We start from the raw sequence: 72089 nt of genomic DNA, 5'->3' as shown, positions 1-72089 counted from the left end.
AGAGAAAAATAAAAAAAATTTAGAGAATTTATTAATTTGTACAAAATAATAAAAATGACCCGATATGCATTATGAATGACATTTTGGTCATTTCACCCCTAGATGTGAATTTTAATCTAAATGTCAAATTAAAATTTAGAGAATAAAATAATTTACATAAATTAAAATTTATGAAATAAATTAGGAAAATGAGAAGAGAAAAGAAAAGAAAAGAAAAGAAAGGAAAATGGCTTAGGAAAATTAAAAAAAAAAAAAAAAAAGAGTACACATATAAATATAAAGCATAAGAGACAAAACTCACCAACTAAAGTCATCTTCTCCATCTTTTCCCTCTCTCTTTGCCATCCACCATTGTCTCCCATTTCCTCCATTGTTGTCAAACTTCCAAGCTTTCACACACCAAAACCCATAGCCCACTTCACAAAAAATACTCCCCACACCCTAAGGAAGCTATAGACACCCATTGGAAGCAAGAAATTTGAAGTTAGGGAAGCTCAAGTAAAGTTAGTGCACTAATCCCTCTTCTTCTCTTTATTAAACATGAAAAGCATGTTTAGCCAAGTATAAATATCATTAAAACAAAAAGAAAATCTTGAGAAAAGAACCCTTGAATGTAACGTCCTCACCAAAGGTAGTCCGTACATTTTACTGTTCTGACGACTAATGTCTGTTCGGACAGTCAAAATGTTTGGAACTACACCTAAACTATAGTAAGGAGGCATAAATTGAAGAAATAAATTTTAAGAAAATATAGAAAAAAATTAGAGAAAAATAAATTAAAGTTTAGAGAATTTATTTATTTGGTACAAAAATAATAAAAGTAACCCGATATGCACCATGAAGGGCATTTTGGTCATTTCACCCCCAGAGGTAAATTTTGACCAAAATGTCAAATTTAAAATTTAGAGAATGGAATAATTAACATAAATTAAAATTAGAAGTTTATGAATTTGAATTTGGAAAAAGAAGAAGAGAAAAGAAAAGAAAAAGAAAAGAAAAGAAAAGAAGCTAAGCTTATGACATAAAAAAAAAAAAGTATAATAAAAATACATATATGTATGACACAAGAGACAAAATCTACCTCCCACAAGTCATCTTCCTCACCTCTCTTCTCTCTCTCCTTCTCTTTGAACCGTCCACCATGGGAGCTCTCTCCCTCCATTTTTGTTTTCCTTAAAGCTTGATTTTCTAAGCTTTCTCCTCACCAAAACCCATAGTCCCCTTCATTAACAAGTTAGCCCACTCCATAAGGAAGCCATTGATAGTGAAAAGAAGAAGAAAAGTTGAAGTTTAACAAGTTACCCAAGAGGTTAGTGCCTAATCTTCCTTTCTTCCTTTATTAATCTTTGAGTTAAGGTTAAAATAAAGTGAAATTTGTAAGAAACTAAAAGAAATAGGTGAGTTATGAGGGGAGTGAATTTTTGGTACCCATGGTGAGTGATGGTTTTTTATGACTATGATGTATATAAAGTGATTTAATGATGTTGGTTGATCCATTTATAAGTACTATAAGTTCATTTACATTTAAATTTTAAGAGGTTGAAATTGTGAGTTAGGGTTTGGCCTAACTTTGGTATTTTTGTATTATACCATGCAATTGGGATTGTTGAGATGTGTTGATGATATTTAGAAGTGCCTTGAATGTCAAATTGAAGCAAGGAAGTTGGAGGAGAAATGAATTATGGGAAGTGCTATTTTCTGCAGGTTGTGTTTGTTAAGGGCAGTATAAATTTTAGGCCATAAATGAAATTGTGTGACCCCAATTGGTATGAGGCCAATTGGAGGTGAAACTAGACCAAAAATAGCCCATATTCTGTGAAGAAACCATACCCAAATTCTGTCCAAAGCTTGACCTAAATACTGCCTAAATCCAGATTATACTGAAACCCAACCCAGAAAATGACCAAATGAACAGTACGTATTCATTTGGTCATAACTCTCTCTATACTGGTCCAAATGACCTAAAATTTCACCCATGAAAATTTTAGACATAGGGCTACACTTTTTATGAGGACCGCTTAACCCAGTTTTGCCTTTAACCAATTCAAATTGTTAGCACAAATTGGGTCACTGAAACTGTCAACCCAGAAAATGACCAAATGAATAGTACGTGTTCATTTGGTCATAACTCTCTCTATAATAGTCCAAATTACCTAAAATTTCACCCATGGAAAGTTTAGACATAGGGCTACACTTTTCATGAAGACCACTTAACCCAATTTTGCCTTTAACCAATTCAAATTGTTAGCACAATTTGGGTCACTGAAACTGCCAACCCAGAAAATGACCAAATGAACAATACATGTTCATTTGGTCATAACTCTCTCTATACTAGTCCAAATGACCTAAAATTTCACCCATGGAAACTTTAGACATAGGGCTACATGTTTCATGAGGACCACTTAACCCAGTTTTACCTTTAACCAATTCAAATTGTTAGCACAAGTTGGGTCACTGAAACTGCCAACCCAGAAAATGACTAAATGAACAGTATGTGTTCATTTGGTCATAACTCTCACTATACTAGTCCAAATGACCTAAAATTTCACCCATGGAAAGCTTAGACATAGGGATACACTTTTCATGAAGATCACTTAACTCAGTTTTGCCTTTAACTAATTCAAATTGTTAGCACAAGTTGGGTCACTGAAACTGCCAACCCAGAAAATGTCCCAAAATACTATTCCTTTGGTATTTTGACCATAACTTGAGTTCTATAACCCCAAACTCAGTGATTCAAAAACTGAAATTCAAGTTTAAACATAGAGAAGCAATTGTTATGAAGGAATTGTGACTAAATAGACATCCCAACCTAGTCAAATTCCTAGATAAAGATAACACATCAACATGAACCTAAAGAAAGGTTCATGGGAAAAATGCTATATATGATAATTAAAATACTCATAAGGAGAATTAAATATTAAAAATGATATGAATATGTAAATTGGGACTAATGTCCTATTAATATGAAATTAATGGTACCAATGAACAGTACTAGAAAATAGTAATAGTGAACAGTGCTAAATTAATTAAAAATGTTTAATTGCCCATAGTATACCTAGACTTATTTATTTAGTTTGGATAAATTGATATACCAATTAGGGACTACAGATAGCGATCGCCTCCGAGAAAATCATGAACTGACAATATATGTCGGTATAATTGTTCTACAGGCTATATGCCTACTTACGGCCATTGTGCCTATTTTATTTACGGCTTTACAAGCTCGGTAATGTCTCGTGCGACGGTGGCCTCGTGCACAGACGATATCTTTGGATAGACATATGGCTATCTAACTAGTATACACCCGTGCATCCAGCTTTTATAATTTGTTATAGGTTTTTTGGGCACTGATAAAAATTAATTAAGATTTAATATACAATAAGCAATCATAAAAGATCCCGATAATGTTAATTGTTTCCAAAGAGCAATAAAAATGTAAAAGACCAAGAAATTATGAGTTGCATATATTATTTCAAATTATTAAATTATTGTTATTATAAATTATGCACCACTAAGCGTTATGCTTAGCGCGTTGGTTTTCCATCGCGTAGGTACTGGAGATCAGTCCCAGCAGCCGCATGACACGGCTGATGAGTGCAGCGTGAGCTCTGATCAGATCTGCCATTGTCCAAAGTCACCTCACCAGTCTTTTGTATTTTGGTAGGGCCCATGTATAGACTAGTATTTTGGTTCATTATGTTTAGTCATGATGTAATTACTAGTTTATGATGTATTTCATTTTGGACTTGAAATGAAAACTTATAATTTATTATCTATGAATTTCCATATGAATGCAATAGATGACACTTCATTTTGAGATCTCATAAATAGTTGTGAATGATATGATAAAAGAGAATATGATATGGAAATATGTGAGATGCTATGAATATGTTAACAGGTGATAGTGGAACCCGCCAGATGCTAATAAAACACAGGAGGATCTGTTCAGGTCTCCACAAAAATAAGATATAAAAAAAAAATTTTACACTTAAATTACCTGATTTAAATGACATTAAAATTTACAATAGACATGACAAGACAAGATAGGGTGCTCCGGCACCGAATGTGGCACTTCTTGCTCGGCTATACAATAGACGGGTAAGGGGCGTCACATTTAGTGGTATCAGAGCAGAGGTTTAGGCGGTCCTAGACCTAGATAGATAGAAAGAAATAGTTGTATCACCTGCATGGGCCTTTAGATAGAGTCGAGGTGACACTAATGCATATCTGTTCTTTGTCTGTTTTATAGGATCGATGGCATCTGATCCTTCAGAGCACGGACCTCCAGGACCGATAGAGGAGGAAGTAGAGAGTCACGCACCTACTCCTAGTCGAGGGAGAAGTGTGAAGGAATGGAAGCGTGAAAAACACAAGATTATACCATTGAATTCAAAAATTTTCACCTAGGGTCACAAGCACCATGCAAGATTTATTTTTATCTATTTGATTTCAATGATAAACAACATATTAAAACTCTTTTAATATGTTTTTGGATCTGTATTTGCCATTTAAGATTTTAAAATTAATCAGATTAATTTTAGAACCCTAGATTAAATCAAGAACGATTACACTAACTTCTTGATGTGCTGCAGCGTGTCTGCGCCTTTGAGATTCGTCTTCAGGAAACCAGATGTTGTCCCTCTAGCTTGTCCACACCAAGAACACCTATGGCAGCCCTTGAACAGCTTCTAAAGCCTTTTCTATTAATTAGAAATTCAAGTTCTGCCTTTTAAGAGATTAGAGATGCAAACAGGACACTAGAAACAATTTCTAGTGTTCTTAATTCAAGAGATTGATGGCTAATCTCTTTGAATTGATGAGAGATGAAGAGAAATAGCTGGAGAGGCTCAAAGTGGCGTGACATATGAGAGGAGAGGCTGCTAGTTATGTTTTCTTTTCATAACCACACTTAAATAGCTAGGTTAACACATTAAACCCTAGCCACATGTCACCTTTTGATTAGCTCTAGGTTTAAGTGACCCAATCACATTGTGCCAAGTGTCAAACCTATATTTAATCTTGATTTTAATCATCTTACATGATTAAAAATATTTGGCAAGCTTATGTGTTATGCCATGTGTCACCAACTCATGGTGCCACGTGTCACACCGCAAAATGACCAAAATGCCCTGTGTCTTAATTTTGAGTTCTTAACCCAAAATAATTATTTTCTTCTTCTAATTAATTTATATCAAATATAAATTAATTAATTAATCTCTATTAATTAATTTCTCATCAATTAAATTCATATTTAAACACTTTAAATATAAATTTAATTTATACTACACATCCAATAATCTAGATTTGGTTTCAAGTCATCTAGGGACTTTGCAATTTAATTGCAAACCAAATCTATTTAATTAATCAATTAAACTCTTTAATTAATTAATTAAATCATATTTAAATAGGTGATAACTTGTGTATGTGTGTGACTTACTAGGCTCATCACTAATTGGCAATGAGACATGATATCAACTCTTAATATCATAGAACTCTTTCTTACCATAAATGATTTCTCTAAATCATTTTATGAACCTCATAGACCATGGTTAACACCTAGCATAGCATGCCATGGCCACCCAATTAGTAATAAGATTTACCTTAAATGAACCTATAATCATATGTTACCATGCACTAGAATCTCTCTGTTACAAAATCCCAACTCAAGTTGGAGTCATGGTTTATGTCAAACTCCATTTGCTATGAATATTATGTTCTCTTTTAATTCCAGTTCTTGATTAAAAGATTTTTCTCATCAGAAACTCTTTTCTGAATAAATCTATCTGTCCTGGCCAGGAACTTGAAACATCAAGAACAATTAAATGAACATAGGATTTTATCTCTATTTACTTAGAGGCAGATTCCTTCTTGATCAACACCTACCTCCATATATAACTAGCAGGAGCCAACACATGCCCATATACCCATACATAGTACAAGTATGAAAGCGATATCAAACTCAAACTACCTATATACAAGATAAGCTGTGTTATCTCAGTCTAAAGATTATATGCCTGATATGATTTATGACAAAACATTGACAAGAGTAAACTCCATGTGCTTGTCATAAGTGTCACTGTTCGCCTACTTATCATTTATAAGTGCCTATCAAGTTTGTTATATGGCATGAGACTCACCATTCCATCTTATTTATATCTCATATAAATAACTTGGGAACAAACATGAATACAATCTTTCTGGATAAGTCATGTCCTTATTATGAAGTATCCTCGATTGTGAACCTATTTATGATACTTTGTGCTAGAAATATTGTCACTCATATTCTTAACAACTTAAGAATAATATTTCTAACAAAATATCAATGGACCTTTTCTATTACACATAAATATATTATGTAAACGGAAAAGTGGAAATGCCTTTTATTAATAAAATTATGTACAAGATACATACTAAATGATATGCTCTAGGGCATACTACTAACAATCTCCCACTAGCACTAGAGCCATTCATTACAATAATTTAGACCCATCTTCTCAAGATGTCAGTCTAACTGAGCTTGTGACAAAGGCTTAGTGAATGGATCATTTGGTTTTTAATGATGTTATTTTGCATGGCTACATCGCCTCGCCCAACTATTTCTCCGATAATGTGGTAGTGCCTTTCTATGTGTTTGGATTTTGGGTGAGACCTTAGTTCCTTAGCTTTGTATCGCTCCATTATTGTCACGGTGTAGTGGGCTAGCGACTCAATGGAAGGAACTCTGTAAGTTACATCACGAACTTCTTTATCCAAGCGACTTCTTTTGCAAGATTCGATGCGACAATATACTCGACCTCGATGAGTGGAATCTGCGATCGTGCTCTGTTTGGAACTCTTCCAACCGATCGCACCTCCATTACAAACGAACACATATCCAGAGGTAGACTTTCTATCATCGATATCTGATTGGAAATCAGAATCAGTATAACCATCCAATTGCAAGACTCCACCTCCATAAAACAAGAATAAATCCTAAGTACTACTCAAGTACTTAATAATATTCTTGTGACTATCCATGTTCCAAACTGGATTGGATTGATACTGCTAGTCAAACTAATAAAGATATGCGATATCAGGCCTAGTACACAACATTGCATACATTAAACTTCTAATAGCCAAGCATATGGAATCTGGCCATCTTATCTCTTTCTTGGTGTCTTTGGAGACATCTCTTTAGAAAGGTGGATACCATGTCTCACTGGTAACAACCCTCTCTTGGAATCAAGCATGTTAAACCTCTTTAACACCTTTTCCAAGTATAGACTTTGGGATAAACCAATTATTCTTTTCGCTCTATCTCTATAGATGCGAATCCCAAGAATATAGGTTGCCTCCCCTAAGTCTTTCATGGAGAATGTATTTGACAACCATACCTTTATAGTTGTCAACATACCTGTGTCATTACCTATCAACAGTATGTCATCCACATATAAGACAAGAAAAGTGATAGCACTGTCACTAACCTTCTTATATACACATGGCTCATCCTCATTTTTGATAAAACCAAAAGATTTAATGGCTTCATCAAAACGGATGTTCCAACTCCTCGAAGCTTGTTTCAACCCATAAATGGATCGCTTTAGCTTGCATACCTTGGAACCATCTTGGGATTCAAATCCCTTAGGTTGTTCCATGAAAATGTTTTCTTCAATGTATCCATTGAGAAAAGCTGTTTTGACATCCATCTGCCAAAACTCATAATCATAGTATGCAGCTATTGCTAATAAAATCCTAATTGATGGCAACAGGCGAGAAAGTCTCCTCATAGTCTATTCCTTGCCTTTGGCGAAACCCTTTCGCTACTATCCTTGCCTTATAGGTCTCTACCTTTCCATCAGAACCAATTTTCTTCTTGAAAACCCATTTGTTCCCTATAGGTACAATACCTTCAGGTGGGTCAACAAGATCCCAAACTTGATTCTTATACATGGAATCAATCTCGGATTTCATAGCATCAATCCATTTTGAAGAGTCTATATCTGATATAGCTTCTTCATAGGTAAGTGGATCATCTCCATGATCTACTTCTTCATGAGTAGACAACTCTTGTTCTTCTTCATGAAGAAAACCATATCTCACTGGTGGGTGAGATACCCTGGTTGTTCTACGAGGAGCATTGTAGATGTTTCATCAACGGGTATAGGTTGACTAGATGGATCTATATCCATCGATGCATTGGTTGGTCAGAATTCTCTAATTCTAACTCTATTTGCCTTCCTTTGCCTCCTTCTTGAACAAACTGTTGTTCAAGAAATGTGGCATCTCTACTTATCACAACCTTTTGTGAAGTAGGCAAATAAAAATAATATCCAAAACTATCTTTTGGATATCCAACAAATCGACCTTTTTCTGATCTGGTCTCCAATTTATCAGTGTTCAGCTTTTTGATATAAGCTGGACAACCCCAAATCTTAACATGCTTAAGACTTGGTTTTCTTCCATGCCATATCTCATAAGGTGTGGAAGAAAGCGATTTTGATGGAATCCTATTCGAATATATAAAGTGATTCTAATGCAAATCCCCAAAGGAGATTGGCATATCGGTATAGCTCATCATACTACGTACCATATCCAATAGGTACGATTTCTCCTTCAGATACACCATTCAGTATGGCGTTCTGGAGGAGTCGGTGAGAAACAATACCATGCTCTCTCAAGTATTCATCAAATTCAAGACTCAAATATTCACCTCCACGATCGATCGAAGAGCTTTAATATTCTTTCTGTTTGATTTTCTACTTGATTTAAATTCTTTGAACTTTTCAAAAGATTCATGTTTGTATTTCATCAAATACAAATACCCAAACCTTGATTTATCATCAAGAAAGGTAATAAAATAATGAAAACCCCTCTATCCATTTCTTTAAATGGACCACATACATCACTATGTATTAGCTCCAAAATATTTTCACTCTTAGCCTGTCCAACAAAGGGTGATCTAGTCATTTTGCCAAGGCAAGATTCACAAGTTGGAGTAGGCTCAGAGTCCACAAAGGATAGAATCCCCATTTTCTCCAATTTTGTAATCCTATCTTCTGCAACATGACATAACCTTAAGTGCCAAATATATTTTGAACTTGAGTTGTTTTTCACCACGGCATTGCTTTCATTTAGATTGCTATACTCTGGCCAGTGGAAACACTTTCTTACTGGCAATGGAAACACTTTCCTGTTGGTAATGGAAACACTTTCCTGTTGGCAGTGGAAACACTTTCCTTTGCCTTTATCAGCTTTAGTCTTCCTTTTCTGTTTAGCTATTTTCTTGGAAGGACCAGGAATCTGAGGTTTCTTTTTCTTATTGCCTTTCTTCTTGTTGGACTTTCCAGCAGAAGAAGATGCAACCAAAGCTACCTCTTTTCCTTTATTGCCTGGCATATTCTTTTGGGCAATAACCAGCATGTTGAGTAATTCAGCTAAGGTGCATTCCTGTTTAGTCATATGAAAATTTGTCACAAAATTCCCAAAAGACTCAGGAAGGGACTGAAGGATCAAATCTGTCTGTAGTTGGAAATCCATGTTGAAGTCAAAATGTTCCAACTGCTCAATTAGCTGAATCATCTTGTGGACATGATCCCCAACATTCTGTCCCTCAGACATCCTCATACGGAATAGCTGTCTAGATATCTCATACCTAGCATTCCTGCTGTGCTCACCATACAACTCTTGTAGGTGAAGGAGGATCTCACTCGCACTCTGCATGTTCTCATGTTGCTTCTGTAACTCATTACTCATAGAAGCAAGCATGTAACACTTAGCTCTCATATCATGCTCCTTCCACTTGTCCAAAGTTTCATGTTCCTCTTGTGTGGCCTCTGGAGGTAAGGGACCAGGAACATTTGAATCTAGAACATATCCTATATGTTCAAGGTTCAAGACAAGTTTCAAATTTCTTAGCCAATCAGACAGTTAGGTCACATCACTGTTGTGATCAAGTATGCTTGCAAGGATATTGGATTGTGTTGGTTGTTTTGTGCTAATTTTTATCGAGAAAATTAACTGAGAAAATAACCAGATTAATTAGTAAATGTATCATGTAATTAACCAAAATGATTATGGTCTTTTAATCAAATTGGTCCTCCCACTAACTTAGCGAATCCTACACTTCCAAAGTAGAAAACGGAAATCCTAGTTGGATGGATTTCTAGTGGGTGATTGGATTCTTATAATTCTATTGATCATCCTCAGGTACATCCATTATTGGAATTACAATAAACTATAAGTGAGCAACTCCTTGCCCATCACATCTCATGTGAGGTTCAATCCTTTTACTAGCCCCTAATGCTCAAAATCTCAGGTACATCCAATATTGACTTATCTTGCATTAGTTAAGTTGATCCCATTGAGCCAGTAATTATGCAAATAATTTTAATGTCCTCGGGTACATCCAATATTGGCCACCAAACCATTTACATATTTACAACATCTCATGCTTAACAATTATTCTTAAGAAAATCTCTTAAATTAATTGCATCTCATGCAACTATTTAAAATTTCTTAAAATAATTGCCCCAATGGAGGGCTTATGTTATAATTACTTTAATTATAGCATTTCCAACTTAATCATTTGTTTGGAAGATTTTATAGCCATCCTAATTACTATTAAGGTCTCACTTTGCACATTATCCATTTAGCATGCATATATCATATAATTGCATACATTCCCATACATCTCATGCATTCATGGATAAGCAGTAAATATGGTATGATCATGGACTTTCTAAGGATTCAATTCTGAGCCACCAAGAATTGAATCAGGGCATTACTAGGTGCATTTCATTCATTCATTTTACAAGAGTTGCTGAAGGAGTACATAATCAACACTTGATATTGAATTCCTCCCACTGGTCCCACCAATGCTCTTGACCTCCTTGAACTTCTTGCAATCCAATATTACATAGTAATCCTTGGCATACCAAGGCGAATTTACAAGAACTTAAATAAATGAAATTACAACCCAAAAATATTACAAACTTAATAATACATGCCCAAAATAAATTAAAATAAATTAATTAATTTACAATCCCAAAGAAACATAAAAGAAATAAATCCAATCACATTGGTCTTTTATAGTCCATGATCATCCATCATGCATATCACTATTTAACAATTAAATAAAACATACATACTTAAATTAAATTGAATATCTCATATTCAACTTAAAAATCAGATTTGAATATGATTCAAATAAATTTAAAAATTCAGATTTGAATCTCATTCAAACAAATTTAAAAATTCAGATTTGAATCACATTCAAACAACTTCAAAAATTCAGATTTGAATCACATTCAAACATTTTTAAAAATCAGATTTGAATCACATTCAAATATTTTTAAAAATCAGATCTGAATTTTATTGAATCAATTTTAAAAATCAGATTTAAATATGATTCAAACAACTTTAAAAATTCAGATTTGAATCTCATTCAAACAACTTTTAAAATTCAGATTTGAATCACATTCAAACATTTTTAAAATTCTGATTTGAATCATAATTTAATTGTGTGATTAAAACAACTAATTAAACACTTTAATTAGTCAAAGAATAGGCCTTAGATCATACAACAATTGCAGAATTAAAAGCCAAACCTTGAATCACCCATGGAACCATTGTTGCCGCCACCAATGGTGGCTTCTCCATGTGTGACGCCACATCTCATGATCCAACCAGCAATGAATCTCTTGATCTCATGATCATACACACACTTAAATTATATAATCAACAATCTTAAATGGCTAATATAGTGGCTCGATACCAATTGAAGGAAGGCGTGAAAAACACAAGTTTATAACATTGAATTCAAAAATTTTCACCTACGGTCACAAGAATCATTCAAGATTTATTTTTATCTAATTGATTAAAATGATAAACAACATATTAAAACTCTTTTAATATGTTATTGGATCTGTATTTGCCAATTAATATTTTAAAATTAATCAAATTAATTATAGAACCAAAGATTAAAAAAAGAAAGATTACACTAACATATTGATGTGCTGCAGTGTATGCGCCTTTGAGATTCGTCTTGAGGACACGGATGTTGTCCCTCTAGCTTGTCCACACCAAGAACACCTATGGCAGCCCTTGAACAGCGTCTAAAGCCTTTTCTATTAATTAGAAATTCAAGTTCTGCCTTTTAAGAGATTAGAGATGCAAACAGGACACTAGAAACAATTTCTAGTGTTCTTAATTCAAGAGATTGATGGCTAATCTCTTTGAATTGATGAGAGATGAAGAGAAATAGCTGGAGAGGCTCAAAGTGGCGTGACATATGAGAGGAGAGGCTGCTGGTTATGTTTTCTTTTCATAACCACACTTAAATATCTAGGTTAACACATTTAACCCTAGCCACATGTCACCTTTGATTAGCTCTAGGTTTAAGTGACCCAATCACATTGTGCCAAGTGTCAAACCTATCTTTAATCTTGATTTTAATCATCTTACATGATTAAAAACATTTGGTAAGCTTATGTGTTATGCCATGTGTCACCATCTCATGGTGCCACGTGTCACACCGCAAAATGACCAAAATGCCCTGTGTCTTAATTTTGAGTTCTTAACCCAAAATAATTATTTTCTTCTTCTAATTAATTTATATCAAATATAAATTAATTAATTAATCTCTATTAATTAATTTCTCATCAATTAAATTCATATTTAAACACTTTAAATATAAATTTAATTTATACTACACATCCAATAATCTAGATTTGGTTTCAAGTCATGCTAGGGACTTTGCAATTTAATTGCAAACCAAATCTATTTAATTAATCAATTAAACTCTTTAATTAATTAATTAAATCATATTTAAATAGGTGATAACTTGTGTATGTGTGTGACTTACTAGGCTCATCACTAATTGGCAATGAGACATGATATCAACTCTTAATATCATCGAACTCTTTCTTACCATAAATGATTTCTCTAAATCATTTTATGAACCTCATAGACCATGGTTAACACCTAGCATAGCATGCCATGGCCACCCAATTAGTAATAAGATTTACCTTAAATGAACCTATAATCATATGTTACCATGCACTAGAATCTCTCTGTTACAAAATCCCAACTCAAGTGGAGTCATGGTTTATGTCAAACTCCATTTGCTATGAATATTATGTTCTCTTTTAATTCCAGTTCTTGATTAAAAGATTTTTCTCATCGAAACTCTTTTACGAATAAATCTATCTGTCTGGCCAGAACTTGAAACATCAAGAACAATTAAATGAACATAGGATTTTATCTCTATTTACTTAGAGGAACAGATTCCTTCTTGATCAACACCTACCTCCATATATAACTAGCAGAGCCAACACATGCCCATATACCCATACATAGTACAAGTATGAAAGCGAGATCAAACTCAAACTACCTATATACAAGATAAGCTGCTATCTCGGTCTAAAGATTATATGCCGATATGATTTATGACAAAACATTGACAAGAGTAAACTCCATGTGCTTGTCATAAGTGTCACTGGTTCGGCCTACTTATCATTTATAAGTGCCTATCAAGTTTGTTATATGGCATGAGACTCACCATTCCATCTTATTTATATCTCATATAAATAACTTGGGAACAAACATGAATACAATCTTTCTGGATAAGTCATGTCCTTATTATGAAGTATCCTCGATTGTGAACCTATTTATGATACTTTGTGCTAGAAATATTGTCACTCATATTCTTAACAACTTAAGAATAATATTTCTAACAAAATATCAATGGACCTTTTCTATTACACATAAATATATTATGTAAACGGAAAAGTGGAAATGCCTTTTATTAATAAAATTATGTACAAGATACATACTAAATGATATGCTCTAGGGCATACTACTAACAAAGTGGTAGTAGAGCAGAGTCATCTCAAGGTACTGTGAGTAGGGCACAGCAGGCCTTCTATGAACAGATGACACAAATTGTTCACAGTCACGGAGCCATTCCTCAGCCACAGCCACCTCCACAGCCACAACCACAGCCACCACCACCACCACCACCTGTACAGCCACCTCCACCCCCACAGCCACAACCTATACACGGATCTCTACTAGAGAGACTGCGAAAGTATGGGGCAGTTGACTTTAGAGGTAAGAGGGATGATGACCCAGCCGCAGTAGAGTATTGGCTGGAGAGGACAGAGAGGGTATTGCAGCAGTTGCACTGCACCCCAGAGCAGCAGTTGGAGTGTGCTCTGTCACTGCTACAGGAGGATGCATACAGATGGTGGGTGACAGTATCTAGAGTAGTACAGCCTGCACAGATCACCTGGGAGTTCTTTCTGGCTGAATTTAGAAAGAAATACATCAGTCATGTGTACTTGGAGGCCAGAAGGAGAGAATTCCTGATACTAAGATAGAGGCAGCTGACAGTCTCTGAATATGAGCAGGAATTCGTGAGACTTAGTGGATATGCATTAGAGCTAATGCCTACAGAGGGTAATAAGTGCAGAAGGTTTGAGGATGGACTGAATGACAACATCAAGTTGATAGTGACATCTCACCTCTTCACAAATTTCTCTCTATTGGTAGCATCAGCCCTTGATGTGGAGAGAGTCAGAAATGAAGAGCAGTCCAGAAAGGATAGGCAACGCAAGAGAGGTCCTAGACAGGGCCAGTTTAGTGCACCAGCTACTAGTAGTAAAAAGCATAAGGGTTCACAGAGCCAGACACAAGGCCAGAGGGGCCAGTCTAGAGTATATATAGCTAGTTCCCCGGGTACAGTAATAAGAGAATCAATTTCAGTGCCAAAATGTACCCACTGTGGCAGGATACACAGAGGGGAGTGTCGACTGTTGACTGGTGGATGTTTCAGATGTGGGTCGACGGATCATTTTATACAAAGTTGTCCACAGGGGAGTGCTCCCACTGCACTACCACCGATCGAGAGGTCCGCCAGCGGTGCAAAGGGGTAGAAGACCTGTGAGGCTTGAGATAGCTAGTACATCACAGAGGGCTTCTTAGGCTATAGAACGGCCCGAGGCTGGAGTAGCACCCCGTGTGTACGCTGTGGCTCGAGATGAGCTAAATCTGGTAGACGTTATCAGAGGTACATTTCCTAATTATAATACCTTTAAGTATGTATTGATAGACCCTAATTATATTCACCCCTATATATACATTGTATCTCCTGTTAAAAAGAGGATACCAAGAGATGGGTTAGAAGATGACATGCTTGTCACCAACCCTTTGAACCATAAGGTTATGGTAGATTATCAACCAAAAAGGATCGTATCAAAGATAATAGATGGAAATGAGAAGGAGGCTGTATATGAGATGAAAGAAGATGAGTACAGAACTGGTTGAGGAAAAAAAGAAAAAAAAGAGTTAGCCTATTGGGATTATACCGTGGTGACTATGCAATGCTCTTGATGTTTGTGCTGTAAGCTGCAGATTACAGTACCGACTTGGGACTATTGTGTAGAGCTACGTATTTCCAATAGTAAATCGAGATAAGGATAAGATTGTAGAACTAGGATTAATAAGACAGACTAAAGAAAAAGTAAAGTATTATAACACAAAAAGGCGAAAAGACAAGGAGATAGCGGTCCCTCGATTATTTACACTGTGTAAATTTCAAGGACGAAATTTTATTTAGAGGGGAAGAATTGTAACGTCCTCACCAAAGGTAGTCCGTACATTTTAATGTTCTGACGACTAATGTCTGTTCGGATAGTCAAAATGTCTGGAACTACACCTAAACTATAGTAAGGAGGCATAAATTGAAGAAATAAATGTTAAGAAAATATAGAAAAAAATTTAGAGAAAAATAAATTAAAGTTTAGAGAATTTATTTATTTGGTACAAAAATAATAAAAATAACCCGATATGCACCATGAAGGGCATTTTGGTCATTTCACCTCCCAGAGGTGAATTTTGACCTAAATGTCAAATTTAAAATTTAGAGAATGGAATAATTAACATAAATTAAAATTACAAGTTTATGAATTTGAATTTGGAAAAAGAAGAAGAGAAAAGAAAAGAAAAAAAAAGAAAAGAAAAAAAAAGAAGCTAAGCTTATGACATAAAAAAAAATATGACATAAAAAAAATAAAGTACAATAAAAATACATATATGTATGACACAAGAGACAAAATCTACCTACCACAAGTCATCTTCCTCACCTCTCTTCTCTCTCTCCCTCTCTTTGAACCGTCCACCATGGGAGCTCTCTCCCTCCATTTTTGTTTTCCTTAAAGCTTGATTTTCCAAGCTTTCTCCTCACCAAAACCCATAGTCCCTTTCATTAAAAAGTTAGCCCACTCTATAAGGAAACCATTGATAGTCAAAAGAAGAAGAAAAGTTAAAGTTTAACAAGTTACCCAAGAGGTTAGTGCCTAATCTTCCTTTCTTCCTTTATTAATCTTTGAGTTAAGGTTAAAATAAAGTGAAATTTGTAAGAAACTAAAAGAAATAGGTGAGTTATGAGGGGAGTGAATTTTTGGTACCCATGGTGAGTGATGGTTTTTTATGACTATGATGTATATAAAGTGATTTAATGATGTTGGTTGACGCATTTATAAGTATTATAAGTTGATTTACATTTAGATTTTATGAGGTTGAAATTGTGAGTTAGGGTTTGGCCTAACTTTGGTATTTTTGTATTATACCATGCAATTGGGATTGTTGAGATGTGTTGATGATATTTAGAAGTGCCTTGAATGTCAAATTGAAGCAAGGAAGTTGGAGGAGAAATGAATTATGGGAAGTGCTATTTTCTGCAGGTTGTGTTTGTTGAGGGCAGTATACATTTTAGGCCATAAATGAAATTGTGTAACCCCAATTGGTATGAGGCCAATTGGAGGTGAAACTAGACCCAAAATAGCCCATATTCTGTGAAGAAACCATACCCAAATTCTGTCCAAAACTTGACCTAAATACTGCCTAAATCCGGATTACCCTGCAACCCAACCCAGAAAATGACCAAATGAACAGTACGTGTTCATTTGGTCATAACTCTCTCTATACTGGTCCAAATGACCTAAAATTTCACCCATGGAAAGTTTAGACATAGGGCTACACTTTTTATGAAGACTACTTAACCCAGTTTTGCCTTTAACCAATTCAAATTGTTAGCACAAGTTGGGTCACTGAAACTGCCAACCCAGAAAATGACCAAATGAACAGTACATGTTCATTTGGTCATAACTCTCTCTATACTAGTCCAAATGACCTAAAATTTCATCCATGGAAAGTTTAGACATAGGGATACACTTTTTATGAAGACCACTTAACCCAGTTTTGCCTTTAACCAATTCAAATTGTTAGCACAAATTGGGTCACTGAAACTGCCAACCCAGAAAATGACCAAATGAACAGTACATGTTCATTTGGTCATAACTCTCTTTATACTAGTCTAAATGACCTAAAATTTCACCCATGGAAATTTTAGACATAGGGCTACACTTTTCATGAAGACCACTTAACCCAGTTTTGCCTTTAACCAATTTAAATTGTTAGCACAATTTGGATCACTGAAACTGCCAACCCAGAAAATGACTAAATGAACAGTACGTGTTTATATGGTCATAACTCTCTCTATACTAGTCCAAATGACCTAAAAGTTCACCCATGGAAAGTTTAGACATAGGGCTACACTTTTCATGAAGACCACTTAACCCAGTTTTGCCTTTAACCAATTCAAATTGTTAGCACAAGTTGGGTCACTGAAACTGCCAACCCAGAAAATGTCTCAAAATACTATTCCTTTGGTATTTTGATCAAAAACTTGAGTTCTATAACTCCAAACTCAGTGATTCAAAAACTAAAATTCAAGTTTAAACATAGAGGAGAAATTGTTATGAAGGAATTATGACTAAATAGACATCCCAACCTAGTCAAATTCCTATATAAAAATAACACATCAACATGAACCTAAAGAAAGGTTCATGGGAAAAATACTATATATGATAATTAAAATACTCATAAGGAGAATTAAATATTAAAAATGATATGAATGTATAAATTGGGACTAATGTCCTATTAATATGAAATTAATAGTACCAATGAACGGTACTAGAAAATAGTAATAGTGAACAGTGCTAAATTAATTAAAAATGTTTAATTGCCCATAGTACACCTAGACTTATTTATTTAGTTTGGATAAATTGGTATACCAATTAGGGACTACAGATAGCAGTACTGCCTACCGAGAAAATCATGAACTGACAATATATGTCTGGTATGATTGTTCTACAGGCTATATGCCTACTTACTGGCCATTGTGCCTACTTTATTTCTGGCTTTACAAGCCTGACGTAGTCTCGTGCCCGGTGGCCTCGTGCACGTGACGATATCTTGGATAGACATATGGCTGTCTAACCAGTATACACCCGTGCATCCAGCTTTTATAATTTGTTATAGATTTCTTGGGCACTGATAAAAATTAATTAAGATTTAATATACAATAAGCAATCATAAAAGATCCCGATAATGTTAATTGTTTCCAAAGAGCAATAAAAATATAAAAGACCAAGAAATTATGAGTTGCATATATTATTTCAAATTATTAAATTATTGTTATTATAAATTAAGCACCACTAAGCGTTATGCTTAGCGCGTTGGTTTTCCATCACGTAGGTACTGGAGATCAGTCCCAGCAGCCACAGCAGAAGACACGGTAGTGCAGCGAGCTCTGATCAGATCTGCCATTGTCCAGAGTCACCTCACCAGTCTTTTGTATTTTGGTAGGGCCCATGTATAGACTAGTATTTTGGTTCATTATGTTTAGTCATGATGTAATTACTAGTTTATGATGTATTTCATTTTAGACTTGAAATGAAAACTTATAATTTATTATCTATGAATTTCCATATGAATGCAATAGATGACACTTCATTTTGAAATCTCATAAATAGTTGTGAATGATATGATAAAAGAGAATATGATATGGAAATATGTGAGATGACTATGAATATGTTAACAGGTGATAGTGGAACCCGCCAGATGCTAATAAAACAGAGGAGGATCTGCTCGGGTCTCCACAGAAATAAGATATAAAAAAAAAAATTTTCTACACTTAAATTATCTGATTTAAATGACATTAAAATTTACAATAGACATGACAAGATAAGATAGGGTGCTCCGACACCGAATGTGGCACTTCTTGCTCCGCTATACAATAGACGGGTAAGGGGCGTCACATTAAATTTTTGGCAGCCATGGAACTTGATGTTTGTTGCTTTTAAGTGATGAAAAATGGTTCAATGAGAGTGTGAGATGAGTTGAAATGTTTGGGTGTTTGATTGTGTAGTGTTTGTGAAAATTTAAAACTTTGAAAACTAGGGTTTGTGTAAATGCTTGAGGGCTTGGTGTAAATATTGAAATTAACCTATTGAGTTGAGATTGTTGCTTATAGAAGTGTATTACATGCAAATTGAAGTAAGGAGTTGAAAGAATTGAGATATTGGGAGTGTTCAATTTTCTGCTGGTTTGGACTCAATGAGTCCAGTAGGTTTATTGACCCATAACTGAAAATGTATAACTCTAATTGGTATGAGGCCAATTGGAGGTGAAAATAAACTCAAAATAGCCCATTTCTCATGTAGACACCATGCCCAAATTTTGCCAAAATCATGACCAATTCTCTGCCCAAACCTGGATGACCAAACACTGAAACCCAGAAAATGACCAAATGAACATTCATAACTCTCTCTATACTGGTCCAAATGACCTAAAATTTACATTAATAGAAAGCTTAGACATAGGGCTACACTTTTTATGAGGACCACTTGACCCAATTTTGCCTTTAACCAAGTCAAATTATTAGCACAAGTAGAGTCACTAAAACTGCCAACCCATAAATTATCCAAAAATACTGTTCTTTTGGTATGCTTGACCAGTTTTGGCAAAAATGCCATAACTTTGTTCCTTTGGTATGCTTGACCAGTTTTGGCAAAAATGCCATAACTTGGTCTCCAAAGCTGCAAATTGAGTGAAACTAGTGCCAAAAGTTTTATAAGACATAGCACAACAATTTTTATGTTTTGAGCAAGTTCTAGAAACTATTTCATCCTAGGGAAAATATTAGCCAAAATTAGGAATTGAAATCTGGAAAATATTAAGTGGAACCCAGAATGCCATTTGATACCCGTGTGTTCATTTGGCCATAACTCCCACTAGGAAATTCCATTTGAGATGTGCTAATATGATCTGAAAACATGATACTTAGGGCTACAATATTGATTTAGACACCTTTGCCAAATTCTAAGTGTAAAGACCCTAAAAAGAGGGTCAAACATACTGCCCTGAAGTTTGGTTATTGCCTTTATAGGATTGAGAGTCCAGGTTAATACATTGACTATAACTCACTATTCTAAGCTTGAAAAATTATGAAATTGTACCTGGGAGTCCCTAAGACATAGAGGAACATATCTTGTGAAGGAACCTAAGTCTAAAAACGACCATAAAATGATCAAATGACTGGTCAAAGTTTATTGACCAAAAATTGTAAATTCTGGACAGCTTAGAGGCAAAGGGACCAGTTATGGTGTTTTGACCATAACTTGAGTTCTATAACCCCAAATTTAGTGATTCAAAAACTGAAATTTAAGTTTAAACATAGAGGAGCAATTGTTATAAAGGAAGTGTGATCAAATAGATATCCTAACCTAGTCAAATTCCTAGATAAAGATAACACATCAAAATGAACCTAAAGAAAGGTTCATGGGAAAAATGCTATATATGATAATTAAAATACTCATAAGGATAATTAAATATTAAAAATGATATGAATATATAAATTGGGACTAATGTCCTATTAATATGAAATTAATGGTACCAATGAACAGTACCAGAAAATAGTAACAGTGAATAGTGCTAAATAATTAAAAATATTTAATTGTCCATAGTATACCTAAACTTATTTATTTAGTTTGGTTAAATTGATATATCAATTAGGGACTACAGATAGCAGTACTGCCTATCAAGAAAATCATAAACTGACAAAATATATCTGCCTACCGAGAAAAATTATAATTAATTTTTTTAAAAAAATTTAATAATTCATTCATAAATATTACAATGTAAGTACAACATAATTTTTGAAAAAAAATATAATTAATTAACTGACCGTTAATAACGCTTATTAGATTAACTAATATTCAAATATTATTGGATAAAATAATTAGTGAAATTTGAACTAAATTAGAAAATATAATAAATTATAAATTCGAAATATCGATTGACCTTCTTGTGCATTGAGGGTTGTCATTGATCTTTGCTCCAAGATGATTAAGTCTTTGAATGGAAACCAGCTCTGATACCACTTATTGCCCCTTGTAGCAACCCAAGAGGGGGAGGGGGGGGGGGGTGAATTGGGTTCTAATTGCAAAATTAAAGATTAAAAGAAATTTAAACACAAAGAAGAGTAAAGGAAGAATGATGACACAAGAAATTTATAGAGGTTCGGCTATCCCAAGCCTACGTTGTCTCCTCAAGGCCCTCTTTAAGAGTTAACTCCACTAAAATTCTTCTTTAGGTAAAGAATAAACCTCTTATAATCACTACAAGAGTAAATCCTATCTCTTTTACAAATTCCGTTACACTCAAGAGCTATTTAAAGCTCTATCACGCTCAAAATTACAATAAGTGCTCACAATAACCTTGAATGAACTCTTAGAACAAAGAATTTACAACTCAAATATCAAGTTTTCAACATGAACTATGGTAGCTCAAGTTCTAAAGAGAAATAATGAAGAAAATCTTTAGAACATTGTTGTTATAAAAACTTATTTCCAGTCATAAATGGTGCCTATTTATAGTTTTTACAAGAAAATAATTGTTGGAGGTGCATTAAATGCTAAACTAGCCGTTCAACCACCTAAAGCTCTATTTTATCGAGTTGCAAAAACTCAGGTTCGGCTGCCGAAGGTTAGAGCGCCAAAAAATAGCTTTTGAAAAGTCATTTTCGACTGTTGGAATGCTCTCTAGACAAAATGGCTTTTAACTCTAAAAAACCATGATTTAAAGAATGAACTTTGGCAGCCGAACTTCTCACTTTTGGCTGCTAAAGTGCTCTCTGGACAGAAAGTGTCAAAATGACACTTAGGCTTTGGAAATCTGTAACTTTTTGACCGGAACTCGGATTTTCAATCGGCTTGAACCGTTGGAAAGCTAATTTGATAGGCTTTTCAGTGAAAACACTTTCAAAAACAAATTTGCATTTCTTAAATGTGAAAATTTCATTTTACTCCCCTTTGATCAAGAAAAAGTTACAAGTAAAGACACTAAGAAATTAAGAGTTTAAAAAACTCATAACTTTTTGATCCAGACTCTGATTTTTGATCCGTTTGAACCATTGAAAAGCCAATTCAATGTATTTTGCAACTAAAATACTTTTCAAAATTAATTTTACATTTTTGAAAAATTTATTTAATTTTCCCTTGATGAAGAATTAGGTGAAAACTAAGTTGAACAAGATATTCTTAGTATCACCTAGACTTGAGCCAACACAATTAATTAAATGATATTTACAAGATATAAAATAAATAAAATTTACATTATAGGGTCTCATAAATGTTTGCTTCCTTATCTGCTCTTTCTTAACATTGATTTAAAGCAATTTGATAATTTTAAATCTAGGGCCTATAAACTCAACACAAACACTTCCAAAGTATATTAGTAGCACACTAATTATTTATTATCATGAAAACATGAGTTAAGACACTAAGTCCAATAAAATTTTAAAAATTAAATAAGTTTTAAATAAGCATAAAAAATATTGTAAATAAACAAATAAACTTATTTTTAGAGTTTTGATTTGTAAACTAAGACAGACACCATAAGTACTATAATTTTGAGTTTAGATTTAGCTTTTTACTATAATATTAAAATAGTTTAATCTCTTTTCTTTAAACAAGTTTTTTCATAGTTTGTTAAAAATTTAAATTTCTAATAATTATTATAATTTTGAGTTATTTTTATTGAGTAATTATTTCTAATTATTATAGCAATTTAATTTTATTTGCAGTTTCTAAATTTAGCTCTAATATTCATTAAAATTTCCAAATGATAATTTGTCACTTAAAACTTATTCAACGTCAATTTTAATAAGAACAGCTTACTTTTTTACCAAATTCTAAATTTACATCACTTTTTTTTACCATTATAAAATTTGTTATTAATCTGCCACGGGCACCATCAAAAGTGAAAAATGAGAGTATCATGGTTAGCAATTCAGGGACAGAGGGTAAAATGAACCCATTTCTTTTTAAAGAAAAATGAACCCAATTTTAATAAACTACATATAAACCAATACAGGAAGTTTTTTATTAGGTCTTAAGTAAGAAATTTATCCTTTGGATCCTCCATTGAATTTGAAAAGTGTGTGTCGCTTTATATAGAATTTCGTGTTTTAATAAAATTTGTATGATTTTACTAAGGAACGTATCTATCCTTAATTTGGGTGTATGCTTCTCTCTACCTACCAATACAAAAAATCAAAGGTCATAGCTTTTAGCGGGTTTGATGTGTGCCGGAGTCCTCTATGCATAGCCTAAAGCCAAATGAGTTTGTCGGCTAGTGCTTTGGAATCCCATATCAGATGTGAAAAGTGTGCGTGCGTGACTTATATGAAATTCTACTCCTTGATAAAATTGTTATAGTTTTACTAAGGTGCATGTCCTATTTCTAAGTCAGGTGTCTGCCTATTGATAAAAAAAAAAAAAAAGATTAAATTAAACTTAAAATTTTTTATTAAGAAGGTCATAAATTTTGTCCCATGCTTAGGCAAGTGTTGGGACAAATTTCACAAGGCCCACTTTGTTATATCATATTGGGTTGATGTTTGGTCCACATTTAAGAACGAGTCAAATGTGGACAAGCAACCTTAATCAACTAGTACAACTTATGGATTGTGGAGAAAACTTATTATTATTTAGTCCATATATTTTAATAAAATTAATTATTTAAATTTTTTTAAAGAAATTATTATTTAATTTCTTTTTTTTTAATTTATAAATTATTTAGTCATTTTATTAATTTTTATTTTAATTAAAAGAAAAAAAATAATTATCGACATAAATTAAATAATTGATGGATTTGAACTAAATACTTGTATTGTTCAAATTATAGAAACTTACCTAAGCAATTGCACAACATATACGATCCATGGACATTAAGTTATTGTTTAGAATAAGTTAATAAATTTTAATTTAATAATATTAAAATTATTTTCAATAGTTTAATGTTTATGATTGATAAATAAATTATTCTTTATATTAAAGTACCATTTATTTATAAAAATATTTTTCTAGAAAATATTTTTTTTGTATTTTTTAATATTTAGGGCACTCAAAAAAATAATGAACAAAAAATAAATAATTTTTTATAAACTTTTTAAAAGATGAAGTAATTTTTCATTTTGTAGACCTTAATAATCTAATTAAAATATAAATATAAATATATATATATATAAATGTACCGTTAATTTAATATTGTAATCAAATAATTAAAAATATTTTCTTTAGAAAATATTTTTCATATACAAGTTATTTTCTATGAAATAAATGAATCTAAATTGAGCTGAAATTTAAACTCTCAATCACTCTCCTTTATAAGCCTTTTGATATCAAGTACATTCTATAATTGCTTGATTCTAGATAAAGTATAATTACTTTGTTATGAAAAATAAGATAATTTCATATAAATTTATAATTTGCCTTATGAAATTTTTGTAAAATGATTATTTTTTTTATAAAATAGTTAATTATAAAAATTTTATTAACTTAATGAAAAGAAAAAAAAAATCTTCATGTAACTTCATTTCTTAGATTTTTCTAAAAAATATTATATGTGCTTTTTTATTTGAGGAAACTTATTTTTTTTTGTTAAGTTAATAAAATTTTCATAATTAACTAATTTATGGAAAAAAGAATATTTTATGAAAATCTAAATAAGATAAGTGATAAATTTATGTGAAATTATTCTATTTTCTGTAACAGAGTAATTAAACTATACTTTGTATGAAATCAATTAATCATATAATTTTCTTTTCTTTTATTTCCGACCCATGCAAGAATTCCTCACATCCCATCATATGACTCAGTGGTCATTACATGAGTTGGCTCATCAAATTGGGTCTGGCTCTTCTTGACTCTCTACTCAGAATCTAACTTTCCTTAACTAGCTCATGGGTCACATCTCTTTACGCCGAGTTTATGAGTCTTCCTCCTTCAAGCTCAGTCCATTATACTTTGAGGTCCTAATTCTACAGTCATTCGAACTCGAAAACTTTATTTCTCTCTCCTTATACAGCACATGCAAACTTCGTAACCTTCAAAAATGGCTCCCGCCTAGCATTTTATTCCAGCAGTTCAACTACTGCTTCTAGCGTGCGTATTGGCCCATAAAGATGCTGCCCACATAATGCATTACGGGATAGTCTTGTGCTCAACCAGAGTTAGGAGAAGCAAATCCGAAGGGAAGTATGAACTATCTCCCCTCTACACCCGCAGCAAATTAGATGGCCTCGGCCTTTGATACATGGGCCTGGTCCAATCATGGGTGGGCCAGTTCTCATTTCATCAATCGACAAAACCAATTTAATTTTGGTAAACTTTTAAGTCCTGATATTTGATGTTTTACTTTGCATGGATATATGTGTGTTTTACTCCAACTCATCTGAGAATGAACACAACAATTATTGAATTAAATATTTATATTTAAATTTATGTACCTTTTATACACATTTTAATTAATTTTATATATATATCAATACAAATATTTAATTTAATAATTATTATGTTCATTTTTATATGAGTTTAAACTTAAAATAAATGCACTCCAAATAAATTAGTGAACCTACCAAACAATCCAAGGATCAATTTATACTAGGCCTAACAATATATATGAAATAATTAAAAAAATAATTAATAAGGCCTAACAGAGCTATATATGCATTGAAAATTTATAATATACAGTGAACAGAGTTTCAAATTTACTTCATTTATTTTGTCCGTTATCACAAGCAATTCTGAGCTGAACTTTCTGTCAGGAATTATAATTCAATAATGAAAATAATTAACCAGCTACTCTGATAGACAAAAAGAAATTAAAAGAAAAAAAAGCTGCATAAATTGATCATGTTTTTTTTTTTTTAACTTTTAATGTATTTTATTTATAATTTTAATTTTTTAATTTATTTTTTTCTTATTTAAAATAATTTTAAAAAATAAGTCATTAATTTTTTTATTTTAGTTGAATCAATAAAAATAACTTTTTAATTTTTTTTAGGAATATAAATTATTTTTTTTAATTGAGTGAATAAATAAATATAATTATTTCACACTTTTATTGAAATATTTTTTTAGAAAAAAATATTAAAAGTATGCTTACATTCAATCTACTCGCCATTAAAAATTAAAATACTAGGGGAGAACAGTGGTCCCTGTCAATCCCATGGATTTGTCATTGGGTGCTAGTCTAAGAGTTAAATTCTAATATAATCAAGTGAAGAATACACATGCTTACTTACTTAGCTAACCCTTGGATGATCATTTATTACTTCTTAAGAATGAAAATAAAACCCTTCAAAAAATGAAAAATAAAAGATGAAAGGGAAATTAATTAGAGAAAATGATGCAATTATTATATATTTATATTATTTATCTGCACGCGCAGCAAGCTCACATACAATGGGAGGATACTCATCCTCTTTTACAATCCCACCTCACATAATAATAATTCAGTCAATACAGGACATGACTATTGACCAATAAGAAAACTCAAACTCGACCTTCTCCTAGATAAGGATATCAACTAACCTAGCAGGATTGGCGTACGTGCATTTATTATTCTGACTTCTTCAATACAAAAGTATCTCAGCATTGGAGATTACCCCCTGGAGAAACACCAAATTGGCCACAATATTTAGTGTAGAGATCAATTCTAGCTTGAACTTTGGCAGGTTCTTTTCCATTGCATTCAACAGCACCATTAATGGCTTTAATTGTAGCTCCAAATCCTTGGGTCACAGAAGGGCGGACATTTTGCATCCAATACCATAAGGCAGTCTTGAATGATATGACAGGATCTGTGGCCACAATTTCAGGATTGTTCAGCCCATCAAAACCGATGCTTTTACCAGCTGCTCCGTAGTTGTAGTTCCATGTTAGTTGAAGTGGACCGCGCCCGAAGTATCTCTTGCCTGGGGTACATGGATAATCTGGGAAGTTTGTATCGCAGTAGTTCTCATTAGCAGGAACATTTTGCTCCTCTTTGTTGCAGAAATCTGACATGAAAAAGAAAACAAGAAGCAGAAAACACATCAGCATATATAAAGTTCATGAAAAACAAGAAAAGAAATTAGAAAAGACATGCACTTACATCCAGTCTCATGGGTGGTATGAGCAAAAAAGGCAGCAACTTCCCGTTTAGAATCATCAGCGGAACCTAATTTTCCAAATTGAGGATATGAATTGAGAGCTTTAAGAAAAGCATCCCTTGAGTAGAAGTTCTTTCCAGCACAACCTGCAGGAGCTTGATTGATTATGCCATTAAAGAAAGCTGGTGTCACAAGGTCTGGCACCGAGACACCTTGGCCCATGACATTTTTAGGGAGGGCTCCTGCAAGAATTATTGCCAGGGTGATGGTAAACAGAAGGTTCATCATGCTGTTGTGGGTTAACATTTTAAGAGAGATTGGCCTAAATAGAGTAAGTGAAAAAGTGATGAGTGGCATGCTTGCAAATGAGAATTAGAGGTGGTATTTATAGAGTTCACAGAAGCTTTGAGGCTGCTTAATTGCTAGAATTGCAGTTCAAGATGGAAAAGGAGACGTGTGGACTGGAAGTCTCTATAGTCTAAATAGTTTGGTATGATATTATGAGAAGTCACTATTTCATAGAATTTAAAAGTCTAACCAATTGATAATATCTGATAACTCTATTAAATTATTTTTCAGTTTCCGTTTTGATGGGCAATTGGGGATTTTCATTTTTTTATACATAAAAATTTTAACAATTCATTAATAAGAAATAATTTGAATAATTAAAATTTTCTGTTAAGAAATAATTTGAATAGAGTGAAATAAACTTCTGAATAGAGTAGCAGCTAATACCTTTTCATTTTGAAAGAAGAAATATTTTATATCATTAATTTTTCAGGATTTACTATTTTTATGACCAATAAAAAAGATTAAATTATTAAATATTAATAAAAAATAAACTGCATTTTCCGGACTTTATACGTGCAGATCTAAAGTTTTTAATCAAAAGGAAATTAATCATTTATGCTGTATTTCTATCCATCCAAGAATTTAGTGTTTGCCTTCTAGGTTTTCATTTTAATGGCATTTAATAGAGTAATATTTGAAGATTTAATGATTACTTAGAGTTCAAAAGTATAATCATATCAAAATTATGATCATAGTCTTAAAATTAATAATTTTTAACAATTTATTTTTAAAATAATAATAAATTAATATCAGAAAATAATTTTTATAAAAAATACTAAATTGGTTTTTCCCATATGATATATATATATATATATATATATATATATATATATATATATATATATATATATATATATATAAAAGCAGACTCATTTATGCTTTTTCTATGCTTTCTTTCTCACTAACGTTTCTTAATTTTTTTTTATTTAAATTTAATTCATTTATTTTTATAAAAATAAGTTAGTGCTCAGCCATATTCCTATATTAACAAAATATTTTTTCGAAATTAATCTATTATATTTGATTTTTTTATAATAATTCAATTTTTATTATTTTCGTATATATAATAATTTAATCTCTTAAATTTGAGTTGATTGATTTGATTATAATTTATATTAATTGAATTGGTCGATTTCTTTTTTGATGATATGACATTGATTTTTTTTTTAATTTTTTTACTTTGTTGTATATTTTTAATTTGATTTGGATGATTAAGACCATATAAGTGTTGATTGAAATGAGATTTTAAAATTCTTATTTTGATTTTAGATTTCATTTGTTAAGGATTTTTTTATTATGGGATTATTGAGTTTGGATAAGATTTTGTGTTCTTTAATTTTAGTTTTTCAATGGAGACAGCAAAATCAAAGGGGTGCATAAATTATACACTCAATTAATTAAAATTTAAATTTTATATTTATAATCAACTCATTATATTTTATAGTGATATATCAATTAATAATTGGGTAAGCATACATATCATGGGCTAGGCTCCAACTTTGGAGGGGAAATACTAAATTCTTTATAGTTATGAATAGTAAAAATATTTTTTTAAAAAAATTATAATAAATTGATTTATTATTTTATAATTATTACTATTGCTTTAAATTTCTAATTTGCTTTGTTAATAGAAATTTAACTTTCTAATTTTCTTTATTAATAAAATACTTTAATTTTTAATTTAAAAAATAGTTTTAAAAGAAATTTGAAAAGATTTTAACTTTTGGTAAAGTTGTGGCGAAATTAACAGAAGATTATAATTATTAGGGGTCATTTTTCGTTTTTAAAATATTCTCTATATTTTTTTAAATTATATATATATCAAAAAATTATAAATTTTCGAAGAGAAAAATAATATTTTCATGTCAATTAATTTTACTATTTCACAATAAATTAACTACATCGAAAAAATTAAAAATAACAAACAAAACAAAATTATGTAAAGTACTCATGGTGAATGGATAAATATGTAACTAATCAAAGTCTTACAAATCAAAGAAAAAAATACTAATTTTAGTGAAATGGTAAAGTTGTAATTAGATAAAAAGATAAAATTGTAATAAAATATTTCAATATGGTGATAAAATTAGAAAACCTCTTTTCATACAAAATAATAATGTAATGAAAATTTTGAATTGAAAAAAAATTATAAAAATTATAATTTAATATGTTAATATAAAAAAGAATGACATATTTGTAAATATGGAAGAAAATAAAATTACATAAGACATTCCAAACAATCACTAAAAAAAATATATCAACAATGGATTGACGAATTCATTGCTAAATTCATTGTTAATTTGTCGCAAAATTATAGGTTAGTAATGGATTCATTACTAATTCATTGTGGTTTGCTGTAAAAATAATTCAGCTGACAAACAACTTGAATGCGGGCATGTTAGATACTGAATGTATTAATTAGACTATACTCCTAACTTGTAAATCAAATGATTGTAGGAATCAGCTACATTGAATGCAATTTCGCCTTTAATTACATAGTAAACTAAAATATGAGAGGTTGTCTCGCTAGAAGGAATTGGAATTGAAATTATATTACTTCATTGAAAGCAAATACAATGCTTGGAAATTGAAAGCAAATTCAATGCTTGGAAATTGAAATTAACATAGAAATTGAAATAGATTATGCCTGAAAATTGAAAGTGACAACTCGATTCTTGAATTGATTAGACTGTTGGAGTCATTTATTAATTGATTGAGTTGTTGATTGTTGAATTGGTTGGCTGAGTTGTTGGGTTGTTGGGACTTTTCCCATTGTACAGCAGATGTTATTTATAATAGCATCTAACTGACCTTGAAAGTATTTGGAGTCTACTCTACTTCACGTCTTGCACGTCCAGCAATTACTGCAACTACTATCCACTAATTTGTTAACTGTTGGTAACTTCCTCGGTAGTGGTTAGTTCAATAACTTCGCATTTAATCAAGGATTTTTCTTGCCTAGATCGAGTTTACATAAATCCAAGACACAGAATTTGTAGTAAGATCCACCTATTAAATAAAGAGATTCCACATGTTTGTGCCTTGGGCAAACTCGGTTTAGGTAAGAATTTTCCATTAATCAATAACCTTCACTAATTAAATATCCAATAACTACCCCAATAATTAAAATATTTATTTTAGGCCTCATAATTAAATTGATGCAATGAAATTAATTAAATTAATTTTACAAAAAATTAATTTAATTAATCACAAACCTTAAAAAATAATTAATGAGATAAGATAATTATTTTTGGCACAAGCAGTTGCTAATCCGTCGCTTAAGCCTATAGATATACCATAGAGCATTTGGACTTATCACATTAACCTGGTGAGATGGCCTTGTCCCATTTCGTTTCGACTCCCTGCACTAGCATGATGACTATGTATTGTCTTCGCTGAGGAGTGCAATGGGAGGAGGCAATGGATTGTTCAATGATTTGTCTCATTGGGTGCCACCTCAGATTCAGTAGTAGGTCCTCTCCTATAGGATTGAGTTAAGTCGAGAAAGTTAACCGGTAACTCCACGCCTTAAGCCTAAGGAGGTTATAATCGTCATACCCGGAGAGTATTTTTTTTATTTGCAATTAAAAAAAAATCAATTGAAAATAACACCAAGTCAATCGGGAACATCAAAAATAAATTCACAGATTATCCTATCAATGATGAACAGAATGAATATAATTACAACTTGAAGTTTCTAGCAACCTAAACACACATAGATATACTACAGAGCATTTGGACGAGTCTAATATTGCATTGATTATCATTATGCTAGGAACCTGTTGGTGTTTGATAATTGTTGAAAAGAACCTGTTGAAATTTGTCTTTTGGCTATGGTGTTGCAAGAGCAAATGAATGGTACTGTCGTTGAAAGGCCCGTTCAACAAACTTCACATGTGCAGTGCCTCATTGGAAGCCTCCTTCAACGGCTGTTATTTTAAAATGATCACAGATTCATCTGCATCAAAAAGGGAAAGTTTGGACCAGCCTTTGGGGATGATTTGGGTAAGCTCTCGTTGGCAGCAGGTCGCAGGGAGGTGGCAGAAATGTTGATTATTTTATTTTATGGTTGAGGAAGAATAATCTCCTCAAGCACTGGACATGTAATGTGAGAGACTCTTTAAATCATCAACTTTCTGGTTCGAACTTTACTCACTTATGAGATATAGTGGACGATTTATCACAATCTCAGACTTTATTTAAGCCATTAAGCATGATATATTATATCATAATATGATATTAGAGTGCCTAACAAGCAAAAGTTAAAAAAAAAAAAAAAAAACCAACAACAACAACAAAGAAAGAAGCAAAAAAATGCAATTCCACTTTCTTTTTTTATTCTTTGCATGTAATACATCATCTCCGACGAGTAGTCAGATTACTTACTGCAATAGTACATCATTATTTATTATTTAAAATATAATCAAGTCCGATAAGGTAACCTACCTAACAACTAAGATTGTCTCCAGGTGAAACACCAAACTGGTTACAATAATCTGTGTAATAGCCAATACGAGCCTGAACAGCACCGGAATTTCCACCATTACATTCAATTGCACCCTTAATGGCTCTAATAGTCGCACCAAAGCCCTGCGTTACAACAGGGCGAACATTGTTCATCCAAAACCAGAGAGCAGTCTTAAATGACACAACTGGGTCATTGGCCACAGTTTCAGGAGCGTTTAACCCATCAAAGTTATTGCTCTGCCTAGCTGGTCCATAGTTATAGTTCCATGTCAGTTGAAGAGGTCCTCGGCCAAAGTAGTTCTTGCCTGCAACACATGGGTACTGCGTGTTTTTTTCGTCGCAGTAGTCCTTGGAGGCTCCATCTATCTCCTCGATGTAGCAGAAGTCTGCAAAAACAGAATGTTTAATTTCTTTTAAGTTCATTATTGAAATGAGTTTTAATACGTAAAGTATAATTAATGTTGCTGATAAATAGTTCTTACGTCCTGTTTCATGCGTAACATGAGCAAAAAAAGCAGCAATCTCGCGCTTGGAATCATCGTCTGAACCGATCTTGCCAAAATCAGAATATGAATTGAGAGCACTGAGAAATGTATCGCGGCTATAGAAGTTCTTGCCGGCACAGTTCCGGGCGGCTTGATTGATTATCCCGTTAAGGAAATCAGGAGTAACTACATCAGCCACGGAAACGCTACTGGATGGTGTGCTGGGCGTAGGCGTAGAATAGCAAGGACCCTCTTTGCATCCTCGGCCGCAGTAAGGGTCACTGGTGCCACAGTAGCCGTATTGACTGCAGCACAGATTGGCTTCTGTGCTGCAGCACATACTTTTTAATTATTATTATTAATTATTAAAAATATTATTTTAAAACATTAATTTATTAAAAAACATTTCTACATACTTAAAACTTAAATTTACTTTGTGATATTTTTAATTTTTTAACTCTCAAACCCTAAATAAATTCTCTAAAAAATTAATTTTTTATATATATATATATAATTTTATACTAATATTTATAAAATTTGGAATATTATATTTTAAAATAAAAATTAAAATTTTTATATAAATTATGTAACTAAATAAATTTAAATTATATTCAAATAATAACAATTAAATTTAAGATATGTGTAAGTAATTTATAATAAATTTTAATTAAAATAGAGCTAAATATAATTTGAATATTAAAATTACTAAGTCAACTTAAGTTTAAATAGGGTGATTCACATGTACCGTTATCTTGCCGTCCAAGCGTTTACCAATTCAATTCACTCATCCACAGAAGATTCCACATTCATCAAATGCAGTATTCATAATTTTAATTATGTCAACTTTGACTAATTTGTTCTGTTTGATATTTGAGCCTTTTTTTTTTAATTAAATTATTCTCCACATCTCTTTTACTATTTACAAAAAATTAATTTTTTCATGGTTTATTATTGATTCTTTCATTAATATCTTCTCTAACGATCAAAACTGAATTCTTCTCTTGAAAGTAAAAGCGTAATGAGTTTTACCACTATATCCGACACTTAATAATATATTTCAAATTTTTTTTAAATTCATAATTAATTAATTTTAAAAAAAATTGATAATTTAATCATAATATAAATATATAGAGCACAATCTTTGATAAGAAAAAAAATTATAATTAAATTTTAAAAAAAATAATAATTCATTCATAAATATTGTAATGTAAGTACAACATAATTTTTGAAAAACAATATATAATTAATTAACTGAAAGTTAATAATCGCTTGTCGTCAGATTAACTAATATTCAAATATTGTTGAATAAAATAATTAGTGAAATTTGTACTAAATTAGAAAATATAATAAATTATAAATTTGAAATACATAAAAAAATTAGGTCAATTTTTATATTTTAATAAAAAATCTTTATATTACGAGAATAATTTCATGATAAAATGACATGAATAATTTTAACTGATAAATGTAAAATAATTTATTTAATATCGTTCTGATTATTTATTTATTTATTTATTATTTTGGTATTAATATCATAAGGAGTTGCTTCCCTATGAATTAAAATTTAAGAGTTTGTACGTTCAAGCTATTTGGGATAAGTGTATGAGTGCTCATATTGGTAAACAACAATCAATAGATCAAATATCCAATTATATTTAACTATTTACTTTTAATTTTTATTTAACATATATTATTTTATTTATAAATTATTTAAAAATAAATAATTAATTATTTAATAAATTACTTAAAATTAACTTCAAAATAATTTAAGCATTTTGTTAAAAAGGTGCTTAAAAGAATTTAATTTATCCAAATAACAATATATATATATCATTGGATGTTATAATTATTAAAATGAGGATAATAGTAATATTTTTAAAAATTATTAAGATAATATAATTTTTTACTTGATCAAAGAGTAATTTTATATTCTATTTATGACTTACTTATTACTTCTGATTTATAACTTTCTATTTAAAAGTAAGTTTGATCTACTTATAAGTAAAATTAAACACCTTCTAAATTAAATTATTTTTTAAAATTAAAAGTATTGTGAATAAATTCATATATAAGTTGATATTAAATCTACGTATCTTAACATTCAGTTGGTACATTCAAGAATCATCTCTTGAATATTGACATTAAAATTGGACTAATCCTTGATATTTTGATGAATTAATTATATGGATTAATGACGCTAAATCACTACTGGATTAAGGCAAACATGCTTCTTGATATTTAAGTTGATTTTTATAATAATTTGGACAATAGAAGAAGACTGGCGATAGCTATCCTATACTGGAAATAAGAAAAACATTTGCTAAAAACAGTTGTGATAATTGTTTTCTTCTCAAAATTGTAATTGTGGATACTCACAGTTCTTATGTAAAAACAAAAACGTTATATTCAAGTGCCTTGTAGTTTAAATCTTATCCTGAATGATCTAGGAATGTCCAAATATTAACAATCAAACATTTTTATTATCTGTCTTCTTTTGAAATAAATCACGTATGGGAAAAAAATTTAATTGAATTCCACATAATTATACATTTGATTTTTAATTTTTTCAAATTAAAAAAAATTAATTTTTTATTATAAATAAAAAAATTAATAAAAAAATAAATTAAATTAATATAAAATTTTAATTTTTAAATAGTGAAAAAAAAATATAATGGAATATGATATATATATATATATATATTTGTTGTTAAAGTTATTATTATATTAATTTTTTTTCTTACTTTATTTTTATATATTTTCTTAAATTAACTTATTTTTAATAATTTCATTATTATTATTATTATTATTATTATTATTATTATTATTATTATTATTATTATTATTATTATTATTATTATTATTATTATTATTATCAGCTTTGATTTCAAAATAAAATTTTTATATATATTTAATGGGTCTGTCATATTAGTTTAGTTGATCAAATTTTTATTATATTTTGGATATGTAAAAGATTCGACTATTCAATTTGTCAGCTGAAATTATCTCTCTCTCGTTGAATATAACTATTGTCTTGAAGATTTCAGGTGAGTGGTAATTATGGTACATGACATTGTTTTAGTCCCTTTTAAAATTTCTTAGCATTAAATTTTTATTAAATGAAATTTTAAATCAATATTTTAACAATTATTTTACATGTAACTTTCTAGAGTTTTATTTTAATATTAAATTTTATTCCGATTTTGATTAAATAATTGATTTTATCAATTATCTCTGCATTAGAGTCATTAGGATTCTAGGAACAGGCCTTTAATGTCTTTATATTTATTGATATCTGACTATAAAATTTACTGATATATTACACTGAATTTATTTGAGATTAATTTGATCTTATTGACTCTCTGAAATTATTGAAATAAACTGTTGGAATTGCACTATCAATTATTATTTGCTATCTGAAATTTTTTTATTGATTTTGATTGATTTGTACAAATTGATTTTCTGTTTTGAATTGGTACCTGTGCCCAGTATCTGTATCTATTATCTGGCCTCACCGTGTGGACTATCATGGTATTCGGTTGCATTGTTGAGTCATGCATCATTGCAATTTATGGTTTGCATTAGTATCATATGCATTGATATCTGTGAAGGAGGAGGAAGGTATCTAATATCTGGTAGCGCGCTTACCATCTGGCCTTCGGTGATGTGGGGTATCATAACCCTTGTATGCTGTACCATAAAATTGAATGAATTCCTTTTATATATATGTTTTATGACATTATTTTATTAATGATTTTGATAGCATGAGCATGATTTTATTGAATAAAAAATTTATTGTGAAATTAATCAAGTGTCTACCTGTTCCTATTCCCTTGTATGCTATAATTATCATTCACTGAGTATTAGCTCAAACTACGATTTCTCTGTCTGTTATCTGTTTTAGATTATTAGATTTTCGCTCCTGGTCCAAGCGTTCGATTGGTTTCTGGAGAGAGACAATTTTTGGTCTTGTTTCCATGGTATGCTCGAATTCATGCTTCCTCGGGCTAACGTTTGGTTTAACTTATTGAACAGTTTCAGTTTTATATGAATTTCATAGAGACTCCGCAGTTTATCTAAGGGATTTTATTATTTGTTTAGTATTTAGTTATTTGGAGTTTGTATGGGCTTTCACTATTATTTTCTTTAGATCAATAAATGACATTTTTTTTGTTATTTTAATTTGCGATACTCTGATAAGGCTTACATGGATAAAAAATATATATAAAAAAAAAAACTATAATTCATGCGCTGGTCATGACTTGAGTATTTGGGTTGTGACAAAGTTGGTATCAAAGCCCGGTTTAGGTCTAGTAAACTTGCGGAGCATAGGATCCTTAACGTCTTTTCAGTTTATCATTAATTTAGATATCTACATCCTTTGTACTTTTTCACCTATCTTAATTTGGCTCACATTTTCATATTTAATGCTTGTCTATTAAAATGAATAGGTGCCTAGGTCTGTTAAACGTAAGAGGAGAGCTAGAGCCAAGGGTCTTAATGGTGCAAACCTTGATCCAACAGGGGAGGTATCACCTCAAACTATTAATCAGACATCTGAATAGACGCCTGTGGCTAAGACTGGGGCACAACCATTCCAATTAGCTACTGCAGCTCAAGCACCTAGAGCTGGTCAGGTTACTGTAGCAGATCTGGCAGCGGGATTGTTTGCAGTGAATCGTGCTGTTAATACTATAACTGAATACCTTACAACTTAACCACAGCAACCAGTGGTTGGCTCTATTTCAGCACCAGCTCAGGATAGGGCTCGATTTCTTGACTCTACAAACTTTCTCAAGCTAAAACTAAAGGAGTTCACTGGAGAGGATGCATTAGCTGATCCCATAGATTTTCTAGATGACATGGAGAGGTGTTATGACACTATGGGTTACAATAGTGCTAGGATGGTGATGTTGGCAAGAAATTAACTTAAGGGAGTTGCTCGTGAGTGGTATCTCTCTAAGAAGAATGGGCAACCCGAAGGTTCTATCCTCTAACCTGAGTTTCACTCTCTCTTCTTAGAGCGATTTCTCCCTCCTAGTGTTCAAGAGGCTAAGGCTTTGGAGTTTGAAACCTTAAAGTAAGACAACATGACAGTTACAGAGTATGAGATGAAGTTTACCAAATTATCCCGCTTTGGTAAACACTTGATTCCAAATGAACAGAAGAAGGCTCACAGATTTGGAAAGGGCTTACGAGATGGGCTAATTGATCGTGTAGCTCTTTTACGACTACGTAAATATGAGGAGATGGTTGATCGGGCTAGACAGATAGAGATGTATGATGATGAACGTTGGGCTCATGAGTAGCATAAGCGGTTTAAGAAAGATAGTCAGGGTAATCAGTTTTACAGAGGACAGGGTCATCAGGGTTCTTATTAGGGTAATAAGCAAAGTTCTCAGTCTACAGTTGACAATAGGGCACATAAATATGGAGTTGGTCAAGGACGTAAACAGAGGACTCATGCAGGGAATGCTCGGTATAGTCAGATTAGCACTAGGCTTATTTTCACTCCTTGTCAGCATTGTGGTAAGCTACATAAGGGCACTTGTCATTGGGTCACTGGAGCATGCTTTGGTTATGGATAGTTGGGACACCGTAGACAAGACTGTCCAACTAGGGGGACAACTCAAGGTGCTGGTCAGGCAGCACATTCTGCTCCCTCTCAAGTTCAGCCAGTTTCACAATATAGTGGTAGAGGTCAAGGTTCTGGTGGTCATGGTCAGGGTGGTAAAGGTTTCGGTGGTAGAGGATTTGCTCAGATTCAAGGACAGACATCTGGTGGTAGATGTCAACCCAGGGTTTTTGCTTTGACTCAGCAGGATACTCAGGCATCTAATGCGGTAGTGACAGGTATACTTTCTATCTGTTCATTTGATGCTAGAGTACTGTTTGATTCTAGTTCCACTCATTCCTTTGTTTCTCCGTACTTTTCTATGAGATTTAGTATACCACCTATTTTGTTGGAGTATCCTTTATCTGTATCAACACCTATGGGGAATGCAATAGACACCGAGATAGTATATAAGGGATGTATGGTTGATTGGAGATAGGGAATTAGCTGAGATATTGTTTTTTTGGATATGTTTGAGTTTGATGTGATTTTAGGCATGGATTAGTTAGCCACTTATCACATTTCATTGGATTATCATAATAAAGTTGTATTCTTTAAAATTCCTAGGGAGGCAGAATTTTAATTTCAGGGAGATCGTGGCATAGCCTCTAGTAATCTTATCTCAGCAGTGAGTGCTAGGCGATTGTTGTGAAAGAGGTGTAAGGGATATTTGGCTTATGTTAGAGATGTTTAGGCAGAAAGTGCTGGTTTGGAGAATGTTGCAGTGGTTAAAGAGTTCCCTGATGTATTTCCAGAAGATTTATCAGGTTTACCCCGGAGCGAAAGGTAGAGTTTGGTATAGACTTAGTTCCTAGAACTGAGCCCATATCTATGCCACCTTATCGTATGGCACCTGCAGAACTTAAGGAGTTGAAGGAGCAGTTACAGGACCTACTAGATAAGGGGTTTATTAGCCCTAGTGTTTCTCCATGGGTGCTCCTGTGTTATTTATGCGAAAGGAGGATGGGTCTTTGAGAATGTGCATTGATTGTAGGCAATTGAATAAGGTGACTGTGCGTAATAAGTATCCTCTTCCACGCATAGACGACCTGTTTGAGTAACTTCAAGGTGCAAAGTATTTTTCCAATATTGATCTTCGATTTGGGTATCACCAATTGAGGGTCAAGAAGGAAGACATACTCAAGATTGCCTTTAGGACTAGGTATGGACACTATGAATTTCTTATAATGCCTTTTGGTCTTACCAATGCTCCAGCTGCTTTTATGGATCTCATGAATAAAGTTTTCAAGTCTTTCTTAGATCAATTTATTATAGTGTTCATCGATGACATGAGCAGCATTTGAGATTTGTCCTTCAGACCTTACGGGAACACAAGCTAGATGCCAAGTTCTCAAAATGTGAGTTCTGGTTAGATAGTGTGGCTTTCCTAGGCCATACAGTGTCTAAGAATGGGGTGTGTATTGATAAGAAGAAAGTTGAGGCATTGCTTCATTGGCGTAGACTAACAAGCGTGTCGAGATTTATAGTTTCTTGGGTTTAGCAGGGTATTATAGATGATTTGTTCAAAACTTATCTAGTATTGCAACACCTTTAACTAAGTTGACACAAAAGAATATAAAATTTCAGTGGTCTAAGGTTTATGAAAAAAGTTTTCAGGAGCTTAAGACTCATTTGACTACAACACCAGTGTTAGCTCTTCTGTCTGGATTAGGGGGTTATGCAGTGTATTGTGATGCTTCTATAATTTTATATAAATAAATAATTAATTATATATTTTTAATAATATTTATAGCTTTAAAATATTATATTTTAAGTAAATAAATTTAAATATTTTTATATAAATAATTAACAAAAATATATAAAACTAAAAAAATTTAAATAATAATAATAATAATAACATATAAATAATTTATAATAAATTTTAATTAAGTCTAAAATCAACTTAAATATTAAAATCATTAATCAAGAGTTCATCCCCACTTCTCTCCTTCCTTGGACAGTCACTGGTGGGTTTTTCATCGGTGACGATCTCTAAATTGATTTTTTTTTTAATAAACTCACATATCTATTTTTATTTAAAATAATCCCGAATTTATATCATCAAATTAATATTCATTAAGAAAGAATTTGAGGTTTATTGGAGTCTCTCTATCACTGGATTTTCTTTTTTTCATTAGTGGGATTTTATTTGTTTATTGTTATATTTAATGAGTTCTTTGATAGTTTAAAATATAACATGCATAGCTGATTCATTTCATTTATAAATTTTAAATTTTTAGTATATATAATAATATTCTATTAATAGAATATGATAGTACGGTCTATTTCTTTATTAACTCTTGATGATTTAAACTTTTTTACAGGTTATACGAGATAACAAGTTTCTCAAAAAGTAATATTATAAATTTTTTTTTTATCATCCAAAATAAAAAGTGATCAGTTATTATATAGAATATTACTCTCATTTTTCGCATATCATCCATCAACAACAGTTTTCAATGATGTGAAATTTTTTTTTTTTATGTAAAGAAATTATTAATGAACTTGAATTTGAATAGGGTGATTTCACATATATTGTAATCTTGTCATCCAAGGGTTAACCAATTCAGTACACTGGACGGCTGGACCACTAAATCAACTTAATTAGGTCGGAAGGATTCCATCAAATGCAATATCCAATATCCATAATTTTAATTATGTCAACTTTGACTAACGTGATGGCATTAATAAATATTTTAGATTTTTTTTTCCAGCAGAAATTGAAGACCTTAATTGCCTCTTTAGGTATATATCCATTAATAAATGAATGCTTTGAATTATTCTTCGATAAATAAATTTAGTTATATAATGATGAATATCAATAAATATATAATGGTGAATTTAGTTATAATTAATATAAATAATCTAAAAATTGAAGTAAACATAATTCTATTAAAATATTTATAAATATAAATAAATTTATATGTGATTATTTATTGCAAAAGTAAATTACATTAAATCATATAAAAAATTAAGATTTCTTTTATATATTTTTTTCTTTTACATATCATATTATAATAATTTTATTACTATTTATTTATTAAGAATATATATCATTCTAAACAAAATTAGTTCTTTTGCAAAATTATAGATAATATAAAAGTTCTAAAAATTTCAAAAAGATTGGTTCATTGGTAGTCAATTTTCTTTTTTTTCTAATTAAAAGCATTCTTAATCGAGATTAAATATTTTTTTCAAATAAATTCAGATGATGTTTAGCTTAACTTATGAAAATTAGTTTATAAGTGTCTGATACTTATAAGTTAGTATGAGTTTATAAGTATTTTAAATTTTAAGCAGTTATGCATTTAGTTAATTTATTTATAAATAACTGATAAGTAGTTAATGTGTTTAGTAAAAAATAGCTTATAACTTTTTTATTATTGAAAATGACATAAAAAAAAGGATATTAAATGAGATTGATGATGAAATTTTAAAGATTAAATGAGGATAATATGATGAAAATATTTGTTCAAACTAGTTTATAAACACAAAACTTATAAGTATCAAAATGAAAAGTTGAGTCCTCAACTTATTTTTGTTTTTAACTTATAAACTCAACTTATAAACTCAAAGGCTGTTATAAATAAACATGTCAATTTATTTTTAGAGCATATAAATTAGATTGATTAGGTTATAACTAACACATACACTCTCTGAAAGACTCAAATATGTAAATTAAAAAATAATTATCTATTAAATATTGTTCTCAAGATTAAACCCTTATTGATAAAATAGCAATTTAATTATCAATTCATAGCTGCTGGATTGATGCCAGGATGCTTCTTGATATTCACTTTGATTTTTATAATAATTTTGAAAATAGAAAAAGACAGGAAATAGCAATTGGAAATATGAAAACAGTTGCTAAAAACAATTGTGATAATTATTTCTTCTGAAAAAAAAAAATGATTGCAGATATTCAAAGTTCTCAAATAAAAACTACATGTTCAAGTGCCGTGCAGTTTAAATATATCCTGATCAAGGAATGTCCAAATGTTAGCAAACAAACAATTTTACCACCCCACAAAGACTAATGGAATATGATATATTGCTTTGAATATTCTTCTTGGAGTGAAGAACAGGTTGGGAATTTCTTCCATATAATCTGCAACTAATTTGGGATGAGATTAACAAGTTTGTATAATTAATTAATATGCAAAACCCAACCAAGACTGGCTGCTAATTCACTTTGAATAATCTACCAATCAAAATTACTATAAGTGGCCTACCTGATAATTCTTTACCAATAATCTTTTTTTTAATTAAATAATAAATTTTAATAATAATTATCCTTAAAAAAATTAATAAAAGCTCATTTAATAAATAAAATAAATTTAATAAATTAAAATGCAAATAAAGTAAATCCAAATTTGTTATCATAGCTTTCACATGGTATATGACTATTCTTCTCTAAATGTGATTAATTATAAATTTAAAATATAAATATATGAGATTTATATATTTAATAGGTAAGCCTTATTATATATATATTATATCTTAAATTTATGATAAATGAAATTTAGATAAAAATAAAATATTTTGAATTAAAAGTTAATATAAATTATGTTTAAATTTGAGTCTCACTCTTCCAATCTCTTATTCAGAAAAAAAAAATTTAAATTACTTATCAAATCATTATATAAAAAATGATAAAATATTTAATTTAACTCATATATTTATTGGAACACATTTTAACTTTTTTCTCTAAATTAACTTAAAAGTTTCTATTTAAACTCAATTTAGCACAAAAATTAAAATTTATAATTTTTGATTTCTCAATTTAAATGAAAATCAAAAAATTTAATTTCTTAATTTTGTGACTAATTTTTTTTATTTCTTAATTTAAGCTTAAAAATTAAGAAGTTTAATTTCTTACTTTTTTTATTTTTAAATTAAATTAAATTAAATTTAAATTTAAAATTTTAAGCTAAATTAAATAAAAATTAAAAATAATTAAATTTACCTTTTCTAATAAATACAGAACGGCAATTGAACTTTAAGCCATAAAAAATATCAAATCAAATTTAATCAATAAAAAATATTTTAAATTATCTATCAAATCATTATATAAAAAAGATGTCAAATCAAAATTGAATCAATTTGCCGATGGTGGATCATTTGGAATCAAATTAAATGTTAATTTTTAAATAATATATATTAAATTAATTTTTGAATCAAAATTAAAATCAACATAAATGAATTCACTTTGAATCGAATTAACTTTTAATTTTAAATATCATTTAAGTAATTTTAAATCTTACGCTTAAATAAATGTCCATTCATCCATAAAAAAAAGGCAACTGGGCAAGTTTTCTTAAAACTCAAAGGTTTCGCTGCAACGAGAGGGAGTAGAGAGAGATTAATTATGTAAATTATTCTCATAAAACTTTCACATAATTTCTATATTAGAACATGAGTTAAAATTGAATACCACACGGGTTTAAATTATACAAAACACGGCCTAAATACTTGTTCAACGAACAGATACTTCTATTTCTCTCCAGAATATAGTATTGGAGTAAATAGAATAATGATTCCTCGAAATTATATAGAATAACAGATTAAAAGATTATATCTTCTCCTGTCCATGTGTAAACCTTCGATTCTTGTTGTAAATACACCGCTACAAAATATTCATAGAGAAGTAAACCTTCGATTCTTGTTTAAAATACCTGCTGAGCTCTGCCACCTTGACATCCCACAAATCAGGTCAACTTTATTCATCTCCTTATGTTGCGCAAAATTGATCACAGGTGATCATCAGTCTTGGTTTCCTCATGTTCATAACCTAATGCTTTACCAGTCTTACCGACCAAGTATGGTTCTGGCAAGGAATTGTCATTGTGCATGTCAAGACCCTGATAAGATCGATTAGAAAAGTAGTCCGCTCCAGATTTCATTATTCTCTTCACAAGTGATGCAGAATTTGTGTTGTGTAATTGTAGGGCTTTCTCTGTTGCATTCACTAAAGCAAAAGCTCCATCTTCTTCTTCAATGTTCTCTGCGTGAGCAACATTTTCATATGTGTGAAAGTTTATATGAGTGATCAGTGACAGTAATTGAAGTAAATCAAACCAATTAATATTGCATCCCCGTAATTTTCACAGCCAAAACTTCAAAAGCATCTTCATTTTTCACCAACTAATTCCAGTGAATCCAGCAGCAAGAGGGACAGATGCATAACTAAACTAAAAGGGGTCAGAATTTATATAGTCATTTAATTATTATTATTATTAATAAAAATTTATAAATTACACTTTTATCAAATAATAATCAACATTCATTATTTTTATGATAAATCATATAATTTATTAATTTATAATAATAAAAAAAACTTAATAAATTCATAAATCGTAATCAATATTTATTGCAATATTTTTTTAGTCATCAGTTAAGAGATTAATTATTAGAGAATTTGAATTAAGTTTTGAGAGTTAAAAGGCTAAAGTGTCATAGCAAAACTAATTAATTTTAAGTTTTCAAAGTTAAGTGTAGATATAGATATTTTTAAATTAATTAATATTTTAAAATGATAATTTATAATTATTATAATAAATAGTAACTAAAAACTTTGACTCCATATGGATACAATAAATAAAGAAAAATTTTTATATGACAAAAATTAGAATTTTTTTTCTTCAATATTTAATCTATTTTTATAATTGGTAGTAAAATTTGTAACGCCCTAACCATAGGTACATTTTACTGTTCCGATGAGTCATGTCTGTTCGGATAATCAAAATGTCTGGAACTACACCTAGACTATAGTGAGGAGGCATAAATTGAAGAAATAAATATTAAGAAAATATAGGAAAAATGTAGAGAAAAATAGAAAAAAATTTAGAGAATTTATTAATTTGTATAAAATAATAAAAATGACCTGATATGCATTATGAAGGGCATTTTGGTCATTTCACCCCAGAGGTGAATTTTGATCTAAATGTCAAATTAAAATTTAGAGAATAAAATAATTTACATAAATTAAAATTTATGAAATAAATTAGGAAAATGAGAAGAGAAAAGAAAAGAAAAGAAAAGAAAGGAAAATGGCTTAGGAAAATTAAAAAAAAAATAGAGTACACATATAAATATATAAATATAAAGCATAAGAGACAAAACTCACCAACTAAAGTAATCTTCTCCATCTTTTCCCTCTCTCTTTGCCGTCCACCATTGTCTCCTATTTCCTCCATTGTTGTCAAGCTTCCAAACTTGATTTTCCAAACTTGATTTTCCACACACCAAAATCCATAGCTCACTTCACAAAAAATGCTCCCTACACCCTAAGGAAGCTATAGACACCCATTGGAAGTAAGAAATTTGAAGTTAGGGAAGCTCAAGTAAGGTTAGTGCACTAATCCCTCTTCTTCTCTTTATTAAACATGAAAAGCATGTTTAGTCAAGCATAAATATCATTAAAACAAAAAAAAAATCTTGAGGAAAGAACCCTTGAATTTTTGGCAGCCATGGAACTTGATATTTTTTGCTTTTAAGTGATGAAAAATAGTTCTATGAGAATGTGTGATGAGTTAAAATATTTGGGTGTTTGATTGTGTAGTATTTGTGAAAATTTAAAACTTTGAAAACTAGGGTTTATGTAAATGCTTGAGGACTTGGTGTAAATATTGAAATTGACCTATTGAGTTGAGATTGTTGCTTATAGAAGTGTATTGCATGCAAATTGAAGAAAGGAAATTGAAGGAATTGAGATATTGGGATTGTTCAATTTTTTGCAGGTTTGGACTCAATGAGTCCAGTGGGTTTATTGACCCATAACTGAAAATGTGTGACTCCAATTGGTATGAGGCCAATTAGAGGTGAAAATAGACTCAAAATATCCCATTTTTCATGCAGACACCATGCCCAAACTTTGCCAAAATCATGACCAATTCTCTGCCCAAACCCGGATAACCAAACACTAAAACCCAGAAAATGACCAAATGAACAGTATAACTCTCTCTATACTGGTCCAAATGACCTAAAATTTACATCAATGGAAAGCTTAGACATAGAGCTACACTTTTCATGAGGACCACTTGACCCAGTTTTGCCTTTAACCAAGTCAAATTGTTAGCACAAGTTGGGTCTCTAAATCTGCCATCCCAGAATTTGTGCAAAATACTGTTCCTTTGGTATGCTTGACCAGTTTTGGCAAAAATGCCATAACTTGGTCTTCAAAGCTGCAAATTGAGTGAAACTAGTGCCAAAAGTTTTATATGACATAGCATAACAATTTTTATGTTCTAACCAAGCTCTAGAAACCATTGCATCCTAGGGAAAATATTAGCCAAAATTAAGAATTAAAATTTGGAAAATGTTAAGTAGAACCCAGAATGCCATTTGATACCCGTGTGTTCATTTGGCCATAACTCCCACTAGGAAATTACATTTGAGATGTGCCAATATGATCTGGAAACATGATACTTAGGGCTACAATATTGATTTAGACACCTTTACCAAATTCTAAGTGTAAAGACCGTAAAAAGAGGGTCAAACATACTGCCCTGAAGTTTAGTTATTGCCTTTATAGGATTCAGAGTCCAGGTTAATACATTGACTATAACTCACTATACCAAGCTTGAAAAATTATGAAATTGTACGTGGGAGTCCCTAAGACATAGAGGAACATATCTTGTGAAGGAACCTAAGTCTAAAAATGACCATAAAATGATCAAATGACTGGTTAAAATTTATTGACCAGAAATTGTAAATTCTGAACAGCTTAGAGGCAAAGGGACCAGTTATGGTATTTTAACTATAACTTGAGTTCTATAACCCCAAATTCAGTGATTCGAAAACTGAAATTTAAGTTTAAACATAGAGGAGTAATTGTTATGAAGGAAGTGTGACCAAATAGACATCCTAACTTAGTCAAATTCCTAAATAAAGATAACACATCAAAATGAACCTAAAGAAAGGTTCATGGGAAAAATGCTATATATGATAATTAAAATACTCATAAGGATAATTAAATATTAAAAATGATATGAATATGTAAATTGGGACTAATTTCCTATTAATATGAAATTAATGGTATCAATGAACAGTACCAGAAAATAGTAACAGTGAATAGTGCTAAAATAATTAAAAATGTTTAATTGCCTATAGTATACCTAGACTTATTTATTTAGTTTAGATAAATTGGTATACCAATTAGGGACTACAGATAGCTATCACGCCTCTGAGAAAATCATGAACTGACAAAATATATACGCCTCGAGAAAAATTATAATTAATTTAAAAAAAAATTAATAATTCATTCATAAATATTATAATGTAAATACAACATAATTTTTGAAAAAAAATATAATTAATTAACTGACCGTTAATAATGCTTATCACATTAACTAATATTCAAATATTATTGGATAAAATAATTAGTGAAATTTGAACTAAATTAGAAAATATAATAAATTATAAATTCGAAATATGGATTGACCTTCTTATGCATCATTGAGGGTTGCCATTGATCTTTGCTCCAAGATGATTAAGTCTTTGAATGGAAACCAGCTCTGATACCACTTATTGTCCCTTGTAGCAACCAAAGAGGGGGAAGAGGGGGGGGGGGGGGGCGGGGGCGCCGGGGGTGAATTGGGTTCTAATTGCAAAATTAAAGATTAAAAGAAATTTAAACACAAAGAAGAGTAAAGGAAGAATGACGACACAAGAGATTTGTAGAGGTTCGGCTATTCCAAGCCTACGTCCTCTCCTTAAGGCCCTTTTTGAGAGTTAACTCCACTAAAATTCTTTTTTGGGTAAAGAATAAACCCCTTACAATCACCACAAGAGTAAACCCTTGCTCGTCCTCTTCTCAAGGCCCTCTTTGAGAGTTAACTCCACTAAAATTCTTTTTTGGGTAAAGAATAAACCCCTTACAATCACCACAAAAGTAAACCCTTGCTCTTTTACAAATCCCTTTACACTCAAGAGCTATTTAAAGCTCTATCACGCTTAAAATTACAATAAGTGCTCACAACAACCTTGAATGAACTCTTAGAATAAAGAATTTACATGGGCTATGGTAGCTCAAGTTCTAAAGAGAAAGAATGAAGAAAATCTTTAGAATACAATAAAATTTTAAAAAGATTGTTGTTGTAAAAACTTGTTTCCAGTCATAAATGGTACCTATTTATAGTTTTTGCAAGAAAATAATCATTGGATGTGCATTAAATGCTAAACTAGCCATTCAACCACCTAAAGCTCTATTTTATCAAGTTGCGAAAACTCAGGTTCGGCTGCCAAAGGTTAGAGCGCCAAAAAATAGCTTTTGAAAAGTAATTTTCTACTGTCGAAGTGCTCTCTGGATAAAATGGCTTTTAACTCTAAAAAACCATGATTTTATCATGAAAACATGAGTTAAGACACTAAGTCCAATAAAATTTTAAAAATTAAATAAGTTTTAAATAAGCACAAAAAATATTGTAAATAAACAAATAAACTTATTTTTAGAGTTTTGATTTGTAAACTAAGACAGACACCATAAGTACTAAAATTCTAATGCTATAATTTTGAGTTTAGATTTAGCTTTTTAATATAATATTGAAATAGTTTAATCTCTTTTCTTTAAACAAGTTTTTTCATAGTTTGTTAAAAATTTAAATTTCTAATAATTATTATAATTTTGAGTTATTTTTATTGAGTAATTATTTCTAATTATTATAGCAATTTAATTTTATTTGCGGTTTCTAAATTTAGCTCTAATATTCATTAAAATTTCCAAATTATAATTTGTCACTTAACACTTATTCAACGTAAATTTTAATAAGAACAGCTTAGTTTTTTACCAAATTCTAAATTTACAGCACATTTTTTTACCATTATAAAATTTGTTATTAATCTGCCACGGGCACCATCAAAAGTGAAAAATGAGAGTATCATGGTTTGCAATTCAGGGACAGAGGGTAAAATGAACCCATTTCTTTTTAAAGCAAAATGAACCTAATTTTAATAAACTATATATACGCCAATACAGGAAGTTTTTTTATTAGGTCTTAAGTAAGAAATTTATCCTTCGGAACCTCCATTGAATTTGAAAAGTGTGTGTAGCTTATATGGAATTTCGTGTTTTAGTAAAATTTGTATGATTTTACTAAGGAACGTATCTGTCCTTAATTTGGGTGTATGCATCTCTCTACCTACCAATACAAAAAATCAAAGGTCATAGCTTTTAGCGGATTTGATGTGTGATGGAGTCCTCTATGCATAGCCTAAAGCCAAGTGAGTTTGTGGGTTAATGCTTTGGAATCTCATATCAGATATGGAAAGTGTGCGTGCGTGACTTATATGAAATTCTACTCCTTGATAAAATTGTTATAGTTTTACTAAGGTGCAGTTTCTAAGTCAGGTGTCTGCCTATTGATAAAAAAAATTAAATTAAACTTAAAAATTTTTTTTAAGAAGGTCATAAATTTTGTCCCATGCTTAGGCAAGCGTTGGGACAAATTTCACAAGGCCCATTTTGTTATATCATATTGGGTTGATGTTTGGTCCACGTTTAAGAACGAGTCAAATGTGGACAAGTAACCTTAATCAACTAGTACAACTTATGAATGATGAAGAAAACTTATTATTATTTAGTCTATGTATTTTAATAAAATTAATTATTTAAATTTTTTTTTAAAAATTATTATTTAATTTTCTTTTAATTTATGAACTGTTTAGTCCATCTCATTAATTTTATTTTAATTAAAAGAAAAAAAAAATAATTGTCGATATAAATCAAATAATTTATGAATTCAAAATTATAAGAACTAAATACTTGTATTGTTCAAATTATAGAAACTTACCCAAGCAATTTCATAACATATACGATCCATGGACGTTAAGTTATTGTTTAGAGTAAGTTAATAAATTTTAATTTAATAATATTAAAATTATTTTCAATAGTTTAATGTTTATGATTGATAAATAAATTATTCTTTATATTAAAGTACCATTTATTTTTAAAAATATTTTTCTAGAAAATATCTTTTTCGTATTTTTTAATATTTAGGACACTCAAAAAATTAATGAACAAAAAATAAATAATTTTTTATAAACTTTTTAAAAGATGAAGTAATTTTTCATTTTGTAGACCTTAATAATCTAATTAAAATGTAAATAATATATATATATATATATATATATATATATATATATATATATATATTGTAATCAAATAATTAAAAATATTTTAATAGAAATATTATTTTAAAAATATTTTTTTAAAAAAATATTTTTCATATATAAATTATTTTCTATGAAATTAATTAATCTAAATTGAGCTGAAATTTAAACTATCAATCACTCTGCTTTATAAGCCTTTCGATATCAAGTACATTCTATAATTACTTAATTCCATATAAAGTATAATTACTTTGTTATGAAAAATAAGATAATTTCACATAAATTTTTACCTTGCCTTATGAAATTTTTGTAAAATGATTATTTTTTTATAAAGTAGTTAATTATAAAAATTCTATTAACTTAACGAAAAAAAAATCTTCATGTAACTTCATCTCTTAAATTTTTCTAAAAAATATTATATGTGCTTTTTTATTTGAGGAAACTTATTATTTTTTTTGTTAAGTTAATAAAATTTTTATAATTAACTAATTTATGGAAAAAAGAATATTTTATGAAAATCTAAATAAGATAAGTGATAAATTTATGTGAAATTATTCTATTTTCTGTAACAAAGTAATTATACTATACTTTGTATGAAATCAATTAATCATATAATTTTCTTTTCTTTTATTTCCGACCCATGCAAGAATTCCTCACATCCCATCATATGACTCAGTGGTCATTACATGAGTTGGCTCATCAAATTGGGTCTGGCTCTTCTTGACTCTCTACTCAGAATCTAACTTTCCTTAACTAGCTCATGGGTCACATCTCCTTACGCCGAGTTTATGAGTCTTCCTCCTTCAAGCTCAGTCCATTATACTTTGAGGTCCTAATTCTACAGTCATTCGAACTCAAAAACTTTATTTCTCTCTCCTTATACAGCACATGCAAACTTCGTAACTTTCAAAAATGGCTCCCGCCTAGCATTTTATTCCAGCAGTTTTTCAACTACTGCTTCTAGCGTGCGTATTGGCCCATAAAGATGCTGCCCACGTAATGCATTACGGGATAGTCTTGTGCCCAACCAGAGTTAGGAGAAGCAAATCCGAAGGGAAGTATGAACTATCTCCCCTCTACACCCGCAGCAAATTAGATGGCCTCGGCCTTTGATACATGGGCCTGGCCCAATCATGGGTGGGCCAGTTCTCATTTCATCAATCGACAACACCAATTTAATTTTGGTAAACTTTTAAGTCCTGATATTTGATGTTTTACTTTGCATGGATGTATGTGTGTGTTTTACTCAGACTATTGAATTAAATATTTATATTTAAATTTATGTACTTTTTATATATTTTTTAATTAATTTTATATATATATTGATACAAATATTTAATTTAATAATTATTATGTTCATTTTTATATGAGTTTAAACTTAAAATAAATACACTCCAAATAAATTAGTGAACCTACCATACAACCCAAGGATCAATTTATACTAGGCCTAACAATATTTATGAAATAATTAAAAAAAATAATTAATTAGGCCTAACAGAGCTATATATGCATTGAAAATTTCTAATATACAGTGAACAGAGTTTCAAATTTACTTCATTTATTTTGTCCGCTATCACAAGCAATTCTGTGCTGAACTTTCTGTCAGGAATTATAATTCAATATTGAAACTACTCTGATAGACAAAAAGAAATTAAAAGAAAAAAAAGCTACATAAATTGATCATGTATTTTTTTTTACTTTTAATATATTCAAAAATTATTTCTTAGGGCTAGTCTAGGAGTTGAACTTTCGGTTGCTGGCAATGATACGCAATATTTAAATTTAGGAGCCTATAAGGTGTATTGTATTTAAACTTATCGGCTAGCGAAGAACCTAACAATTAAATTTATAGTTATTTTTTAATGTATTTTATTTATAATTTTAATTTTTTAATTTATTTTTTTATTATTAAAAATAATTTTAAAAAATAAGTCATTAATTTTTTTATTTTAGTTGAATCAATAAAAATAACTTTTTAATTTTTTTTTAGGAATATAAATTATTTTTGTTAATTGAGTGAATAAATAAATAAAATTATTTCACACTTTTATTAGAAATATTTTTTTAGAAAAAATATGAGAATTTATTAAAAGTATACTTACATTCAACCTACTCGCCATTAAAAATTAAAATACTAGGGGAGAACAGTGGTCCCTGTCAATCCCATGGATTTGTCATTGGGTGCTAGTCTAAGAGTTAAATTCTAATATAATCAAGTGAAGAATACACATGCTTACTTACTTAGCTAACCCTTGGATGATCATTTATTACTTCTTAAAAATGAAAATAAAACCCTTCAAAAAAATGAAAAATAAAAGATGAAAGGGAAATTAATTAGAGAAAATGATGCAATTATTATATATTTATATTATTTATCTGCACGCAGCAAGCTCACGTACAATGGGAAGATACTCATCCTTTTTAACAATCCCACCTCACATAATAATTCAGTCAATACAGGACATGACTATTGACCAATAAGAAAACTCAAACTCGACCTTCTCCTAAATAAGGATATCAACTAAGCTAGCAGGATTGGCGTACGTGCATTTATTATTCTGACTTCTTCAATACAAAAGTATCTCAGCATTGGAGATTACCCCCTGGAGAAACACCAAATTGGCCACAATATTTAGTGTAGAGATCAATTCTAGCTTTAACTTTGGCAGGTTCTTTTCCATTGCATTCAACAGCACCATTAATGGCTTTAATTGTAGCTCCAAATCCTTGGGTCACAGAAGGGCGGACATTTTGCATCCAATACCATAAGGCAGTCTTGAATGATATGACAGGATCTGTGGCCACAATTTCAGGATTGTTCAGCCCATCAAAACCGATGCTTTTACCAGCTGCTCCGTAGTTGTAGTTCCATGTTAGTTGAAGTGGACCGCCCGAAGTATCTCTTGCCTGGGGTACATGGATAATCTGGGAAGTTTGTATCGCAGTAGTTCTCATTAGCAGGAACATTTTGCTCCTCTTTGTTGCAGAAATCTGACATGAAAAAGAAAACAAGAAGAAGAAAACACATCAGCATATATAAAGTTCATGAAAAACAAGAAAAGAAATTAGAAAAGACATGCACTTACATCCAGTCTCATGGGTGGTATGAGCAAAAAAGGCAGCAACTTCCCGTTTAGAATCATCAGCGGAACCTAATTTTCCAAATTGAGGATATGAATTGAGAGCTTTAAGAAAAGCATCCCTTGAGTAGAAGTTCTTTCCAGCACAACCTGCAGGAGCGTGATTGATTATGACATTAAAGAAAGCTGGTGTCACAAGGTCTGGCACCGAGACACCTTGGCCCATGACATTTTTAGGAGGGCTCCTGCAAGAATTATTGCCAGGGTGATGGTAAACAGAAGGTTCATCATGCTGTTGTGGGTTAACATTTTGAGAGAGATTGGCCTAAATAGAGTAACTGAAAAAGTGATGAGTGGCATGCTTGCAAATGAGAATTAGATGTGGTATTTATAGAGTTCACAGAAGCTTTGAGGCTGCTTAATTGCTAGAATTGCAGTTCAAGATGGAAAAGGAGACGTGCGGACTGGAAGTCTCTATAGTCCAAATAGTTTGGTATGATATTATGAGAAGTCACTATTTCATAGAATTGAAAAGTCTAACCAATTGATAATATCTGATAACTCTATTAAATTATTTTTCAGTTTCTGTTTTGATGGGCAATTGAGGATTTTCATTTTTTTATACATAAAAATTTTAACAATTCATTAATAAGAAGTATTAACTAAGTGTAACATAATATTCTTAAAAAGAAAAAAAAAATAAATTTAAGTAATTAAAATTTTCTGTTCAGAGATAATTTTAATAGAGCGAAATAAACTTTTGAATAGAGTAGTACCTAATACTTTTTTATTTTGAAGAAGAAATATTTTATATCATTAATTTTTTAAAATTTACTATTTTTATGGCCAATAAAAAATATTAAATTATTAAATATTAATAAAAAATAAACTGCATTTTCCGGACTTTATACGTGCAGATCTAAAGTTTTTTATCAAAAAGAAATTAATCATTTATGCTGTATTTCTATCCATCCAAGAATTTAGTGTTTGCCTTCTAGGTTTTCATTTTAATGGCATTTAATAGAGTAATATTTGAAGATTTAATGATTAGTTATAGTTCAAAAGTATAATCATATCAAAATTATGATCATAGTCTTAAAATTAATAATTTTTAACAATTTATTTTTAAAATAATAATAAATTATTATCAGAAAATAATTTTTATAAAAAATACTAAATTGGTTTTTCCCATATGATATAAAAAAAAAAAAAGCAGACTCTATACGCGGAGACTAGAAGATACACGTACAGATCGTTCCAGGACACCTGCCAACTTAGGAGACATTAAATACAAATAAAAAATTTATAAAAATATAATTTAATATTGGCAGATGATTTGGATTGACCGCAATGTCCAAAGGACTTATCCTTCTCCTTCTTGAAAAGACAATTCCGCTCTTTCTTTTTCTATGCTTTCATTCTCACTAACGTTTCTTAAATTTTTTTTATTTAAATTTAATTCATTTATTTTTATAAAAATAAATTAGTGCTCAGCCATATTCCTATATTAACAAAATATTTTTTCGAAATTAATCTATTATATTTTATTTTTTTTATAATAATTCAATTTCAATTATTTTCATATATATAATAATTTAATCTCTTAAATTGGAGTTGATTGCTTTGATTATAATTTATATTAATTGAATTGGTCAATTTCTTTTTTATGATATGACATTGATTTTTTTTTTATTTTTTACTTTGTTGTATATTTTTAATTTGATTTGGATGATTAAGACCATATAAGTGTTGATTGAAATGAGATTTTAAAATTCTTATTTTGATTTTAGATTTCATTTGTTAAGGATTTTTTTATTATGGTATTATTGAGTTTGGATAAGATTTTGTGTTCGCTAATTTTAGTTTTTCAATGGAGACAGCAAAATCAAAGGGGTGCATAAATTATACACCCAATTAATTAAAATTTAAAATTTATATTTTATAATCAACTCATTATATTTTATAGTGATATATCAATTAATAATTGGGTAAGCATACATATCATGGGCTAGGCTCTAACTTTGGAGGGGAAATACTAAATTCTTTATAGTTATGAATAGTAAAAATATTTTTTAAAAAAATTATAATAAATTGATTTATTATTTTATAATTATTACTATTGCTTTAAATTTCTAATTTGCTTTGTTAATAGAAATTTAACTTTCTAATTTTCTTTATTAATAAAATACTTTAATTTTTAATTTAAAAAATAGTTTTAAAAGAAATTTGAAAAGATTTTAACTTTTGGTAAAGTTGTAGCGAAATTAACAGAAGATTATAATTATTAGGGGTCATTTTTTGTTTTTAAATGCTTGCGTTCGGCTCGCCCATTCTGTTGAGAGGTGTGAGGACAAGAACGTTGAACAACGGTGCCTTGTTGACTAAGAAACTGAAGTAAAGAAGAATCCCGATATTCCATGGCATTGTCTATTCAGAGAATTTTAATGTCACAAGAGAACTGAGTTTTAATCATTTTTGCAAATGTGATATAAATTTGTGATAACTTATGTCGATGTTTCAAAAAATATATCCAAGTAAACCGAGAATAATCATCAATAAATATCACAAAATAACGAAAACCATTTATTGAAGAAACAGGAAAAGGACCCCAAATGTCAGAATGAATTAAACCAAAAGGAGTGTCTGAAGTAGTATTATTATGAGAAAAAGATAATGCAGGTTGTTTTGCAAGCTGACAATTTAAACAATTAAATGACTCAAACTTAGTAGATCCTAATAATCCACGAGAAATTAAGGGTTGAATTTTACTGGCATAAGCATGACCAAGACGACGATGCCATTGGTGAATAGAGGAATTAGGGATTGTAGCTGCAGACACAAATCTCTGAGGAAGATGTAAAGATGCAAGCTCAAATAATCGACCCACTCTGTGACCCTCCCCAAGAATTTGTCCCGTTTGTGGATTCTGTACCTGGACACCATGGGGAGAAAAAAAATAACATTTAGTCCTTTTTCACACAACTGACCAACAGAAATAAGATTGAGTGCCAAATTAGGGATATAATAGGTGTCAGGGAGATGAAGATTTGAGGTAGACACATGACCAGTATGTGTGATGTTCATTTTAGTACCATTTGCAGTATGGATTAGTGGTAAGGAAGATACAGGTTTTGCAGAAGACAAGAATTTAAGATTAGTGGTCATATGATTACAATATGCAGAGCCAAAAAGCCAATAAGAATTATCCGGAGTGGCAGACATGGTAGCAGGAGAATTAGAAGAGATAACCTGTTTGAATAGTGTCTCAAGATCACTCATGGTGATGGCAGTAGAACTCTCAGTAGCAGCAACAGTAGTGACAGAGGAAGATCCAGGCTTTGAGACATTCTTGAATTTAGAATGCCCTCCTTTTGGTCTTGGAGGACGTGTGGGACAATGTTCAAGAATATGACCGTAACCATGACAATATCTGCATTTTATAGTAGGACAAAATGCAAAAGCATGACCAATTTGATTACAATTCCTACAGAGTTGATTGCCAGATTTCTGATATGAGGATCGAGTAGTTGCAAGAGCAGTTTTAAATTGAGGAGTTTTATCCAAACTGAGACGAGTCTCTTCAAAAATAATCTCTTGAATAGCAGTATCCAATGATGGGAGTGGATTTCGATGTAGCAGGGATGCTCGAATGGCCTCATATTCTGATCGAAGAGCCATTAGAACTTGAATGAGATGAAGATGATCTTCACTGATTTTGGCCTGAGATATTTGATTCCAAATGGGTTGGACCTGGGCAAGAAAATCATTTACAGATTAACCTGCTTCTTGTTTCAGATTATGAAGAGTCGTCCACAACTGATAATAGTGGGCAAGTCCAGTGGTCTGATATCGATTAGCCAAAAAATTTCAGATTTCTTTTGCAGAGTCATAATTAACAAATTTGATGTGGATGGACGAGACAGAGGTATTGCGAAACCAGGTGATGATCTGATGATTTTTACTATCCCAATCTTCAAGACGGTCAGCAAATTTTGTATCAGTTTCATCGTCTCTCTTGTCGGTGTAGTGATATCTCCGGTAACAATACGCCAAAGCTTGCGACTTATCAAAAAACTTTTCATTCCTTGAACCCAAAGATTATAGTTGGAACCAGTCAGAACTGTTGCAATAGGTTTTGAAATATCAGATTTCTCCATTGATAATAAGATGAGGAGAAAAAAAATGATATAATAACAGGAATGAAAGAATGAACCAGAACAGGTTGTAGAGAGAGAAGAGAGACTCTAGAAACTAGAAATAAAAGCTTTACGGCTCTGATACCATGTTAGAAGAAAGAATACAAGCAATGAAGGAAAGGATTGTGTATTTGTCTGTGTTTTATTTACAGAGATATTACATCTATTTATACATGAGAATATGAGCTAATTTAGACAAAAATAATAATTGCTGTAATTATACTACACAAATCTCCTATAATAATGCTAATTGCTATAATTATGCTACACAAATCTCTTATAATCATGCTAATTGCTGTAATTATGCCAACATAAACTATTCTCTATATTTTTTTAAATTATGTATATATATCAAAAAATTATAAGTTTTCAAAGAGAAAAATAATATTTTCATGTCAATTAATTTTACTATTTCACAATAAATTAACTACATCGAAAAAATTAAAAATAACAAACAAAACAAAATTATGTAAAGTACTTATGGTGAATGGATAAATGTGTAACTAATCAAGGGCAATTGACAAAAAAAGTGTAATAAAAAATGCAAAATACTAAAAAAGGGTGAGTTTGAGATTAATTGCCAAAAAGGAGTAAATTTTGCTGAGGTGGAGAAGGTGAGTGCGGGACGCTAATTATAATAGCGTTTTTAAGGTCCGGACGCTATTTTGAATAGCGTCCGGGTGAAAAAGTTGAAAAAAGAGCTGGACGCTATTTTGAATAGCGTCCAGCTCTCAGAGTTTAAAGGTTGGACGCTACTTATAGTAGCGTCCAACTTTTCTTTTAAATTTTTAATAATTTTATTTTATATTTTAAATAAAATATAAATATTATTTTAATAAATAAAATTATAATATTATATATTATATATTATAATATTTTTATTATAAATATTATTTTTTAATTTAAAATTAAATTAAAATTTAAATAAATAAAAAATTAAAATTAAAAAATAAATAATTAAAAAAATTTAAGAAAAGTTGGACGCTACTATAAGTAGCGTCCAACTTTTCTTTAATTTTTAATAATTTTATTTTATATTTTAAATAAAATATAAATATTATTTTAATAAATAAAATTATAATATTATATATTATAATATTTTTATTATCAATATTATTTTTTAATTTAAAATTAAATTAAAATTTAAATAAATAAAAAATTAAAATAAAAAAATAAATAATTAAAAAAATTTAAGAAAAATTGGACGCTACTATAAGTAGCGTCCAACTTTTCTTTAAATTTTTAATAATTTTATTTTATATTTTAAATAAAATATAAATATTATTTTAATAAATAAAATTATAATATTATATATTATAATATTTTTATTATAAATATTATTTTTTAATTTAAAATTAAATTAAAATTTAAATAAATAAAAAATTAAAATTAAAAAATAAATAATTAAAAAAATTTAAAAAAAGTTGGACGCTACTATAAGTAGCGTCCAACTTTTCTTTAATTTTTTAATAATTTTATTTTATATTTTAAATAAAATATAAATATTATTTTAATAAATAAAATTATAATATTATATATTATAATATTTTTATTATCAATATTATTTTTAATTTAAAATTAAATTAAAATGTAAATAAATAAAAAAATAAATAATTAAAAATTTTAAGAAAAGTTAGACGCTACTATAAGTAGCGTCCAACTTTTTTTTAAATTTTTAATAATTTTATTTTATATTTTAAATAAAATATAAATATTATTTTAATAAATAAAATTATAATATTATATATTATAATATTTTTATTATCAATATTATTTTTTAATTTAAAATTAAATTAAAATTTAAATAAATAAAAAATTAAAATAAAAAAATAAATAATTAAAAAATTTAAGAAAAGTTGAACGCTACTATAAGTAGCGTCCAACTTTTCTTTAAATTTTTAATAATTTTATTTTATATTTTAAATAAAATATAAATATTATTTTAATAAATAAAATTATAATATTATATATTACATATTATAATATTTTTATTATAAATATTATTTTTTAATTTAAAATTAAATTAAAAGTTATATAAATAAAAATTTAAAATTCAAAAATAAATAATTAAAAAATTTAAGAAAAGTTGAACGCTACTATAAGTAGCGTCCAACTTTTCTTTAAATTTTTAATAATTTTATTTTATATTTTAAATAAAATATAAATATTATTTTAATAAATAAAATTATAAAATTATATATTATAATATTTTTATTATCAATATTATTTTTAATTTAAAATTAAATTAAAATGTAAATAAATAAAAAAATAAATAATTAAAAAAATTTAAGAAAAATTAGACAGTAGCGTCCAACTTTTTTTAAAATTTTTAATAATTTTATTTTATATTTTAAATAAAATATAAATATTATTTTAATAAATAAAATTATAATATTATATATTATAATATTTTTATTATTAATATTATTTTTTTAATTTAAATTTAAATTAAAATTTAATAAAATATAAAATTAAAAAAATAAATAATTAAAAAGACTTAAAAAAAATTAGACATAATTTATAGTTTAATTTTTTTTTAATTATTTTATTTTATATTTTTATTATAATTTTTTATTTTTTTTAATTTATTTAAAATATAAAATAATTAAAAATATTATAAAATATATAATATTAATTATTATAATTTTATTTATTAAAAGAATATTTTTAATTTATTTAAAATATAAAATAAAATAATTAAAAATTTAAAGAAAAGTTGGACGCTACTTATAGTAGCGTCCAACTTTTCTTAAATTTTTTTAATTATTTATTTTTTAATTTTAATTTTTTATTGATTTAAATTTTAATTTTATTTTAAATTAAAAAATAATATTCATAATAAAAATATTATAATATATAATATTATAATTTTATTTATTAAAATAATATTTATATTTTATTTAAAATATAAAATAAAATTATTAAAAATTAAAAAAAAGGTTGGACGCTACTATAAGTAGCGTCCAACCTTTAAATTGAGCTGGACGCTATTTTGAATAGCGTCCAGCTCTTTTTTCAACTTTTTCACCCGGACGCTATTTTGAATAGCGTCCGGACCTTAAAAACGCTATTATAATTAGCGTCCCGCACTCACCTTCTCCACCTCAGCAAAATTTACCCCTTTTTGGTAATTAGTTTCAAACTCACCCTTTTTTAGTATTTTACATTTTTTTATTACACTTTTTTTGTCAATTGCCCCCACTAATCAAAGTCTTACAAATCAAAGAAAAAAATACTAATTTTAGTGAAATGGTAAAATTGTAATTAGATAAAAGATAAAATTGTAATAAAATATTTCAATACGGTGATAAAATTAGAAAACCTCTTTTCATACAAAATAATAATGTAATGAAAATTTTGAATTGAAAATAAATGATAAAAATTATAATTTAATATGTTAATATAAAAAAGAATGACATATTTGTAAATATGGAAGAAAATAAAATTACATAAGACATTCCAAACAATCACTAAAAAAAATATATCAACAATGGATTGACGAATTCATTGCTAAATTCATTGTTAATTTGTCGCAAAATTATAGGTTAGTAATGGATTCATTACTAATTCATTGTGGTTTGCTGTAAAAATAATTCAGCTGACAAACAACTTGAATGCGGATATGTTAGATACTGAGTGTATTAATTAGACTACGCTCCTAACTTTTAAATCAAATGATTATAGGAATCAGCTATACTGAATGCAATTTCGCCTTTAATTACATAGTAAACTAAAATATGAGAGGTTGTCTCACTAGAAGAAATTGGAATTGAAATTATATTACTTCATTGAAAGCAAATACAATGCTTGGAAATTGAAAGCAAATTCAATGCTTGGAAATTGAAATTAAAATAGAAATTGAAATAGATTATGCCTGAAAATTGAAAGTGACAACTCGATTCTTGAATGGAGTAGACTGTTGGACTCATTTATTAATTGATTGAGTTGTTGATTATTGAATTGGTTGGCTGAGTTGTTGGGTTGTTGGGACTTTCCCATTGTACAGCAGATGTTATTTATAATAGCATCTAACTGACCCTGAAAGTATTTGGAGTCTACTCTACTTCACGTCTTGCACGTCTAGGAATTACTACAACTACTATCCACTAATTTGTTAACTGTTGGTAACTTCCTCGGTAGTGGTTAGTTCAATAACTTCGCATTTAATCAAGGATTTTTCTTGCCTAAATCGAGTTTACATAAATCCAAGACACATAATGTGTAGTAAGATCCACCTATTAAATAAAGAGATTCCACATGTTTGTGCCTTGGACAAACTCGGTTTTGATAAGAATTTTCCATTAATCAATAACCTCCACTAATTAAATATCCGATAACTACCCCAATAATTAAAATATTTATTTTAGGCCTCATAATAAAATTGATGCAATGAAATTAATTTTACGTAAAATTAATTTAATTAATCACAAACCTTAAAAAGTAAGTAATGAGATAAGATAATTATTTTTGGCGCAAACAGTTGCTAATCCGTCACTTAAGCCTATAGATATACTGTAGAGCATTTGGACTTATCACATTAACCTGGTGAGATGGCCTTGTCCCATTTCGTTTCGACTCCCCGCACCAGCATGATGACTATGTATTGTCTTCGCTTAGGAGTGTAATGGGAGGAGGCAATGGATTGTCTAATGATTTGTCTCATTAGGTGCCACCTCGGATTCGGTAGTAGGTCCCCTCTCATAAGATTGGGTTAAGTCGAGAAAGTCAACCGGTAACTCCACGCCTCAAGCCTAAGGACGTTATAATGGTCATACCCGGAGAGTATTTTTTTTATTTGCAATTAAAAAAAAATCAATTGAAAATAACACCAAGTCAATCGGGAACGTCAAAAATAAATTCACAGATTATCCTATCAATGATGAACAGAATGAATATAATTACAACTTAAAGTTTCTAGCAACCTACACACACATAGATATACTACAGAGCATTTGGACGAGTCTAATATTGCATTGATTATCATTATGCTAGGAACCTGTTGGTGTTTGATAATTGTTGAAAAGAACCTGTTGAAATTTGTCGTTTGGCTATGGTGTTGCAAGAGCAAATGAATGGCACTGTCGTTGAAAGGCCCGTTCAACAAACTTCACATGTGCGGTGCCTCATTGGAAGCCTCCTTCAACGGCTGTTATTTTAAAATGATCACAGATTCATCTGTATCAAAAAAGGAAAGTTTGGACCAGCCTTTGGGGATGATTTGGGTAAGCTCTCGTTGGCAGCAGGTCGTAGGGAGGTGGGAGAAATGTTGATTATTTTATTTTATGGTTGAGGAAGAATAATCTCCTCAAGCACTGGACATGTAATGTGAGAGACTCTTTAAATCATCAACTTTCTGGTTCGAACTTTACTCACTTATGAGATATTGTGGACGATTTATCACAAAATCAGACTTTATTTAAGCCATTAAGCATGATATAATATATCATAATATGATATTAGAGTGCCTAACAAGGAAAAGTTGAACAAAAAAAAAAAAAAAACCAACAACAACAACAAAGAAAGAAGCAAAAAAATGCAATTCCACTTTCTTTTTTTATTCTTTGCATGTAATACATCATCTCCGACGAGTAGTCAGATTACTTACTGCAATAGTACATCATTATTTATTATTTAAACTATAATTAAGTTCGACAAGAACCTATTTAACAACTAAGATTATCTCCTCGTGAAACACCAAACTGATTACAATAATCATTGTAATACCCAATACGAGCCTGAACAGTGGCGGAATTTCCACCATTACATTCAACTGCACCGTTAATGGCTCTAATTGTCGCCCCAAAACCCTGGGTTACGACATGGCGAACATTAGTCATCCAAAACCAGAGAGCAGTCTTAAATGACAAAACTGGGTCATTTGCCACAGTTTCAGGAGCGTTTAACCCATAAAAGTTATTCTCCTGCCCAGCAGCTCCATACTTATAGTTCCATGTTAGTTGAAGAGGTCCTCGGCCAAAGTTGTTCTTGCCTGCAACGCATGGTTACTTCGTGATTGTTTCGTCACAGTAGTCCTTGGAGGCTCCATCCATCTCCTCGATGTAGCAGAAGTCTACAAAAACAAAATGTTAGTTTCTTGTTAGTTCATTATTGAAAATGAGTTTCAATGCGTAAAGTATGACTAATATTGCTGCAAAATAATTCTTACGTCCGGTTTCATGCGTAACATGAGCAAAAAAAGCAGCAATCTCGCGCTTGGAAATGCATCGCGGGTATAGAAGTTCTTGCCAGCACAGTACCCACCAGCTTGATTGATAATCCCGTTAAAGAAATCAGAAGTAACAACATCAGCCACCGAAAAATCGCCTGATGGTGTGGTGGGCTAGGCGTAGCATAGCAAGGACCCTCTCTGCATCCTTCGCCGCAATAAGCGTCACCAGTGCCACAGTAGCCGTATTTACTACTGCATAGATTGGGTGCACAACCACAATTCTGAGCCACTACAATTTTGGGCATGGCTCCTGCCGCCACAATAATGGCTACAATGATGGGTAGAAGATTTTTTCTCATCTTAAGGGGTGCCATTAATTTTTAAGAGCAGGTGATCGAGTGAAAATTGTGATGAAAAAAGGAGATTGAGAGCAAGATATTTGTAGTGTTATTATCCTGGAAAATTTAATTTGAACATACAGAATCTTGGCCGGAGGCTACACTAAAAGCACGTGTAGACTGGGATGACTAGCCTCGCTACTAATCGACTTCGTTCATCAACTTTGCCAAAGGAGAAATTGTCTTTTTTTACCGCCATTTTCTAAATCAGAGATATAATGAGTCAATTTTCTGATTTTCACGCATAATATTAAATTCACCTCTTAATTTAGTAATAACAAACCAACGAAATCATTGTCTAGGAATGCATATCCGGATTTAAATTCACGGATGAATTTAGAAAAATTGGTTAGTGAAAGTAATATAAACATATATAATTATGTACTAAAAATTACAATTATTTTATTTGAATGAGTCATAATTTTATGGGTGTGTAGAAAGTTTCATAGAAACAATGACTTTGCATAAAAATTTTGTATGAATCATGAAGGTAATTACTAAGAAAATTTAGTCTTGTAAAAAATAATTTATATATAAAAATATTTTTTATTGTTTAATTTTAATATTAAATTAATAATATTTATTTATGTTATGTATGTATATACGTTTTAATATTTTAATAAAATTATTAAAATTCAAAAAATAATTTTTCTTTTGAAAGGAGAAAGTTATTTTCTTTGCAAATGACTTAGTTTTCTCAAAAATTAGGAAAATATTTTTTTTATTATTTTTTAAATATCCTAAATGTTAAAAATTGTAAAATTTTTATTTTAAGAATATATTTTTTATAAAACAAATAGAGAGTGGAGAATTTTATAAAAATAAAATAATTATATAAATTATTAAAAAAAGTAATATTTATGAATATTTAAAAAAAAGTGAAGATAATTGTTCCCGCTCTAAAATACATAAGTCTCATGTAATTTTATTTTAAATTTATAATGGACTGAGTCTTATCAAAACTTTCCCAATTAGCTCATATTCAAATGAATCTCGTCAAACATAATTATGCTCTTTTAATATCCTAAAAAAACATACCATTCCCAAATGGAATTAAAATTAATAGAGTTATTAAAATAATAATAATAATAATAAAAGAATGTAAAATTTATGGTAAAACTTTATAATTAAAGCGTTAACTAGGAATTATGATAGAATTAATATTTTATATATCAGATCATATCTTACTTTAATAGAGCGAATGTAGATATTATATTTATTGGATTTGGTTTAGTATTAATATCGTGACATCCCCCAATTTAGATTTGGGTTGTGTATGTTGGATACCCAATATTAGGGGTGAGCAAATTTTGATTCAAATCGAAAAACCAAATCAAATCGAATCGGTTCAGTTTTAAAATTCAATCGGTTCGGTTTTAACATTTAATCGGTTTAGTTTTAAAATTCAATCGGTTCGGTTCGGTTTGATTTTATATTATAAAAATTTCGGTTATTTCAGTTCGGTTCGATTTTGAAGAGAAAAAGATCAGTTAAATCCAACCGAATAGTAATTTTATATATTCAAATCAAACCAAATAGTACTGAATTGATTTTTGAATTGATTTATTTTTATGGGGAATTTACGAATTATATTTAATTATATATATAGAAATTATTTAATTTCATTAATTAATAGTTATTAGGTTCAAACCAAAGTCAAAATTAGTCCAAATAACTTGAAAATCAAGTCTAAATTAAAAAATCAATCAAAAATTAAAATCGATCAATTTGAACCAAACCGAACAAAAATAGAATGATTCGGTTTGATTTGTTTCATCCATTTATATTCGGTTCGATTTTTAAAATATATAATTCGGTTTTTTTAATTTAATTCAGTTCAGTTCGGTTCGGTTTGAATCCAAATGCTTACCCCTACCCAATACTTAAATTAATTTTATAAATATAAATAATTAATTATATATTTTTAATAAAATTTATATTTTTAGACTATCATATTTTAAGTAAATAAATTTAAATATTTCTATATAAATAATTAACTAAAATAAATAAAACTAAACAAACTTAAATAATAATAATAATAATAATAATAATAATAATAATAATAATAATAATATTATTATTATTATTATTATTATTATTATTCTTATTATTTATAATAAATTTTAATTAAGTTTAAAATCAACTTAAATATTAAAATCATTAATCAAGAGTTCTTCCCCACTCCTCTCCCTTGTTGGACAGTCATCACAGTGAGTTTCTCATTAGTGGCTATCTCTAAATTGATTTTTTTTTTAATAAACTCACATATCTATTTTCATTTGAAATAAATTTGGGTTTATTTCCTCAAATTAATATTAATTACGAAAGCATATGAGGTTTCCTTCTTAATATTGGAGTCTCTCTTCATTATTGAATTTTATTTTCTTCCATATAGTGAAATTTTATTTGTTTATAGTATTTAATGGGCTCTTTGGCAGTTTGAGATATAGCACATATAATTGATTTCTTTTTATTATAGATTTTGAATTTTCTGTTATAAATAGCTTGTATGTTAGACAGTATAGAGAGAAAGAATTCCTATATTGTTAAAATATAAGGGAATGACAAGAGTGAAATATTTATAGAATTATATATATATAATTCAATAAATATTATTCTATTATGGCACTTGGCACGTATATGTGTGAAATAAAATAATTATCATATTGTAATTTTCGTAAATAAATTACGAACAGATGTGTTTATTAACAAGTAGATGTGTCTGTTAATAGACAGACATGTCAATTCTATACAAACAGTCACAACTGTTTATATAGGTATCTGTTAATAAACAGACATGTCTATTCTATACAAAAAGTCATAATTATTTGTATAGGTGTCTGTTAATAAACAGATATGTCTATAAAAATAGTCACAACTATTTTTATAGGTGTCTTTTAATAAACAGACATGTCTATTACACAAATAGTTGTATCTATTAGAGATAGACATATGTGTCTATCTAGTAAAGGTGCCATGACTTTTCATTCTTTATAAATATGGATGAGTTTTTTCAATCCAGAAATATACTACTTCTACTTCTTCTTCTTTTCTTCTAATCTCTCTAAATTCAGTTCATATAAAGAGTTCTTAAGGGAAATCTTCAAGAGTTGCTGTTTGCAGATTTCAGGCATCGTCATAACCTTGCAGCAATCTAGTGGGGGTAATTAATATCTTAAAGATAGTGATTCATTACGCCTCAAAGCCTATTCTACACCCACTGCCTCAACAATTTTAAGGTATTAATCGCAATAGAGTCTAAGGCTGTTTCCGTGATGAATCAAGAGTTCGTGAAACTTGATCATTTTAAGGAACAAATTATGTTCACTGAGAAGGTGAAAGCAGATCAAGAAAACAAGATGAATTGCCATGCAGAGGTCATATTCTCAATAACTCATCAGATAGGCTATAAGATTTTTTTACCTCTGTCAAGTCTCTAAAGGAAATCTGGAATTCGTTAGAATTCGAATATAATACAGAAAAAAAAGGTATGGATAAATTTCTCATTATGAAATATTTTGAATTATAAATACTTGATAATATGCTTGTTATGGATAAGTCCATGAGTTGCATGTATTTTTTTCAAAGTTTAAGGATTTGAAAGTGGTAGTTCCTAAATCATTGTAATTAGGAGGAATAATAGCACATCATACTTCTAGTTTGAATGATTATAGGAATAAATTACTGTATGCCACATACGACTTTTCTCTTAAACAGATTCAGAAATACTTACACATTAAAAAGTTTTTTATGTGATAATTTGTTTTATGTTGATGACATGCTTATAATTAGAAGAAATATAAAGTTATATTATGATGCTAGAGCTCATAGTGAATGTGATAAAGAAGGTAATAAGATTTATATGCATAAATCGAAAAACACTTTTATATGCATAAATCATAATTCATATTAATTGTGTCTATTACTAACTAGGTGGGGATATTGTTAAAAATATAAGTGATAAAAAATTTGTCTCATTTTGAAAGAGTTATGTCTGTTCATTAAAAGGTATAAGTGAACAGATATAATTATTCTAAGAGATACAAAGTGAATGGTTGTATCTGTTCTAACAGGTATAAGTGAATAGTTGTATCTGTTCTAAGAGGTATAAGTGAATAGTTGTATCTGTTCTAAGAGATATAAGTGAACAGTTGTATATGTTCTAAGAGGTATAAGTGAATAAATATAATTATTCTAAGAGATACAAAGTGAATGGTTGTATCTGTTCTAAGAAGTATAAGTGAACGGTTGTATATGTTCTAAAAGGTATAAGTGAACAGATGTAATTGTTCTAAGAGATACAAAGTGAACAGTTGTATCTGTTGTAAAAGGTATAAGTGAACAGATGTAATTGTTCTAAGAGATACAAAGTGAACAGTTGTATCTGTTGTAAAAGGTATAAGTGAACAGATGTAATTATTCTAAGATATACAAAGTGAACGTTGTATCTGTTGTAAAAGGTATAAGAGAATAGATGTAATTGTTATAAGAGATACGAAGTGAACTGTTGTATCTATTCTAAAAGGTGCAAGTGAACAGATATAAAAAGTTTGGTTTGAAGAGATGCAAATGCTTTATAAATAGCAATTTGGAACAAAAAAAATCTATTAACTTTTCTTTTTTGTCTCTTTTCTTTATTTTTACCTACAATTATTATTATTATTATTTAATTTATTCTTGGGAGAATTTTAAAATTACTGTCTATATTTATATTTTGGTTATTATCCTTGAGGGATCTGCCTAAAACTACCTAACTGTAACATAATGGGGGTTTTACTCTTTGTCAATTTTATTATATTGAGAGAATCAAATACTCCATATGATATTTATTACAAATTGACTAGAAATTTTGGTAGAATAATTGTTCAAATTGAGTGTGCTAGTGCTATTGGTAGCTTAATGAATATTATGCATTGCACTACTCCTGATAGTGCTTTTGCAATGTATAAATTGTCAAGATATACTAATAATCCTAATGTGGAATATTGAAAAGAAATTTCAAGGGTTTTTGAATATTTTAAAAAAAAATGAATTATAAACTATAGATTATTCTGCGATAAATTTCCAATTGTGCTAAAACCATATAAAGAGTTGTATCCATGCAAAAAAGTTATGTCCCTTGGCCAAAAGATGTAACTAAATAAAAAGATGTAATTGTTCTTAATAGTTACATGCACGAAGAGATGAATTTATTGGCCAAAAGGTTGATACATTTTGAGTAAGTATAAGAGCCTTACAAGTCATTTGTAAGAAGTGACAAAAAGACAAATAAGTGTGCATTTGTGTGTGTGTGCAAGTTTAGCTTGGTTATTTATTGTTGGATACTCTCATTTTAAACAAGTTATGGAGCAATTTATTTATGCAAATAAGGTACATATCTAGACTGTGAATTATTTATGTAGTTCATGTTATAAATATGTGATTATATGGTTGACTAGTGAAACAAATATGGTGGAGTTCCTAGCGTTATACAAATGTCACTTGTATAACTCGTTCTACGGTAGAATCCGAATTTATAACTTTGGCGAATGTTGGTAAAGAAGTAGAATGACTGAGAAACTTGTTATCGGATATTAAGTTGTGGCCACAACCTGTGCCATCTATTTCTTTATATTGTGATAGTCAAATCATGATGGCTAAAGCTTATAGTAAAATATACAATTGAAAGTATATACACATAAGCTTAAGACATGAAAATGTAAGACAATTAGTCTCTAATGGTGTTATTACCATGTTTATATTAAATCCTATAATAATCTAGCAAATCCTTTAATAAAAGGGCTCTCGAGAGTTATGATCATAAGTACATGTGCTGATTAGGATTTAGAATATTCTATTAAATTTACTAATGATGGGAACCCTACTTTATAGTATTATTACTAAATAAAGTTTAAAGGGTAACAACAAGTCATTAGTAAATGTTGTAATTAAAGTACTTAATGTACTAAGTTAATGGAATGAGGATGAGTATTTATAATCTTAATGAAGTTTAAAATTACTACAAAGGAAACTTCACCTATGTGAACATAGGAAGTGGTGCTGCTTCAACAAAAGTGAGAATAACTTTTGTCAATGTTTATGAAAACAGGAGATAGCACAAGGCCATATTCGTGCTAAAATTTTGGTGAACTTTTTAAGTCGAACTAATTGATTCGTGTGTGTAGTATTTCCGGTTCTATTTAATAGGAATCTAGGTTTAAGCTAAGGCCACCATGATTTCTTTAGAACTTTGAAATACTTACACTAAGGAAAAGTTTAAATCGAAAGATACTTTTCATTATGCATGAAACAATGGGATCTAACAATACAAGCTAAGTGGGGGATTGTTATAAATAGCTTGTATGTTAGACAGTATAGAGAGAAAGAATTCCTATATTGTTAAAATATAAGGGAATGACAAGAGTGAAATATTTATAGAATTATATATATATAATTCAATAAATATTATTCTATTATGGCACTTGGCACGTATATGTGTGAAATAAAATAATTATCATATTGTAATTTTCGTAAATAAATTACGAACAAATGTGTTTATTAATAAGTAGATGTGTCTGTTAATAGACAGACATGTCAATTCTATACAAACAGTCACAACTGTTTATATAGGTATCTGTTAATAAACAGATATGTCTATTCTATACAAAAAGTCATAACTATTTATATAGATGTCTGTTAATAAACAGATATGTCTATAAAAATAGTCACAACTATTTGTATAGGTGTCTTTTAATAAACAGACATGTCTATTACACAAATAGTTGTATCTATTAGAGATAGACAGATGTGTCTATCTAGTAAAGGTGCCATGACTTTTTCATTCTTTATAAATATGGATGAGTTTTTTCAATCCAGAAATATACTACTTCTACTTCTTCTTCTTTTCTTCTAATCTCTCTAAATTCAGTTCATATAAAGAGTTCTTAAGGGAAATCTTCAGGAGTTCTTTGTCTGATTTTGAGCTTTGTTGTATCCTGGAGGTATATTGCCATAACCTTGCAGCAATCTAGTGGGGGCAATTAATACCTTAAAGATAGTGATTCATAACGCCTCAAAGCCTATTCTACACCCACTGCCTCAACATTTTCAAGTATGAGTGATAATGTTCTATCAATAGAGTTAAATAGTGCAACCTATTTCTCTATTAACTTTTGATGGTTTAAATTATTTTACAGGTTATATGAGCAAACAAGTTCTTAAAAGGTAACGTTGAAAAAAAAAAAATTTATCGGCCAAGACAACAAAGTGATCAATTACCACATTGAATATTATTCTCCTTTTCACGTATCATATATGAACAAAGAATTTTTAATAATGTCAATTTTTTTATTTAAACAAATTATTAATAAACTTGAATTTGAATAGGGTGATTTCACGTCTTGTTATCCAATTCAATTCACTGGACGGCTGGACCTCTAAATCAACTTAATTTGGATTGGAAAGATTCCATCAAATACAATATCCCAAATTCATAATTTTAATTATGTCAACTTTGACTAACGTGATGGCATTAATAAATATTTTAGCTTTTTTCCCAGCAGAAATAAAAGACCTTAATTGGCTCTTTAGGTATATCCCCACTAATAAATGAATGCTTTGAATTACTCTTCGATAAATAAATTTGGTTATATAATGATGAATATCAACAAATATATAATGATGAATTTAGTTATGATTTATATAAATAATGTGAAAATTAAAGTAAACATTATTCTATTAAAATATTTATGAATATAAATAAATTTTTATGTGATTATTTATTGCTAAAGCAAAGTACATTAAATCATATAAAAATTAAGCTTTCTTTTATGTATTTTTTCCTTGACATATCATATTATAATAATTTTTATTACTATTTATTTATTAAGAATATATATCATTCTAAACAAAATTAGTTCTTTT

The 72089-nt window shown here is 29.7% G+C and overlaps 2 protein-coding genes and 2 pseudogenes across 2 annotated transcripts; all 4 read right to left on the bottom strand.

The window, feature by feature from the left end:
• Positions 1-26565: 26565 nt before the first annotated feature.
• LOC131180748 (endochitinase EP3-like) lies at positions 26566-27693 on the bottom strand. Its single transcript, XM_058148330.1, has 2 exons — positions 27325-27693; positions 26566-27229 (listed from the first exon to the last, which is right to left on the bottom strand). Exons 1-2 carry the CDS (start codon positions 27677-27679, stop codon positions 26820-26822), a joined length of 765 nt encoding a protein of 254 aa, XP_058004313.1. The 5' UTR covers positions 27680-27693; the 3' UTR covers positions 26566-26819.
• A 4285-nt stretch (positions 27694-31978) lies between these two features.
• On the bottom strand, positions 31979-32965 carry LOC110661531 (endochitinase PR4). Its single transcript, XM_021820189.2, has 2 exons — positions 32623-32965; positions 31979-32526 (listed from the first exon to the last, which is right to left on the bottom strand). Exons 1-2 carry the CDS (start codon positions 32963-32965, stop codon positions 32120-32122), a joined length of 750 nt encoding a protein of 249 aa, XP_021675881.2. The 3' UTR covers positions 31979-32119.
• A 19713-nt stretch (positions 32966-52678) lies between these two features.
• Positions 52679-53791, bottom strand: LOC110668984 (endochitinase EP3-like; annotated as a pseudogene).
• Positions 53792-63283: 9492 nt separating this feature from the next.
• LOC110668983 (endochitinase PR4-like) lies at positions 63284-64163 on the bottom strand (annotated as a pseudogene).
• Between the last annotated feature and the right edge of the window lie 7926 nt (positions 64164-72089).

This window comes from Hevea brasiliensis, chromosome 6 (genome assembly GCF_030052815.1).
Source record: "Hevea brasiliensis isolate MT/VB/25A 57/8 chromosome 6, ASM3005281v1, whole genome shotgun sequence".
Taxonomy (NCBI): Eukaryota; Viridiplantae; Streptophyta; class Magnoliopsida; order Malpighiales; family Euphorbiaceae; genus Hevea; species Hevea brasiliensis.
Note: the sequence above shows the minus strand (reverse complement) of the source record. Positions and strands in the feature narration are given on the sequence as shown.

Excerpts from the sequence above, each read along its gene's own strand:
- LOC131180748 (XM_058148330.1), bottom strand. The coding sequence starts at position 27,679 with ATGCCACTCATCACTTTTTCACTTACTCTATTTAGGCCAATCTCTCTT. Across the intron at positions 27,230-27,324 it reads TACCACCCATGAGACTGGAT|ATTTCTGCAACAAAGAGGAG; the intron begins GTAAGTGCATGT and ends TTTTCATGTCAG.
- LOC110661531 (XM_021820189.2), bottom strand. The coding sequence starts at position 32,965 with ATGTGCTGCAGCACAGAAGCCAATCTGTGCTGCAGTCAATACGGCTAC. Across the intron at positions 32,527-32,622 it reads TGTTACGCATGAAACAGGAC|ACTTCTGCTACATCGAGGAG; the intron begins GTAAGAACTATT and ends CTGTTTTTGCAG.